This window comes from Oncorhynchus masou, unplaced genomic scaffold (assembly GCF_036934945.1).
Source record: "Oncorhynchus masou masou isolate Uvic2021 unplaced genomic scaffold, UVic_Omas_1.1 unplaced_scaffold_443, whole genome shotgun sequence".
Taxonomy (NCBI): domain Eukaryota; kingdom Metazoa; phylum Chordata; class Actinopteri; order Salmoniformes; family Salmonidae; genus Oncorhynchus; species Oncorhynchus masou.
In genome coordinates, this window is record NW_027010822.1 from 27,501 (window position 1) to 90,000 (window position 62,500).

Consider the following 62,500-nt stretch of genomic DNA (forward strand, 5'->3'; position numbering starts at 1 on the left):
GAGAAGGATTACTTATCCTATCCTAGGTATTCCTTGAAGAGGTGGGGTTTCAGGTGTCTCCGGAAGGTGGTGATTGACTCCGCTGTCCTGGCGTCGTGAGGGAAGTTTGTTCCACCATTGGGGGGCCAGAGCAGCGAACAGTTTTGACTGGGCTGAGCGGGAACTGTACTTCCTCAATGGTAGGGAGGCGAGCAGGCCAGAGGTGGATGAACGCAGTGCCCTTGCTTGGGTGTAGGGCCTGATCAGAGCCTGGAGGTACTGCGGTGCCGTTCCCCTCACAGCTCCGTAGGCAAGCACCATGGTCTTGTAGCGGATGCGAGCTTCAACTGGAAGCCAGTGGAGAGAGCGGAGGAGCGGGGTGACGTGAGAGAACTTGGGAAGGTTGAACACCAGACGGGCTGCGGCGTTCTGGATGAGTTGTAGGGGTTTAATGGCACAGGCAGGGAGCCCAGCCAACAGCGAGTTGCAGTAATCCAGACGGGAGATGACAAGTGCCTGGATTAGGACCTGCGCCGCTTCCTGTGTGAGGCAGGGTCGTATCCTGCGGATGTTGTAGAGCATGAACCTACAGGAACGGGCCACCGCCATGATGTTGGTTGAGAACGACAGGGTGTTGTCCAGGATCACGCCAAGGTTCTTAGCGCTCTGGGAGGAGGACACAATGGAGTTGTCAACCGTGATGGCGAGATCATGGAACGGGCAGTCCTTCCCCGGGAGGAAGAGCAGCTCCGTCTTGCCGAGGTTCAGCTTGAGGTGGTGATCCGTCATCCACACTGATATGTCTGCCAGACATGCAGAGATATGATTCGCCACCTGGTCATCAGAAGGGGGAAAGGAGAAGATTAATTGTGTGTCGTCTGCATAGCAATGATAGGAGAGACCATGTGAGGTTATGACAGAGCCAAGTGACTTGGTGTATAGCGAGAATAGGAGAGGGCCTAGAACAGAGCCCTGGGGGACACCAGTGGTGAGAGCGCGTGGCGAGGAGACAGATTCTCGCCACGCCACCTGGTAGGAGCGACCTGTCAGGTAGGGACGCAATCCAAGCGTGGGCCGCGCCGGAGATGCCCAACTCGGAGAGGGTGGAGAGGAGGATCTGATGGTTCACAGTATCGAAGGCAGCCGATAGGTCTAGAAGGATGAGAGCAGAGGAGAGAGAGTTAGCTTTAGCAGTGCGGAGCGCCTCCGTGATACAGAGAAGAGCAGTCTCAGTTGAATGACTAGTCTTGAAACCTGACTGATTTGGATCAAGAAGGTCATTCTGAGAGAGATAGCGGGAGAGCTGGCCAAGGACGGCACGTTCAAGAGTTTTGGAGAGAAAAGAAAGAAGGGATACTGGTCTGTAGTTGTTGACATCGGAGGGATCGAGTGTAGGTTTTTTCAGAAGGGGTGCAACTCTCGCTCTCTTGAAGACGGAAGGGACGTAGCCAGCGGTCAGGGATGAGTTGATGAGCGAGGTGAGGTAAGGGAGAAGGTCTCCGGAAATGGTCTGGAGAAGAGAGGAGGGGATAGGGTCAAGCGGGCAGGTTGTTGGGCGGCCGGCCGTCACAAGAAGCGAGATTTCATCTGGAGAGAGAGGGAGAAAGAGGTCAGAGCACAGGGTAGGGCAGTGTGAGCAGAACCAGCGGTGTCGTTTGACTTAGCAAACGAGGATCGGATGTCGTCGACCTTCTTTTCAAAATGGTTGACGAAGTCATCTGCAGAGAGGGAGGAGGGGGGGAGGGGGAGGAGGATTCAGGAGGGAGGAGAAGGTGGCAAAGAGCTTCCTAGGGTTAGAGGCAGATGCTTGGAATTTAGAGTGGTAGAAAGTGGCTTTAGCAGCAGAGACAGAGGAGGAAAATGTAGAGAGGAGGGAGTGAAAGGATGCCAGGTCCGCAGGGAGGCGAGTTTTCCTCCATTTCCGCTCGGCTGCCCGGAGCTCTGTTCTGTGAGCTCGCAATGACTCATCGAGCCACGGAGCGGGAGGGGAGGACCGAGCCGGCCTGGAGGATAGGGGACATAGAGAGTCAAAGGATGCAGAAAGGGAAGAGAGGAGGGTTGAGGAGGCAGAATCAGGAGAAAGGTTGGAGAAGGTATGAGCAGAGGGAAGAGATGATAGGATGGAAGAGGAGAGAGTAGCGGGGGAGAGAGAGCGAAGGTTGGGACGGCGCGATACCATCCGAGTAGGGGCAGTGTGGGAAGTAGGGGCAGTGTGGGAAGTGTTGGATGAGAGCGAGAGGGAAAAGGATACGAGGTAGTGGTCGGAGACTTGGAGGGGAGTTGATCATGGTGTTTACCTACGGAACAGCAGGAGGACCTGCCCCCCCCTACCACCACTACAAGATCAATGGTGTTTACCTACAGAACAGCAGGAGGACCTGCCCCCCCCCTACCACCACTACAAGATCATGGTGTTTACCTACAGAACAGCAGGAGGACCTGCCCCCCCTACCACTACTGTGATCCCTTAGACCACCAGCTTGTGACCACTAGACCACCTGCTTGTGACCCCTGCATGTGACCCCTGCCTGTGATCCCCTAGACCACCTGCTTGAGACCCCTGCTTGTGATCCCCTAGACCACCTGCTTGTGACCCCTGCCTGTGATCCCCTAGACCACCTGCCTGTGACACCCAAGACCACCTGCCTGTGACCCCCTAGACCCCCTGCCTGTGACCCCCTAGACCCCCAGCCTGTGACCCCTAGACCACCTGCCTGTGACCCCCTAGACCCCCAGCCTGTGACCCCCTAGACCCCCTGCCTGTGACCCCCTAGACCCCCAGCTTGTGACCCCCTAGACCCCCTACCTGTGACCCCCTAGACCCCCTGCCTGTGACGCCCTGCCTGTGACCCCCTAGACCACCTGCCTGTGACCCCCTAGACCCCCTGCCTGTGACCCCTAGACCCCCTGCTTGTGACCCCCTAGACCACCTGCCTGTGACCACTGCCTGTGACCCCCTAGACCACCTGCCTGTGACCCCTAGACCCCCAGCCTGTGACCCCCTAGACCACCCGCCTGTGACCCCTAGACCACCTGCCTGTGACCCCTAGACCACCTGACTGTGACCCCCTAGAACCCAGACTGTGACCCCCTAGACCCCCTGCCTGTGACCCCCTGGACCCCCTGCCTGTGACCCCCTAGACCACTTGCCTGTGACCCCCTAGACCACCTGCCTGTGACCCCCTAGACCCCTACCTGTGACCCCCTAGACCACCAGCCTGTGACCCCCTAGACCACTTGCCTGTGACCCCCTAGACCCCCAGCCTGTGACCCCTAGACCACCTGCCTGTGACCCCCTAGACCCCCTGCCTGTGACCCCCTAGACCCCCTGCTTGTGACCCCCTAGACCACCCGCCTGTGACCCCCTAGACCACCTGCCTGTGGCCCCCTAGACCCCCTGCCTGTGACCCCCTAGACCCCCTGCTTGTGACCCCCTAGACCACCTGCCTGTGACCACTGCCTGTGACCCCCTAGACCACCCACCTGTGACCCCTAGACCCCCAGCCTGTGACCCCTAGACCACCTGCCTGTGAACCCCTGGAACCCCTGCCTGTGACCCCCTGCCTGTGATCACCTAGACCCCCTGCCTGTGACGCCCTGCCTGTGACCCCCTAGACCACCTGCCTGTGACCCCCTAGACCCCCTGCCTGTGACCCCCTAGACCCCCTGCTTGTGACCCCCTAGACCACCTGCCTGTGACCACTGCCTGTGACCCCCTAGACCACCTGCCTGTGACCCCCTAGACCCCCAGCCTGTGACCCCCCTAGACCCCCAGCCGGTGACCCCCTAGACCCCCTGCCTGTGACCCCCTAGACCCCCTGCCTGTGACCCCCTAGACCCCCAGCCTGTGACCCCCTAGCTATCTTAAGATCAATGCTCCAACTGTAAGTCTTTCTGGATAAGTATAAATATAAATGTAGAAATATGTAAATATCAAATTGCATATTGTATTGGTTCCAGTCAATAGATGTACTCAAATATCAGTTGAATCCAATTCAGACACCAAGCATGTATGTGTGTTTTCTCTCTTGGGTGAGAGAGCGTCTACACGTCAGCGTGGGGAGGGCATTGCTATTTTAAATGCTGTGAATGTAACAGTCGATAGTCCAGACTAGCAGCGTGCAACGGGAAGGGATGGGAGAAGCTGTTGTGTACAGGGAGGAAAATACAAACAAAAACAAGCCGTCCTCAGACGTGAGAGAAGGAATAGAACCGTCAGTAGACAAACAGGCTGAGACGAGGCACGGAGAGGAGGCACAGAGAGGAGACACAGAGAGGAGGCACAGAGAGGAGACACAAGAGAGGAGGCACAGAGAGGAGACACAGAGAGGAGGCACGGAGACGAGGCACGGAGAGAGGAGACACAGAGAGGAGGCACAGAGAGGAGACACAGAGAGGAGGCACAGAGAGGAGGCACAGAGAGGAGACACCGAGAGGAGGCACAGAGAGGAGACACAGAGACGAGGCACGGAGAGAGGAGGCACAGAGAGGAGACACAGAGAGGAGACACCGAGAGAGAAGAGACACAGAGAGGAGACACAGAGAGGATACACCGAGAGGAGGCACAGAGAGGAGACACCGAGAGAGAGGAGACACCGAGAGAGAGGAGACACAGAGAGGAGACACAGAGAGGAGACACCGAGAGGAGACACAGAGAGGAGACAGATAGAGCGAGAGCGAGAGCGAGAGAGAGAGAGAGAGAGAGAGAGAGAGAGAGAGAGAGAGAGTGAGAGCGGAGCCCTTCTCATCATTCCACAAGTGACTGCTTGGTCTTGTTGGTCACAAAAAAGCGCGGAAGGACTAAAAAACGCACGAGTAAAGAGGGGATTACGACACGGACACTAGCGGGGTCTTTGGAGAGAGAAGCTGTTGCCCTTTAGGGGAGAAACATGACAGTAGTGCCCAGGGAGAACCACGATGAGACTGTGGCACTAACAGCCCTGTCCCAAGATGTGTTCGACCTGGCGGATCAGCGGACGGACCAGGAGTGCTGTGAGCGCGTGGTCATTAACATCTCCGGGCTGCTCTTTGAAACCCAGCTGAAAACGCTTGCTCAGTTCCCCACCACTTTACTGGGGGATCCGAGGAAGAGAATGCGCTTCTTTGACCCTCTGAGGAACGAGTACTTCTTCGACAGGAACCGACCCAGCTTCGACGCCATCCTCTACTTTTACCAGTCTGGCGGCCGCCTCCGGAGACCCATCAACGTACCCCTGGACATATTTATGGAGGAGATCAAATTTTACCAATTGGGAGAAGATGTGATCGAGAATTTTAAGGAGGATGAGGGATTTATAAAAGAAGAGGAGCGACCGTTGCCAGATAATGAGTTTCAACGACAGGTCTGGCTTCTGTTTGAATACCCGGAGAGTTCGGGACCCGCCAGAGGGATAGCTATTGTCTCTGTTCTGGTGATTTTAATTTCTATTGTCATCTTCTGTTTGGAGACGCTGCCTGAGTTTAGGGATGAAAAGGAGAAACATTGGGACACTGAGCTGGCGTCGAATGGAACTAACAGCTCTAAAAAGCCCAATCCATTCACAGATCCTTTCTTCATAGTGGAGACCCTGTGTATCATCTGGTTCTCCTTCGAGTTGTTCGTCAGGTTCCTAGCCTGCCCCTCCAAGCCTGCTTTTTTCAAAAACATGATGAACACCATCGACATTGTGGCCATCATGCCCTATTTCATCACCCTGGGCTTGGAGCTGGCGGAGCACCAAGGAAACGGACAGCAAGCCATGTCTCTGGCCATCCTCAGGGTCATCCGGCTGGTCAGGGTGTTCAGGATCTTCAAGCTGTCCAGACACTCCAAGGGGCTTCAGATATTAGGACAAACCCTCAAAGCCAGTATGAGAGAGTTGGGGTTGCTCATTTTCTTCCTCTTCATCGGAGTCATCCTCTTCTCCAGTGCTGTCTACTTCGCTGAAACCGACGATCCAGACTCAGGTTTCAGCTCGATCCCCGACGCGTTCTGGTGGGCTGTGGTCTCCATGACTACCGTTGGCTACGGGGACATGTGCCCGGTGACCATCGGCGGAAAGATCGTGGGGTCTCTCTGTGCCATAGCCGGTGTGCTCACCATCGCGTTACCGGTCCCCGTCATCGTGTCCAACTTCAACTACTTCTATCACCGGGAGACCGAGCACGAGGAACAGTTTCAATACACCCACGTGACGTGTGGCCAGCAGCAGCAACCGTCTTTTGGTGAATTAAAGAACAGTGACAGCCAACCATCATCGCTTTCCAAATCGGACTTAATAGCCACGGAGGACGCTGATTCTATCAAATATACCAATTGCAGCCCACACAAAGCGCACTGCAGCCCACACAAAGCGCACTGTAGCCCACACAAAGCGTACACGGGGAAACTCACTAATGTATGATAATAGAGAAAACAGAAAATACCCAGCAATGGAAAAAAACAAGCTTAGCCTTGAAGATATTCAGAGAAACCATGCGTTTCTTTCTGTGAGTAGCATACATCTCCAATTCTGCGCTCTGGCTAGAGTAAGGTTTGGCTCTCTCTTATTTCCGGTGTCTCTTAATAATGCTGAAGGAATTAATTTTGAATAGATTGTCATAATGGTGGATGAATTATAACGTGACTCGAGATCTCACCTGAAAACAGTATTCCGTTATGCGCACAGCTCGTCTTCGCTTGTTGGTTGTAAACATCATTATGAGGCTATATTTAGCCTCATAAACAAATAAACAACAACCATGATCACCCCCCCCTCTCTCTCTCTATTGTAGCGCTTTACTCTCTAATTCATGTCTCATTTATTCAGCCTAATTTCGTGTCTGTATTTTTTTTCTTCCGTTTTCTAAAAGTTTACATTTTCCGTGTTTGGTGTTGATATATAATATAAGAGGACCAGTTTGTCTAAAATTACTTGAATGAATCTTATACCTACAGGGCATTGTAATTACTTTTAAAACCCCCCAAGGTCACCCAGTGACTCGACCCACAAACCCCCTATTTATGTACGCCACATCCACGTAATGTGTTTTTCCATTAGACCGTTACTGAGAGCGTTTTACTGGGCAGCCAGGCAGCAGACCCTCTATCCTCTCGGTCAACTGTGATGAGGAATGGGCATAACAGAGGTCCATCCATGCAGAGATGCCGTTGTCTTTGATAGCGGAACCACAGTCAGTCTAAATGGTGTGTGTCCGGTCTGGGAGCTGCACATCCATTCACACCTTGACAAGCCATTGAGGATACTAGACATTACCGACAGCCCAATTGCCCTCTAAAATGACCACAGGCGCTATTCAAATGATTTATATGTACGGATCAATAACGAACAGCATCGAATTTGAATCAAATATCATGCTATTGACATTGTTTACAACATTTCGTTTTTATTTTTTATTTTTTATTATACAATCTCACCAAAACTATATAAGTAGGTAGGTACTATTAGTGAATAGTGCACTAGAAGAAAAGAAAAACATTCAATAATATCAAGTCTCTCAGATGATTCTTCTTCGTGAGATATTACAGATGCATGAATGAATGCGTTTAACAAGTTGACGAGAGGGGGATGAGAAGCGCACCTTGTAGTGTTCAGACAGGCGGTCAGATGGACCCAGAGCGCCGCTTTGTGGAGAGTTCGGGAACTGCAGACGTGGTGTGGAAGCCGGTTAGTTTCTATAGCAACCTTCCAGACTGTTCTGACAGGGGAAAGATGTTATTGTCTGACGTCAAGCAGAACAGAGGATGGAAGGATTTGCCTTACGACCTGATTGAAGGTGTTTTCATTGTAACCCAACGAACCCTGCGACACAGCGCCCGACTTGAGTTACGTAGAAATATGATTCAATAATAACCAAGAGGATTTTGGCAGCTATGTCCATGTCCTGGGATGAATGGTTATATATGGTGTAGTGTAGACAGGCAGAGACAGACAGAGACCTAATACTGCAGGCAGAAATATAATGATACCAGAATCAGTAGAAACACATATTGTCATCGGTAAAAACCCTCCCCTGACTCCAAGGCCACAGCTTATTGGCCACTTAAATAAAGAGTGTCATTACCATATCACTTCGCTACAGTGGATTACTACCTGACAACACTGCCTCCCTCCAACCCCGTCCTTCCCCCTTCTCCATCACCATGTCACCTGACCCCATCCATCCCCCTTCTCCATCACCATGTCACCTGACCCCCTCCAACCCCCTTCTCCATCACCATGTCACCTGACCCCATCCATCCCCCTTCTCCATCACCATGTCACCTGACCCCCTCCAACCCCCTTCTCCATCCCCATGTCACCTGACCCCCTCCAACCCCCTTCCCCATCACCATGTCACCTGACCCCCTCAATCCCCCTTCTCCATCCCCATGTCACCTGACCCCCTCCAACTCCCTTCCCCCATCACCATGTCACCTGCCCCCTCCATTCCCCATCCCCCTATCACCTGATTCCACTGAACCCCTCCATTCCCCATCACCATATCACCTGACCCCCTCCATTCCCCATCCCCCTATCACCTGATTCCACTGAACCCCCTCCAACCCCTTTCTACCAGCCATGCTGTGGTGCATCTCAGCTAAAAGAGGTGGAATCATAGAACCTTTGGAATAGATTCTGACAGACATCACCGCGTCATGAGCGTACGGATGACTGACTCAGAGCCCCCCCCCCCCACGTTGGTTGGATTTACCGGGGGAGAGGGCGGGGACCTGCTGCAGATGACAGATGCAGAAGCCAATCAGGTTGGAATCAATAGCAAAGAAACGACATAGACCAACAGACCCTTGGACGATGCAACAGGGCGGCCAACTGCTCAGACGCCCGGACTACAACGTCTCCTGGAGGTATGATGTGGGAAGATGACCACTACAGGAGAGACAGTCACGTGGAGGTGAGTTGTAGTAGTGGAACGTCGTCACAATAAACCTGCAGCCTCCTTCCAGACAGAGCATAGACCTACAGTCATATACAGGGGGGTAGCTAGATATAGACCTACAGTCATATACAGGGGGGTAGCTAGATATAGACCTACAGTCAGATACAGGGGGTAGCTAGATATAGACCTACAGTCAGATACAGGGGGTAGCTAGATATAGACCTACAGTCATATACAGGGGGGTAGCTAGATAAAGACCTACAGTCATATACAGGGGGGTAGCTAGATATAGACCCACAGTCAGATACAGGGGAGTAGCTAGATATAGACCTACAGTCATATACAGGGGGGTAGCTAGATATAGACCTACAGTCAGATACAGGGGGTAGCTAGATATAGACCTACAGTCAGATACAGGGGGTAGCTAGATATAGACCTACAGTCATATACAGGGGGGTAGCTAGATATAGACCTACAGTCAGATACAGGGGGTAGCTAGATATAGACCTACAGTCAGATACAGGGGGGTAGCTAGATATAGACCTACAGTCACATACAGGGGAGTAGCTAGATATAGACCTACAGTTATATACAGGGGGGTAGCTAGATATAGACCTACAGTTATATACAGGGAGTAGCTAGATATAGACCTACAGTCATATACAGGGGAGTAGCTAGATATAGACCTACAGTCATATACAGGGGAGTAGCTAGATATAGACCTACAGCCTCCTTCCAGACAGAGCATAGACCTACAGTCATATACAGGGGGTAGCTAGATATAGACCTACAGTCATATACAGGGGGGTAGCTAGATATAGACCTACAGTCAGATACAGAACAGTAGCTAGATATAGACCTACAGTCATATACAGGGGGTAGCTAGATATAGACCTACAGTCATATACAGGGGGTAGCTAGATATAGACCTACAGCCTCCTTCCAGACAGAGACTAGACCTACAGTCATATTCAGAACAGTAGCTAGATATAGACCTACAGTCATATACAGGGGAGTAGCTAGATATAGACCTACAGTCATATACAGGGGGGTAGCTAGATATAGACCTACAGTCAGATACAGAACAGTAGCTAGATATAGACCTACAGTCATATACAGGGGAGTAGCTAGATATAGACCTACAGTCAGATACAGGGGAGTAGCTAGATATAGACCTACAGCCTCCTTCCAGACAGAGCATAGACCTACAGTCATATACAGGGGGGTAGCTAGATATAGACCTACAGTCATATACAGGGGAGTAGCTAGATATAGACCTACAGTCATATACAGGGGGGTAGCTAGATATAGACCTACAGCCTCCTTCCAGACAGAGCATAGACCTACAGTCATATACAGGGGGTAGCTAGATATAGACCTACAGTCATATACAGGGGGGTAGCTAGATATAGACCTAGAGCCTCCTTCCAGACAGAGAATATACCTACAGTCATATACAGGGGTGTAGCTAGATATAGACCTACTTCCTCCTTCCAGACAGAGCATAGACCTACAGTCATATACAGGGGGTAGCTAGATATAGACCTACAGTCATATACAGGGGGGTAGCTAGATATAGACCTACAGCCTCCTTCCAGACAGAGAATAGACCTACAGTCATATACAGAACAGTAGCTAGATATAGACATACAGTCATATACAGGGGGGAGTAGCTAGATATAGACCTACAGTAAGATACAGGGGAGTCGCTAGATGTAGACCTAGAGTCATATACAGGGGAGTAGCTAGATATAGACCTACAGTCATATACAGAACAGTAGCTAGATATAGACCTACATTCATATACAGGGGGGTAGCTAGATATAGACCTACAGTCAAATACAGGGGGGTAGCTAGATATAGACCTACAGTCATATACAGGGGGTCCTAGATATAGACCTACATTCATATACAGGGAGGAGTAGCTAGATATAGACCAAAAGTCATATACCGGGGGGTAGCTAGATATAGACCTACAGTCATATACAGAACAGTAGCTACATATAGACCTACATTCATATACAGGGGGGTAGCTAGATATAGACCTACAGTCAGATACAGGGGAGTAGCTACATATAGACCTACAGTCAGATATTTAACATTAGCTAGATATAGACCTACAGTCATATACAGGGGGGTAGCTAGATATAGACCTTCAGTCAGATACAGGGGGTAGTTAAATATAGACCTTGAGTCATATACAGGGGAGTAGCTAGATATAGACCTACAGTCAGATACAGGGGAGTAACTAGATATAGACCTACAGTCAGATACAGGGGAGTAGCTAGATATAAACCTACAGTCATATACAGAACAGTAGCTAGATATAGACCTACAGTCATATACAGGGGGGTAGGTAGATATAGACCTACAGTCATATACAGGGGGGTAGCTAGATATAGACCTACAGACATATACAGGGGGGTAGCTAGATATAGACCTACAGTCATATACAGGGGGGTAGTCATATACAGGGGGGTAGCTAGATATAGACCTACAGTCAGATACAGAACAGTAGCTAGATATAGACCTACAGTCATATACAGGGGGTAGCTAGATATAGACCTACAGTCAGATACAGGGGGTAGCTAGATATAGACCTACAGTCATATAGAGGGTGTAGCTAGATATAGACCTACAGTCAGATACAGAACAGTAGCCAGATATAGACCTACAGTCAGATACAGAACAGTAGCCAGATATAGACCTACAGTCAGATACAGAACAGTAGCTAGATATAGACCTACAGTCAGATACAGAACAGTAGCTAGATATAGACCTACAGTCAGATACAGAACAGTAGCCAGATATAGACCTACAGTCAGATACAGGGGGTAGCTAGATATAGACCTACAGTCAGATACAGAACAGTAGCCAGATATAGACCTACAGTCAGATACAGAACAGTAGCTAGATATAGACCTACAGTCAGATACAGAACAGTAGCCAGATATAGACCTACAGTCAGATACAGAACAGTAGCCAGATATAGACCTACAGTCAGATACAGGGGGGTAGCTAGATATAGACCTACAGTCAGATACAGAACAGTAGCCAGATATAGACCTACAGTCAGATACAGAACAGTAGCTAGATATAGACCTACAGTCAGATACAGAACAGTAGCTAGATATAGACCTACAGTCAGATACAGGGTGGTAGCCAGATATAGACCTACAGTCAGATACAGAACAGTAGCCAGATATAGACCTACAGTCAGATACAGAACAGTAGCCAGATATAGACCTACAGTCAGATACAGAACAGTAGCCAGATATAGACCTACAGTCAGATACAGAACAGTAGCCAGATTAATGAATAGAGAGATCTGAATCACTGAAGTGGCTGTGTTCTCCTATTAAATGCACAACGTCCCACTGTGTTCTCCTATTAAATGCACAACGTCCCACTGTGTTCTCCTATTAAATGCACAACGTCCCACTGTGTTCTCCTATTAAATGCACAACGTCCCACTGTGTTCTCCTATTAAATGCACAACGTCCCACTGTGTTCTCCTATTAAATGCACAACGTCCCACTGTGTTCTCCTATTAAATGCACAACGTCCCACTGTGTTCTCCTATTAAATGCACAACGCCCCACTGTGTTCTCCTATTAAATGCACAACGTCCCACTGTGTTCTCCTATTAAATGCACAACGTCCCACTGTGTTCTCCTATTAAATGCACAACGTCCCACTGTGTTCTCCTATTAAATGCACAACGTCCCACTGTGTTCTCCTATTAAATGCACAACGTCCCACTGTGTACTCCTATTAAATGCACAACGTCCCACTGTGTTCTCCTATTAAATGCACAACGTCCCACTGTGTTCTCCTATTAAATGCATAACGTCCCACTGTGTTCTCCTATTAAATGCACAACGTCCCACTGTGTTCTCCTATTAAATGCACAACGTCCCACTAACAGTTAAAGAGTCTATAGAGTATAGATCCCTGTTGTTCCCTGGTCTCTACATCCCAGCGTCGTCAAACACCCTCCCTCTCCCCTTTTTCTAGAAAGAGCCTGTATCCTCGTCCGTCCAGACAGACAGATATCTCAGGCTGCAGCGCCATTGTACCCCTCAGAAGGTCATTTACCTATGACAACACCGTGTACCTACCGGGTGGGTCTGGCTCAGAGGCAGTACCACGGTTGTCTGCTAGGTGTCAGTGTCTGCTAGGGCCCTGAGCAGTGTGAACATAGAATAGGATGTTATTGTCTGTCTGGGTACAGTGGTGGGTTCCGCTGGGTTCCCTACAGATATAGTATCTGTCTGGGTACAGTGGTGGGTTCCCTACAGATATAGTGTCTGTCTGGGTACAGTGGTGGGTTCCCCTGGGTTCCCTACAGATATAGTGTCTGTCTGGGTACATTGGTGGGTTCCCTACAGATATAGTGTCTGTCTGGGTACAGTGGTGGGTTCCCTGGGTTCCCTACATATATAGTGTCTGTCTGGATACAGTGGTGGGTTCCCTACAGATATAGTGTCTGTCTGGGTACAGTGCTTGGTTCCCTACAGATATAGTGTCTGTCTGGGTACAGTGGTGGGTTCCCCTGGGTTCCCTACAGATATAGTGTCTGTCTGGGTACAGTGGTGGGTTCCCTACAGATATAGTGTCTGTCTGGGTACGGTGGTGGGTTCCCCTGGGTTCCCTACAGATATAGTGTCTGTCTGGGTACAGTGGTGGGTTCCCTACAGATATAGTGTCTGTCTGGGTACAGTGGTGGGTTCCCCTGGGTTCCCTAAAGATATAGTATCTGTCTGGGTACAGTGGTGGGTTCCCTACAGATATAGTGTCTGTCTGGGTACAGTGGTGGGTTCCCCTGGGTTCCCTACAGATATAGTGTCTGTCTGCGTACAGCGGTGGGTTCCCCTGGGTTCCGTACAGATAGAGTGTCTGTCAGGGTACAGTGGTGGGATCCCCTGGGTTCCCTACAGATATAGTGTCTGTCTGGGTACAGTGGTGGGATCCCCTGGGTTCCCTACAGATATAGTGTCTGTCTGCGTACAGTGGTGGGTTCCCTGGGTTCCGTACAGATATAGTGTCTGTCAGGGTACAGTGGTGGGATCCCCTGGGTTCCCTACAGATATAGTGTCTGTCTGGATACATTGGTGGGTTCCCTACAGATATAGTGTCTGTCTGGGTACAGTGGTTGGTTCCCCTGGGTTCCCTACAGATATAGTGTCTGTCTGGGTACCGTGGTGGGTTCCCTACAGATATAGTGTCTGTCTGGGCACCGTGGTGGGTTCCCCTGGGTTCCCTACAGATATAGTATCTGTCTGGGTACAGTGGTTGGTTCCCTACAGATATAGTGTCTGTCTGGTTACAGTGGTGGGTTCCCCTGGGTTCCCTACAGATATAGTGTCTGTCTGGGTACCGTGGTGGGTTCCCTACAGATATAGTGTCTGTCTGGGCACCGTGGTGGGTTCCCCTGGGTTCCCTACAGATATAGTATCTGTCTGGGTACAGTGGTTGGTTCCCTACAGATATAGTGTCTGTCTGGTTACAGTGGTGGGTTCCCCTGGGTTCCCTACAGATATAGTATCTGTCTGGGTACAGTGGTGGGTTCCCTACAGATATAGTGTCTGTCTGGGTACAGTGGTGGGATCCCCTGGGTTCCCTACAGATATAGTGTCTGTCTGGGGACAGTGGTTGGTTCCCTACAGATATAGTGTCTGTCTGGGTACAGTGGTGGGTTCCCCTGGGTTCCCTACAGATATAGTATCTGTCTGGGTACAGTGGTGGGTTCCCTACAGATATAGTGTCTGTCTGGGTACAGTGGTGGGTTCCCCTGGGTTCCCTACAGATATAGTGTCTGTCTGGGTACAGTGGTGGGTTCCCTACAGATATAGTGTCTGTCTGGGTACAGTGGTGGGTTCCCCTGGGTTCCCTACAGATATAGTGTCTGTCTGGGTACCGTGGTGGGTTCCCTACAGATATAGTGTCTGTCTGGGTACAGTGGTGGGTTCCCCTGGGTTCCCTACAGATATAGTATCTCTCTGGGTACAGTGGTGGGTTCCCTACAGATATAGTGTCTGTCTGGGTACAGTGGTGGGTTCCCCTGGGTTCCCTACAGATATAGTGTCTGTCTGGGTACAGTGGTGGGTTCCCTACAGATATAGCGTCTGTCTGGGTACAGTGGTGGGTTCCCCTGGGTTCCCTACAGATATAGTGTCTGTCTGGGTACCGTGGTGGGTTCCCTACAGATATAGTGTCTGTCTGGGTACAGTGGTGGGTTCCCCTGGGTTCCCTAAAGATATAGTATCTGTCTGGGTACAGTGGTGGGTTCCCCTGGGTTCCCTACAGATATAGTGTCTGTCTGGGTACAGTGGGGGTTCCCTACAGATATAGTGTCTGTCTGGGTACAGTGGTGGGTTCCCCTGGGTTCCCTACAGATATAGTGTCTGTCTGGATACAGTGGTGGGTTCCCTACAGATATAGTGTCTGTCTGGGGACAGTGGTTGGTTCCCTACAGATATAGTGTCTGTCTGGGTACAGTGGTGGGTTCCCCTGGGTTCCCTACAGATATAGTGTCTGTCTGGGGACAGTGGTTGGTTCCCTACAGATATAGTGTCTGTCTGGGTACAGTGGTGGGTTCCCCTGGGTTCCCTACAGATATAGTGTCTGTCTGGGTACAGTGGTGGGTTCCCTACAGATATAGTGTCTGTCTGGGTACAGTGGTTGGTTCCCCTGGGTTCCCTACAGATATAGTGTCTGTCTGGGTACCGTGGTGGGTTCCCTACAGATATAGTGTCTGTCTGGGTACAGTGGTGTGTTCCCCTGGGTTCCCTACAGATATAGTATCTGTCTGGATACAGTGGTGGGTTCCCTACAGATATAGTATCTGTCTGGGTACAGTGGTGGGTTCCCTACAGATATAATATCTGTCTGGGTACAGTGGTGGGTTCCCCATACTTCATGTACAGTGGGGCAAAAAAGTATTTAGTCAGCCACCAATTGTGCAAGTTCTCCCACTTAAAAAGATGAGAGAGGCCTGTAATTTTCATCATAGGTACACTTCAACTATAAAAGACAGAATTAGAAAAATAATCCAGAAAATCACATTGTAGGATTTTTAATTAATTGATTTGCAAATTATGGTGGAAAATAAGTATTTGGTCACCTACAAACAAGCAAGATTTCTGGCTCTCACAGCTCCTCTGTCCTCCACTCGTTACCTGTATAAATGGCAAATAAATTCATTAAAAATCCTACAATGTGATTTTCTGGATTTTTTCTCCTCATTTTGTCTGCCATAGTTGAAATGTACCTATGATGAAAATTACAGGCCTCTCTCATCTTTTTAAGTGGGAGAACTTGCACAATTGGTGGCTGACTAAATACTTTTTTGCCCCACTATATATCTGTAGAGAACCCAGCAGATGACTGTGCTGCTGGTAACAGGGCAGGGTTATGCTATTGTTACTGTCTTTGTGTGTATAGTGTGTATAGTGTGTGTGTGTGTCTTCCTGTCAGAAGTGATAAGGCAGCTGTCTCAGTAACTATAGCAACATTCCCCGCCCACCTGAGCATCTGTCTTTTTTCAGTCATTTATTTCCTGTGTGTGAGGGGTGGCAAAATCTACTCAACACTTAAATCTCTCTTGATTGATTGCTTTCATTTTACTCCTGCGACTCTTTCATTCTCTTGCTTCTTCCTGTCGTTTGTCCCTCCCGTTAAACGTGTGTCCCTCCCGTTAAACGTTACAGGAAAATGGGCTCAACGGAACACATTGTCTTTCCATTGGATCTATCAGAACGCTAAAGATTCGTCCAGGATTTAACGCCGGTTGACTATTTGTTAGGCCTTCTTTCTGATTGGTGTTCATTTTTTTAGGCCTTTCTGATTGGTGTTACATTTTTTAGGCCTTCTTTCTGATTGGTGTTCATTTTTTTAGGCCTTCTTTCTGATTGGTGTTCATTTTTTTAGGCCTTCTTTCTGATTGGTGTTCATTTTTTTAGGCCTTCTTTCTGATTGGTGTTCATTTTTTAGGCCTTCTTTCTGATTGGTGTTCATTTTTTAGGCCTTCTTTCTGATTGGTGTTCATTTTTTTAGGCCTTCTTTCTGATTGGTGTTCATTTTTTTAGGCCTTCTTTCTGATTGGTGTTCATTTTTTTAGGCCTTCTTTTTGATTGGTGTTCATTTTTTTAGGCCTTCTTTCTGATTGGTGTTCATTTTTGTTTGTTTGTTTGTTTGTTGTTGGTGCAATTAACTAAAGTAATAATTTAATACATTTGAAATGTTTACAAATTAGATTAGGGATAAAATTAAAGCATCTTGTGAAAACTAAACACTGGGTTGATACTGATATAATGTCTGATCTGGAAAAAAACAATGTAGATTATGTTTAGAGGTGTAATCTAGAACCAAGCTGTTGATTATTCATCCGAGGGTTATCCTGCTATTGACACACTTGTTGAATTATGCAACAGAATGTTGACAACAACAGTATTAAATGAGAAAGTCTAGACAGAGCAGGTTACAGCCATGCTCCTCCCCTTTATGTTAATATATTCAGATATACAGACAGGCAGGTGGCAGGCGTGTTTATGCAAATGAGGCACATATAGTTTAATTTTAATTTTAACACATCTAAAAAAAAGATACCTGCTATAATAAAGAAAATGTATATATGGACAAGAAATTGACTACCTGAAATTCCAAAATCACTGAAGTCGAGGTGTTATTTGTCCGTAAAATGTTTCATCTGCTAGAACCCTGTCAATACCTGATGGAGATCGGAGGATCTTCATTCCGTTGTTCAACTTGTTTCATTTATTAGAAATGTTTTGAAAACCCGTTTAACAATGTTGATGATCGTTGCTGGTATCAAACCCCTTCCTCTCTCTAGAACTGTTGTATGGAGCGAACCTTCTCATTTCTCACAACGACAGACATATAGACGGTAATACGTTGATTCTGATAGCTGGAGTTGGGCAGACATACTGTATGTTTTATCCATGAGACCTGAGACCATGTGTGACTTGCATTGGCTTTGAGAGCCAGGCAGGTGGTAGGTCCCAGTATAGTCTACTCCCACAGCCCTTCCCACACAGACAAACAGGTGGCAGGTCCCAGTATAGTCTACTCCCACAGCCCTTCCCACACAGACAAACAGGTGGCAGGTCCCAGTATAGTCTACTCCCACAGCCCTTCCCCCACAGACAGACAGGTAGCAGGTCCCAGTATAGTCTACTCCCACAGCCCTTCCCCCACAGACAAACAGGTGGCAGGTCCCAGTATAGTCTACTCCCACAGCCCTTCCCCCACAGACAGACAGGTCCCAGTATAGTCTACTCCCACAGCCCTTCCCCCACAGACAGACAGGTGGCAGGTCCCAGTATAGTCTACTCCCACAGCCCTTCCCCCACAGACAGACAGGTCCCAGTATATTCTACTCCCACAGCCCTTCCCACACAGACAGACAGGTGGCAGGTCCCAGTATAGTCTACTCCCACAGCCCTTCCCACACAGACAGACAGGTGGCAGGTCCCAGTATAGTCTACTCCCACAGCCCTTCCCCCACAGACAGACAGGTCCCAGTATAGTCTACTCCCACAGCCCTTCCCCCACAGACAGACAGGTGGCAGGTCCCAGTATAGTCTACTCCCACAGCCCTTCCCCCACAGACAGACAGGTAGCAGGTCCCAGTATAGTCTACTCCCACAGCCCTTCCCCCACAGACAGACAGGTAGCAGGTCCCAGTATAGTCTACTCCCACAGCCCTTCCCCCACAGACAGACAGGTGGCAGGTCCCAGTATAGTCTACTCCCACAGCCCTTCCCCCACAGACAGACAGGTGGCAGGTCCCAGTATAGTCTACTCCCACAGCCCTTCCCCCACAGACAGACAGGTCCCAGTATAGTCTACTCCCACAGCCCTTCCCCCACAGACAGACAGGTCCCAGTATAGTCCACTCCCACAGCCCTTCCCCCACAGACAGACAGGTGGCAGGTCCCAGTATAGTCTACTCCCACAGCCCTTCCCCCACAGACAGACAGGTGGCAGGTCTCACTGCACAGAGACAGACAGGCTCTCTGAGGCACACTGAGTCAACTGTCAGTCTCACTGCACAGAGACAGACAGGCTCTCTGAGGCACACTGAGTCAACAGTCAGTCTCACTGCACAGAGACAGACAGGCTCTCTGAGGCACACTGAGTCAACTGTCAGTCTCACTGCACAGAGACAGACAGGCTCTCTGAGGCACACTGAGTCAACTGTCAGTCTCACTGCACAGAGACGGCCAGGCTCTCTGAGGCACACTGAGTCAACAGTCAACCTCACTGCACAGAGACGGACAGGCTCTCTGAGGCACACTGAGTCAACAGTCAGTCTCACTGCACAGAGACGGCCAGGCTCTCTGAGGCACACTGAGTCAACAGTCAGTCTCCCTGCACAGAGACGGCCAGGCTCTCTGAGGCACACTGAGTCAACAGTCAGTCTCACTGCACAGAGACGGCCAGGCTCTCTGAGGCACACTGAGTCAACAGTCAACCTCACTGCACAGAGACGGACAGGCTCTCTGAGGCACACTGAGTCAACAGTCAGTCTCACCGACTGTTATGCTGGCTTTACAGAAAGCCAAAAGAGACAATTTATGCTTGATCCCGAAAACGCGGTCATAGGCTTTGTATGGAGGATGTGACGCAATTGCGTGGCCTCCGGAGGCCATGCAGAGGCCAAATCAATCTCCGTACCCGCAGTGTTGTGTGACACTCACATTCTGTAACAACGTGGAGGGCTCCATATACACTATGTATACAAAAGTATGTGGACACCCCATTCAAATTAGTGGATTCAGCTATATCAGTCACACTCGTTGCTGACAGGTGTATAACATCGAGCAGACAGCCATGCAATCTCCATAGACAAACAGCGTCAGTAGAATGGCCTTACTGGAGAGCTCAGTGACCTTCAACGTGGCACTTTCATAGGATGCCGTCTTTCCAACAAGTCAGATTGTCAGATTTCTGTCCTGCTAGAGCTGCCCCCCGGTCGACTGTAAGTGCTGTTATTGTGAAGTGGAAGCGTCTAGGAGCAACAACGGCTCAGCCGCGAAGTGGTAGGCCACACAAGCTCACAGAAGGGGACCGCTGAGTGCTGAAGTGCAGAAAAATCGTCTGTCCTCGGTTGCAACAGTCGCTACCAAGTTCTAGACTGACTCTGGAAACAACTTCAGCACAAGAACTGTTCGTCGGGAGCTTCATGAAATGGGTTTCCGTGGTCGAGCAGCCGCACACAATCCTAAGATCACCACGCCCAATGCCAAGCGTCGGCTGGAGAGGTGTAAAGCTTCACCATCTGGCAGCCTGACGGACGACTCTGGAGCAGTGGAAACGCTTCACCATCTGGCAGTCTGACGGACGACTCTGGAGCAGTGGAAACGCTTCACCATCTGGCAGTCTGACGGACGACTCTGGAGCAGTGGAAACGCTTCACCATCTGGCAGTCTGACGGACGACTCTGGAGCAGTGGAAACGCTTCACCATCTGGCAGTCTGACGGACGACTCTGGAGCAGTGGAAACGCTTCACCATCTGGCAGTCTGACGGACGACTCTGGAGCAGTGGAAACGCTTCACCATCTGGCAGCCTGACGGACGACTCTGGAGCAGTGGAAACGCTTCACCATCTGGCAGCCTGACGGACGACTCTGGAGCAGTGGAAACGCTTCACCATCTGGCAGCCTGACGGACGACTCTGGAGCAGTGGAACCGCGTTCTCTGGAGTGACGAATCACGCTTCACCATCTGGCAGCCTGACGGACGACTCTGGAGCAGTGGAAACGCTTCACCATCTGGCAGTCTGACGGACGACTCTGGAGCAGTGGAAACGCTTCACCATCTGGCAGCCTGACGGACGACTCTGGAGCAGTGGAAACGCTTCACCATCTGGCAGCCTGACGGACGACTCTGGAGCAGTGGAAACGCTTCACCATCTGGCAGCCTGACGGACGACTCTGGAGCAGTGGAAATGCGTTCTCTGGAGTGATGAATCACGCTTCACCATCTGGCAGTCTTGACGGACGACTCTGGGTTTGGCAGATGCCAGGAGAACTCTACCTGCCCCAATCCATAGTGCCAACTGTAAAGTTTGGTGGAGGAGGAATAATGGTCAGAGTCTGTTTTTTATGATTCGGGCCCCTTAGTTACAGTGAAGGGAAATACAGAATACAATGATATTCTAGACAATTCTGTGCTTCCAATTTTGGAAGGTTTGTCAAGATCTGTGTGGAAGAACTTGACTGGCCTGCACAGAGCCCTGACCTCAACCCCATCAAACACCTTTGGGATTAATTGGAATGACTCTGAGCCAGGCCTAATCACCCAACATCGGTGCCAGACCTCACTAATGGTTGATGTGGAAGAACTTGACTGGCCTGCACAGAGCCCTGACCTCAACCCCATCAAACACCTTTGGGATTAATTGGAATGACTCTGAGCCAGGCCTAATCACCCAACATCGGTGCCAGACCTCACTAATGGTTGATGTGGAAGAACTTGACTGGCCTGCACAGAGCACTGACCTCAACCCCATCAAACACCTTTGGGATTAATTGGAATGACTCTGAGCCAGGCCTAATCACCCAACATCGGTGCCAGACCTCACTAATGGTTGATGTGGAAGAACTTGACTGGCCTGCACAGAGCACTGACCTCATACCCATCAAACAACTTTGGGATTAATTGGAATGACTCTGAGCCAGGCCTAATCGCCCAACATCGGTGCCAGACGTCACTAATGGTCGATGTGGAAGAACTTGACTGGCCTGCACAGAGCCCTGACCTCATACCCATCAAACACCTTTGGGATTAATTGGAATGACTCTGAGCCAGGCCTAATCACCCAACATCGGTGCCAGACCTCACTAATGGTTGATGTGGAAGAACTTGACTGGCCTGCACAGAGCCCTGACCTCAACCCCATCAGGCCTAATCGCCCGACCTCACTAATGGTCCTGTGCTGAAGGGAAGCAAGTCCCCCTGCAGCAATGTTCCTACATCGAGTGGAAAGCCTTCCCAGAAGAGTGGAGGCTGTTATAGCAGCAATGTTCCAACATCTAGTGGAAAAGCCTTCCCAGAAGAGTGGAGGCTGTTATAGCAGCAATGTTCCAACATCTAGTGGAAAGCCTTCCCAGAAGACTGGAGGCTGTTATAGCAGCAATGTTCCAACATCTAGTGGAAAGCCTTCCCAGTAGAGTGGAGGCTGTTATAGCAGCAATGTTCCAACATCTAGTGGAAAGCCTTCCCAGAAGACTGGAGGCTGTTATAGCAGCAATGTTCCAACATCTAGTGGAAAGCCTTCCCAGAAGACTGGAGGCTGTTATAGCAGCAATGTTCCAACATCTAGTGGAAAGCCTTCCCAGAAGAGTGGAGGCTGTTATAGCAGCAATGTTCCAACATCTAGTGGAAAGCCTTCCCAGAGGAGTGGAGGCTGTTATAGCAGCAATGTTCCAACATCTAGTGGATAGCCTTCCCAGAAGAGTGGAGGCTGTTATAGCAGCAATGTTCCAACATCTAGTGGAAAGCCTTCCCAGAAGAGTGGAGGCTGTTATAGCAGCAATGTTCCAACATCTAGTGGAAAGCCTTCCCAGAAGAGTGGAGGCTGTTATAGCAGCAATGTTCCAACATCTAGTGGAAAGCCTTCCCAGAAGAGTGGAGGCTGTTATAGCAGCAATGTTCCAACATCTAGTGGAAAGCCTTCCCAGAATAGTGGAGGCTGTTATAGCAGCAATGTTCCAACATCTAGTGGAAAGCCTTCCCAGAAGAGTGGAGGCTGTTATAGCAGCAATGTTCCAACATCTAGTGGAAAGCCTTCCCAGAAGAGTGGAGGCTGTTATAGCAGCAATGTTCCAACATCTAGTGGAAAGCCTTCCCAGAAGAGTGGAGGCTATTATAGCAGCAATGTTCCTACATCTAGTGGAAAGCCTTCCCAGAAGAGTGGAGGCTGTTATAGCAGCAATGTTCCAACATCTAGTGGAAAGCCTTCCCAGAAGAGTGGAGGCTGTTATAGCAGCAATGTTCCAACATCTAGTGGAAAGCCTTCCCAGAGAGTGGAGGCTGTTATAGCAGCAATGTCCCAACATCTAGTGGAAAGCCTTCCCAGAAGAGTGGAGGCTGTTACAGCAGCAATGTCCCAACATCTAGTGGAAAGCCTTCCCAGAAGAGTGGAGGCTGTTATAGCAGCAATGTTCCAACATCTAGTGGAAAGCCTTCCCAGAAGAGTGGAGGCTGTTATAGCAGCAATGTTCCAACATCTAGTGGAAAAGCCTTCCCAGAAGAGTGGAGGCTGTTATAGCAGCAATGTTCCAACATCTAGTGGAAAGCCTTCCCAGAAGAGTGGAGGCTGTTATAGCAGCAATGTTTCAACATCTAGTGGAAAGCCTTCCCAGAAGAGTGGAGGCTGTTATAGCAGCAATGTTCCAACATCTAGTGGAAAGCCTTCCCAGAAGAGTGGAGGCTGTTATAGCAGCAATGTTCCAACATCTAGTGGAAAGCCTTCCCAGAAGACTGGAGGCTGTTATAGCAGCAATGTTCCAACATCTAGTGGAAAGCGTTCCCAGAAGAGTGGAGGCTGTTATAGCAGCAATGTTCCTACATCTAGTGGAAAGCCTTCCCAGAAGAGTGGAGGCTGTTATAGCAGCAATGTTCCAACATCTAGTGGAAAGCCTTCCCAGAAGAGTGGAGGCTGTTATAGCAGCAATGTTCCAACATCTAGTGGAAAGCCTTCCCAGAGAGTGGAGGCTGTTATAGCAGCAATGTTCCAACATCTAGTGGAAAGCCTTCCCAGAAGACTGGAGGCTGTTACAGCAGCAATGTTCCAACATCTAGTGGAAAGCCTTCCCAGAAGATTGGAGGCTGTTATAGATTGGAGGCTGTTATAGCAGCAATGTTCCAACATCTAGTGGAAAGCCTTCCCAGAAGAGTGGAGGCTGTTATAGCAGCAATGTTCCAACATCTAGTGGAAAGCCTTCCCAGAAGACTGGAGGCTGTTATAGCAGCAATGTTCCAACATCTAGTGGAAAGCCTTCCCAGAAGAGTGGAGGCTGTTATAGCAGCAATGTTCCAACATCTAGTGGAAAGCCTTCCCAGAAGAGTGGAGGCTGTTATAGCAGCAATGTTCCAACATCTAGTGGAAAAGCCTTCCCAGAAGAGTGGAGGCTGTTATAGCAGCAATGTTCCAACATCTAGTGGAAAGCCTTCCCAGAAGAGTGGAGGCTGTTATAGCAGCAATGTTTCAACATCTAGTGGAAAGCCTTCCCAGAAGAGTGGAGGCTGTTATAGCAGCAATGTTCCAACATCTAGTGGAAAGCCTTCCCAGAAGAGTGGAGGCTGTTATAGCAGCAATGTTCCAACATCTAGTGGAAAGCCTTCCCAGAAGACTGGAGGCTGTTATAGCAGCAATGTTCCAACATCTAGTGGAAAGCGTTCCCAGAAGAGTGGAGGCTGTTATAGCAGCAATGTTCCTACATCTAGTGGAAAGCCTTCCCAGAAGAGTGGAGGCTGTTATAGCAGCAATGTTCCAACATCTAGTGGAAAGCCTTCCCAGAAGAGTGGAGGCTGTTATAGCAGCAATGTTCCAACATCTAGTGGAAAGCCTTCCCAGAGAGTGGAGGCTGTTATAGCAGCAATGTTCCAACATCTAGTGGAAAGCCTTCCCAGAAGACTGGAGGCTGTTACAGCAGCAATGTTCCAACATCTAGTGGAAAGCCTTCCCAGAAGATTGGAGGCTGTTATAGATTGGAGGCTGTTATAGCAGCAATGTTCCAACATCTAGTGGAAAGCCTTCCCAGAAGAGTGGAGGCTGTTATAGCAGCAATGTTCCAACATCTAGTGGAAAGCCTTCCCAGAAGACTGGAGGCTGTTATAGCAGCAATGTTCCAACATCTAGTGGAAAGCCTTCCCAGAAGAGTGGGGGCTGTTATAGCAGCAATGTCCAAACATCTAGTGGAAAGTCTTCCCAGAAGAGTGGAGGCTGTTATAGCAGCAATGTCCCAACATCTAGTGGAAAGCCTTCCCAGAAGACTGGAGGCTGTTACAGCAGCAATGTTCCAACATCTAGTGGAAAGCCTTCCCAGAAGATTGGAGGCTGTTATAGATTGGAGGCTGTTATAGCAGCAATGTTCCAACATCTAGTGGAAAGCCTTCCCAGAAGAGTGGAGGCTGTTATAGCAACAATGTTCCAACATCTAGTGGAAAGCCTTCCCAGAAGAGTGGAGGCTGTTATAGCAGCAATGTCCCAACATCTAGTGGAAAGCCTTCCCAGAAGAGTGGAGGCTGTTATAGCAGCAATGTCCCAACATCTAGTGGAAAGCCTTCCCAGAAGACTGGAGGCTGTTACAGCAGCAATGTTCCAACATCTAGTGGAAAGCCTTCCCAGAAGATTGGAGGCTGTTATAGATTGGAGGCTGTTATAGCAGCAATGTTCCAACATCTAGTGGAAAGCCTTCCCAGAAGAGTGGAGGCTGTTATAGCAACAATGTTCCAACATCTAGTGGAAAGCCTTCCCAGAAGAGTGGAGGCTGTTACAGCAACAATGTTCCAACATCTAGTGGAAAGCTTTCCCAGAAGACTGGAGGCTGTTATAGCAGCAATGTTCCAACATCTCGTGAAAAGCCTTCCCAGAAGAGTGGAGGCTGTTATAGCAGCAATGTTCCTACATCTAGTGGAAAGCCTTCCCAGAGAGTGGAGGCTTTTAAAGCAGCAATGTTCCTACATCCAGTGGAAAGCCTTCCCAGAAGAGTGTAGGCTGTTATAGCAGCAAAGGGGAACCAACTCCATATTATTGGAATGAGATGTTCGATGAGTAGGTGTCTACATACTTTTGGTCATGTAGTGTAGCTCCGCACTGACATGATTGGTTGACGGTAGGTAGGGGTGGTACATCCTGTATAACCACAAACTCACTTCCTTGACGACTTCCTTCACAATAGCTCTGCTCTGCTCTGCTATGCTATGCTATGTTATACTATGCTCTGGTATGCTCTGCTCTGCTATGCTCTGCTATGCTATGCTCTGCTATGCTATGCTCTGCTATGCTATGCTATGCTCTGGTATGCTATGCTATGCTATGCTCCGCTAAACTCAGGAAGTATGAAAGCCCTGACGTCTGCGGAGGTTGCATCGCAGTAATGCTGTCGGATTGACCACACAAGGTACAACCCAGTGGTTAAAGTGGACTATAGCGCCTCCATGTTCTCCTGTTCGTTACCTGTCACAAAATACCAATAGATTTAGGAATAAGAGTCATTTAATAGGATCTCTATGTAAAATACTACATCTAAAATCCAATCCCCTAGTGATACTAAAGTGAACTTAGTTCCACTGAAAGCACTGAGTACAACAGCAACGACACAACCAGCAAACCTAAGAAGCAGCTTGCTCTGGAGGTACATTCAGGTCCCTTGGTCTTGGTTAGCGGTGTTGCTAGATGGCAGTGGTCTTGGTTAGCGGTGTTGCTAGATGGCAGTGGTCTTGGTTAGCGGTGTTGCTAGATGGCAGTGGTCTTGGTTAGCGGTGTTGCTAGATGGCAGTGGTCTTGGTTAGCGGTGTTGCTAGATGGCAGTGGTCTTGGTTAGCGGTGTTGCTAGATGGCAGTGGTCTTGGTTAGCGGTGTTGCTAGATGGCAGTGGTCTTGGTTAGCGGTGTTGCTAAATGTCAGTGGTCTTGGTTAGTGGTGTTGCTAGATGGCACTGGTCTTGGTTAGCGGTGTTGCTAGATGGCAGTGGTCTTGGTTAGCGGTGTTGCTAGATGGCAGTGGTCTTGGTTAGCGGTGTTGCTAGATGGCAGTGGTTTTGGTTAGTGAGGTTGCTAGATGGCAGTGGTCTTGGTTAGCGGTGTTGCTAGATGGCAGTGGTCTTGGTTAGCGGTGTTGCTAGATGGCAGTGGTCTTGGTTAGCGGTGTTGATAGATGGCAGTGGTCTTGGTTAGTGAGGTTGCTAGATTGCAGTGGTCTTGGTTAGAGGTGTTGCTAGATGGCAGTGGTCTTGGTTAGCGAGGTTGCTAGATGGCAGTGGTCTTGGTTAGCGAGGTTGCTAGATGGCAGTGGTCTTGGTTAGCGGTGTTGCTAGATGGCAGTGGTCTTGGTTAGCGAGGTTGCTAGATGGCAGTGGTCTTGGTTAGCGGTGTTGCTAGATGGCAGTGGTCTTGGTTAGCGGTGTTGCTATATGGTAGTAGTCTTGGTTAGCGGTGTTGCTAGATGGCAGTGGTCTTGGTTAGCGATTTTGCTAAATGTCAGTGGTCTTGGTTAGCGGTGTTGCTGGATGGCAGTGGCCTTGGTTAGCGGTGTTGCTAGATGGCAGTGGTCTTGGTTAGCTGTGTTGCTAGATGGCAGTGGTCTTGGTTAGCGGTGTTGCTAGATGGCAGTGGTCTTGGTTAGCGGTGTTGCTAGATGGCAGTGGTCTTGGTTAGCGGTGTTGCTAGATGGCAGTGGTCTTGGTTAGCGGTGTTGCTAGATGGTGGTAGTCTTGGTTAGCGGTGTTGCTAGATTGCAGTGGTCTTGGTTAGCGGTGTTGCTAAATGTCAGTGGTCTTGGTTAGCGGTGTTGCTAGATGGCACTGGTCTTGGTTAGCGGTGTTGCTAGGTGGCAGTGGTCTTGGTTAGCGGTGTTGCTAGATGGTAGTGGTCTTGGTTAGCGGTGTTGCTAGATGGCAGTGGTCTTGGTTAGCGGTGTTGCTAGATGGCAGTGGTCTTGGTTAGTGAGGTTGCTAGATGGCAGTGGTCTTGGTTAGCGGTGTTGCTAGATGGCAGTGGTCTTGGTTAGAGGTGTTGCTAGATGGCAGTGGTCTTGGTTAGCGAGGTTGCTAGATGGCAGTGGTCTTGGTTAGCGAGGTTGCTAGATGGCAGTGGTCTTGGTTAGCGGTGTTGCTAGATGGCAGTGGTCTTGGTTAGCGAGGTTGCTATATGGCAGTGGTCTTGGTTAGCGGTGTTGCTATATGGTAGCGGTGTTGCTAGATGGCAGTGGTCTTGGTTAGCGATTTTGCTAAATGTCAGTGGTCTTGGTTAGCGGTGTTGCTGGATGGCAGTGGCCTTGGTTAGCGGTGTTGCTAGATGGCAGTGGTCTTGGTTAGCGGTGTTGCTAGATGGCAGTGGTCTTGGTTAGCGGTGTTGCTAGATGGCAGTGGTCTTGGTTAGAGGTTTTGCTAGATGGCAGTGGTCTTGGTTAGCGGTGTTGCTAGATGGCAGTGGTCTTGGTTAGCGGTGTTGCTAGATGGTAGTAGTCTTGGTTAGCGGTGTTGCTAGATGGCAGTGGTCTTGGTTAGCGGTTTTGCTAGATGGCAGTGGTCTTGGTTAGTGGTTTTGCTAGATGGCAGTGGTCTTGGTTAGCGGGTCTTGGTTAGCGATGTTGCTAGATGGTAGTAGTCTTGGTTAGCGGGTCTTGGTTAGCGATGTTGCTAGATGGCAGTGGTCTTGGTTAGCGGTGTTGCTAGATGGCAGTGGTCTTGGTTAGCGGTGTTGATAGATGGCAGTGGTCTTGGTTAGCGGTGTTGCTAGATGGCAGTGGTCTTGGTTAGCGGTGTTGCTAAATGGCAGTGGTCTTGGTTAGCGGTGTTGCTAGATGGCAGTGGTCTTGGTTAGCGGTGTTGCTAGATGGCAGTGGTCTTGGTTAGCGGTGTTGCTAGATGGCAGTGGTCTTGGTTAGCGGTGTTGCTAGATGGCAGTGGTCTTGGTTAGCGGTGTTGCTAGATGGCAGTGGTCTTGGTTAGCGGTGTTGCTAGATGGCAGTGGTCTTGGTTAGTGGTGTTGCTAGATGGCAGTGGTCTTGGTTAGCGGTGTTGCTAGATGGCAGTGGTCTTGGTTAGTGAGGTTGCTAGATGGCAGTGGTCTTGGTTAGCGGTGTTGCTAGATGGCAGTGGTCTTGGTTAGAGGTGTTGCTAGATGGCAGTGGTCTTGGTTAGCGAGGTTGCTAGATGGCAGTGGTCTTGGTTAGCGAGGTTGCTAGATGGCAGTGGTCTTGGTTAGCGGTGTTGCTAGATGGCAGTGGTCTTGGTTAGCGAGGTTGCTAGATGGCAGTGGTCTTGGTTAGCGGTGTTGCTATATGGTAGTAGTCTTGGTTAGCGGTGTTGCTAGATGGCAGTGGTCTTGGTTAGCGATTTTGCTAAATGTCAGTGGTCTTGGTTAGCGGTGTTGCTGGATGGCAGTGGCCTTGGTTAGCGGTGTTGCTAGATGGCAGTGGTCTTGGTTAGCGGTGTTGCTAGATGGCAGTGGTCTTGGTTAGCGGTGTTGCTAGATGGCAGTGGTCTTGGTTAGAGGTTTTGCTAGATGGCAGTGGTCTTGGTTAGCGGTGTTGCTAGATGGCAGTGGTCTTGGTTAGCGGTGTTGCTAGATGGTAGTAGTCTTGGTTAGCGGTGTTGCTAGATGGCAGTGGTCTTGGTTAGCGATTTTGCTAGATGGCAGTGGTCTTGGTTAGCGGGTCTTGGTTAGCGATGTTGCTAGATGGTAGTAGTCTTGGTTAGCGGGTCTTGGTTAGCGATGTTGCTAGATGGCAGTGGTCTGGTTAGCGCTGTTGCTAGATGGAAGTGGTCTTGGTTAGCGAGGTTGCTAGATGGCAGTGGTCTTGGTTAGCGAGGTTGCTATACGGCAGTGGTCTTGGTTAGCGAGGTTGCTATACGGCAGTGGTCTTGGTTAGCGAGGTTGCTATACGGCAGTGGTCTTGGTTAGCGAGGTTGCTATACGGCAGTAGTCTTGGTTAGCGAGGTTGCTATACGGCAGTGCCAGTAGATGACCAGTAGACGGCAGAAAGTGCCTAGTAACAGCAACAGTCTCTCATCTCTCTGTGTGGAATAGGAAGCATCAATAGTAAACAGGAAGTGACGGCTGCTTAGCTGTTCCCCCCTATCCCTCCAATCGTCCTCCCTCCTCTGCCCTTCCTCTCCCCTCCCTCTGTTCTCCAGACTGAATATAGAACAGTGACGATGTTGATGGCCTGGAGTGTCGTGCAGACTGTGTTTTCGGTTTCCTTTGAGGATGTGTGTGTGTGTGTGTGTGTGTGTGTGTGTGTGTGTGTGTGTGTGTGTGTGTGTGTGTGTGTGTGTGTGTGTGTGTGTGTCTGTGTGTGTGTGTGTGTGTGTGTGTGTGTGTGTGTGTGTGTGTGTGTGTGTGTGTGATGGAGATAGCAGGGTAGACAGGCTGTATTGAGGCAGAGGGGCTATGAACAAAAGGTCTAGTGCTGCAGGAAGGACAGAGCAGAGAGAGAGATGGAGAGAGAAGAGAGAGATAGTGGAGGGGAGAGAGAGAGAGGGGAAGAGTAGAGAAAGAAAGGAGAGAGCAGGGGGAGAGTGAGAGAGAGGAGAGAAAGAGAAGGAAACAGTGGGAGGAGAGAGAGGAAAGGAAAGGAAGGATAGAGTAGTGAGAGGAAGAGAGTGCCAGAACGAGAGTGCAGCTAAATCTCTCAAAGCTCAGTCAATAACACAAAGGGCTCTTAGAAAACAAACCCTTCTGCACTGTCAGAACCCTTCTACACTGTCAGAACCCATATACACTGTCAGAACCCTTCTACACTGTCAGAACCCTTCTACACTGTCAGAACCCTTCTACACTGTCAGAACCCATATACACTGTCAGAACCCTTCTACACTGTTAGAACCCTTCTACACTGTCAGAACCCTTCTACACTGTCAGAACCCTTCTACACTGTCAGAACCCTTCTACACTGTCAGAACCCATATACACTGTCAGAACCCTTCTACACTGTTAGAACCCTTCTACACTGTCAGAACCCTTCTACACTGTCAGGACCCTTCTACACTGTCAGAACCCTTCTACACTATGTCAGGATCCTTCTACACTGTCAGGACCCTTCTACACTGTCAGGACCCTTCTACACTGTCAGAACCCTTCTACACTATGTCAGAACCCTTCTACACTGTCAGAACCCTTCTACACTATGTCAGGATCCTTCTACACTGTCAGGACCCTTCTACACTGTCAGGACCCTTCTACACTGTCAGAACCCTTCTACACTGTCAGAACCCTTCTACACTGTCAGAACCCTTCTACACTGTCAGAACCCTTCTACACTGTCAGAACCCTTCTACACTGTCAGAACCCTTCTACACTGTCAGAACCCTTCTACACTGTTAGAACCCTTCTACACTGTCAGAACCCTTCTCCACTGTCAGAACCCTTCTACACTGTCAGGACCCTTCTACACTGTCAGAACCCTTCTCCACTGTCAGAACCCTTCTCCACTGCCAGAACCCTTCTACACTATGTCAGGACCCTTCTACACTGTCAGGACCCTTCTACACTATGTCAGAACCCTTCTACACTGTCAGAACCCTTCTACACTGTCAGAACCCTTCTACACTGTCAGAACCCTTCTACACTGTCAGGACCCTTCTACACTGTCAGAACCCTTCTACACTGTCAGAACCCTTCTACACTATGTCAGAACCCTTCTACACTGTCAGAACCCTTCTACACTGTCAGGACCCTTCTACACTGTCAGAACCCTTCTACACTGTTAGAATCCTTCTACACTGTCAGAACCCTTCTACACTGTCAGAACCCTTCTACACTGTCAGAACCCTTCTACACTGTTAGAATCCTTCTACACTGTCAGAACCCTTCTACACTGTCAGAACCCTTCTACACTGTCAGAACCCTTCTACACTATATAATGACCCTTCTACACTGTCAGAACCCTTCTACACTGTCAGAACCCTTCTACACTATGTCAGGACCCTTCTACACTGTCAGAACCCTTCTACACTGTCAGAACCCTTCTACACTATGTCAGAACCCTTCTACACTGTCAGAACCCTTCTACACTGTCAGGACCCTTCTACACTGTCAGAACCCTTCTACACTATATAATGACCCTTCTACACTGTCAGAACCCTTCTACACTGTCAGAACCCTTCTACACTATATAATGACCCTTCTACACTGTCAGAACCCTTCTACACTGTCAGAACCCTTCTACACTGTCAGAACCCTTCTACACTATGTCAGAACCCTTCTACACTGTCAGAACCCTTCTACACTGTCAGAACCCTTCTACACTGTCAGGACCCTTCTACACTGTCAGAACCCTTCTACACTATATAATGACCCTTCTACACTGTCAGGACCCTTCTACACTGTCAGAACCCTTCTACACTGTCAGAACCCTTCTACACTGTCAGAACCCTTCTACACTGTCAGGACCCTTCTACACTGTCAGAACCCTTCTACACTGTCAGGACCCTTCTACACTGTCAGAACCCTTCTACACTGTCAGAACCCTTCTACACTATATAATGACCCTTCTACACTGTCAGAACCCTTCTACACTGTCAGAACCCTTCTACACTATGTCAGGACCCTTCTAGACAATGTCAGGCTGGTTTGGCCTTTGGTGAATGGTGTTACAGCGTAGTGATGTCGAAAGCTTCTAGTGTCAGTTCCTCATCCTGACAGTGAGTTTAGCTCAGAGCTCAGCAGAGGTTATGTCCCCTGTGTCACCACAGTATGGTCTTAACAGAATCTGTGCTTCTTCCCTGTGGTGCATTTCCTGTTCTTGTTGCCATCCAATATGATTATTCAGAGCCATACAGCTGCACCCGCACGTTCTGTAACTTTGTGTTTCCTATTCCAAGTCTAATAATTAGCGTGAAGAGAAACCACGTGTTGTTTATAAACTAGCGGCTGGATTGGGATTGAAATGATACTGAGGCATCTCGGTGAAAAACACAAACGTGACCTCACTGTCTACTGGAACTAGAATGTTGTTTTCTTCTGTTTTTCAGGTTGGTGGAAGATGAGCGGTCCTCTGCTGTATGCCACTTCCTACAACACCCCGCGGTTTCCCATCCCACGACCCCTGGAGACCTCCTCGACAAGCCACGGGAGACCTCCTCGACAAGCCACGGGAGACCTCCTCGACAAGCCACGGGAGACCTCCTCGACAAGCCACGGGAGACCTCCTCGACAAGCCACGGGAGACCTCCTCACCAAGCCACGGGAGAAAAACACCATCGCTGTCTTTTACCTCTGAGACGAGGAACGGATGAAATACACAATGGATAAGATGAGGAAACCTGACTCACTGGAGGACAGGTCTCTGACATGCCTTTCCATTAGGGACAACATCACCTGACAGGATATAGAATACACCTGGACAACATCACTGACAGGATATAGAATACACCTGGACAACATCACTGACAGGATATAGAATACACCTGGACAACATCACTGACAGGATATAGAATACACCTGGACAACATCACTGACAGGATATAGAATACACCTGGACAACATCACTGACAGGATATAGAATACACCTGGACAACATCACCTGACAGGATATAGAATACACCTGGACAACATCACTGACAGGATATAGAATACACCTGGACAACATCACCGACAGGATATAGAATACACCTGGACAACATCACTGACAGGATATAGAATACACCTGGACAACATCACTGACAGGATATAGAATACACCTGGACAACATCACCTGACAGGATATAGAATACACCTGGACAACATCACCGACAGGATATAGAATACACCTGGACAACATCACTGACAGGATATAGAATACACCACATGGACATTGTGTCTGACACAGATTTAACTGTGTGGACAACATTACTGACATAGATTCAAACCAGGTGGACATCAATCTGTCTGGTATGGACAGGAGACAGCCTCACTGCTCTGATGACCTGCAGAGAGGAGAGGAGACAAACAGACAGAGATTTAAACCAGGTGGACAACAATCTGTCTGGTATGGACAGGAGACAGCCTCACTGATCTGATGACCTGCAGAGAGGAGAGGAGACAGCAGCACTGATCTGATGACCTGCAGAGAGGAGAGGAGACAGCCTCACTGCTCTGATGACCTGCAGAGAGGAGAGGAGACAAACAGACAGAGGTACAGAAGACGTTACTTGAATCACCTTCCACAACACATGACTAATGACATTTGTAAACCCACTGATCGTGGTGCCCTTTGTTCAATGTAATTCAACATGACCCCGGGACAACACACTCCTTCTAAGGCTGAGAAACAGGTGTATGGAAAAATGTATGACAGGTCATGACGACATACGATGTATGTAGACATTGAATAATGTTCTGTATAGATATGACATCAATAAGACGAGCTTCTGTATGTAAACATTAAATAATGTAATGTATAGATATGACATCAATAAGACGAGGTTCTGTATGTAAACATCGAATCATATCATGTTCAATACTAAAACAAATTCTTGAAAACATGTACAGCTTGTAAACCAGAAATGAAGACAGACCATAGTTTTAATTCTGTGTCAACAAACTGTTCTAAAAATACCTATCTGTTCTTCTCAGCTCTGTTGACTCGTGGAGTTATTGCATTGTTAAATCTCTATTTTTTTAAGGTATGATATAAATATATGTTTTATATGAAACGGGATTGGTTTAAAACTGGAGATTTTATTTAATAGATTTATAACATTCAATTGTGTTTTTTTTACATTTTTTTATGTTGAAAAATGTTTTGCTTTGATGAGAACCTTTCAGGCAGGTAGAGGGTGACTAAAACAAAATGGCTTCCTTTCAAAACAATCATGTTCCGTGTTCATGTGCTCATCGGAACTTGGAACTTCCCGACCTGCTGACCGGTTGTGGTTATTAAACACGTGCCGCGTTCAACCAGTTAGAAAGTCTGAATTTCCTAGTTTCTGACTAGCAAGTGAACACGACATTAAACCCCTATTTTCCGGCGCAGGGATATGACGTCATCAGTATGAATCTGCTGCAGGTGTTTTGACGAATGTTCATATGTTTATTTTTTAATAATTTCAATTATTGATTGATTGTTTTTGATCAGAATGCTGTATCACTGTTAATTGATCACTGTTAATTGATCACTGTTAATTGATTGAAGGCATCTACCTCAGTGTCCGCGTCACGTTTAGTTTTCAACAGCAGCTGTAACCTCTGGGTCGTGTTCCAAGTGAAGAAAACAGGGAGGTGACAACCTTGAGTTGTCCAATAAGAAAGACTGATTTTCATTTTTTTCCCCATGGCAAAACAGTTTGGTACGCGAGCTTGAATGACTGGTTTTCAGACCATGTTTCTATGTTAACTATGGTGACTACGTCACCCAGTGTCACCCCATGTAACCATGGTTACTACGTCACCCCGTGTCAACCCGTGTAACCATGGTTACTACGTCACCCAGTGTCACCCCGTGTAACTATGGTTACTACGTCACCCCGTGTTAACTACGTCACCCAGTGTCACCCCGTGTAACTATGGTTACTACATCACCCCGTGTAACTATGGTCACTACGTCACCCCTTGTTAACTACGTCGCCCAGTGTCACCCCGTGTAACTATGGTTACTACGTCAACCAGTGTTAACTACGTCACACCGTGTCACCCCGTGTAACTATGGTTACTACGTCATCCCGTGTTAACTACGTCACCCAGTGTCACCCCATGTAACCATGGTTACTACGTCACCCCGTGTCAACCCGTGTAACCATGGTTACTACGTCACCCAGTGTCACCCCGTGTAACTATGGTTACTATGGCACCCCGTGTTAACTACGTCACCCAGTGTCACCCCGTGTAACTATGGTTACTACATCACCCCGTGTAACTATGGTCACTACGTCACCCCTTGTTAACTACGTCGCCCAGTGTCACCCCGTGTAACTATGGTTACTACGTCAACCAGTGTTAACTACGTCACACCGTGTCCCGTGTAACTATGGTTACTACGTCACCCCGTGTTAACTACGTCACCCAGTGTCACCCCATGTAACCATGGTTACTACGTCACCCAGTGTCACCCCGTGTAACTATGGTTACTACGTCACCCTGTGTGACTATGGTCACTACGTCACCCCGTGTTAACTACGTCGCCCAGTGTCACCCCGTGTAACTATGGTTACTACATCACCCCGTGTTAACTACGTCACCCCGTGTCACCCCGTGTAACTACGGTTACTACGCCAACCAGTGTTAACTACGTCACCCCGTGTCACCCCGTGTAACTATGGTTACTACGTCATCCCGTGTTAACTACGTCACCCAGTGTCAGGCCCAGTTAAAACAACCTGTAATGCCCTGTTCCATGCACCATTGGGATAACCCTACTGTCTGACCTGGACTGCAGTACAACATATAATATAGTGTAGGGATCTCATCACAACAACGCAGTCAGATGTACTGGTATAGATATCACCACCCAGTCAGATGTACTGGTGTAGATATCACCATCAACCCAGCCAGATGGTATAGATATCACCACCCAGTCAGATGTACTGGTATAGATATCACCACCCTGTCAGATGTACTGGTATAGATATCACCACCCAGTCAGATGTACTGGTATAGATATCACCACCCAGTCAGATGGTATAGATATCACCACCCAGTCAGATGTACTGGTATAGATACCACCACCCAGTCAGATGTACTGGTATAGATATCACCACCCAGTCAGATGTACTGGTATAGATACCACCACCCAGTCAGATGGTATAGATATCACCACCCAGTCAGATGGTATAGATATCACCACCCAGTCAGATGGTATAGATATCACCACCCAGTCAGATGTACTGGTATAGATATCACCACCCAGTCAGATGGTATAGATATCACCACCCAGTCAGATGGTATAGATATCACCACCCAGTCAGATGGTATAGATATCACCACCCAGTCAGATGGTATAGATATCACCACCCAGTCAGATGTACTGGTATAGATATCACCACCCAGTCAGATGTACTGGTATAGATACCACCACCCGGTCAGATGTACTGGTATAGATATCACCATCAACTGGGGCAGTAGGGGGCAGTAGGGGCAGTATGGGCAGTAGGGGCAGTATGGGGCAGTAGGGGCAGTATGGAGCAGTAGGGGCAGTATGGGGCAGTATGGGCAGTATGGGGCAGTAGGGGCAGTATGGGGCAGTATGGGGCAGTATGGGCAGTATGGGGCAGTATGGGGCAGTAGGGGCAGTATGGGGCAGTATGGGTCAGTAGGGGGCAGTATGGGGCAGTATGGGCAGTATGGAGCAGTATGGGCAGTATGGGGCAGTATGGTTCAGTAGGGGGCAGTATGGGGCCATATGGGGCCGTATGGGGCAGTATGGGGCAGTAGGGGGCAGTATGGGGCAGTATGGGGCCATATGGGGCAGTATGGGCAGTATGGGGCAGTAGGGGGCAGTATGGGGCAGTATGGGGCAGTAGGGGGCAGTATGGGCAGTATGGGGCAGTATGGGGCCGTATGGGGCAGTAGGGGGCAGTATGGGGCAGTAGGGGCATTGCAGGTCACAAATGGCGAGAACGAGAAAGAACGGGTCGGGATCATAACATAGTGGAAACACAAATATTCACTTCACTGTGCAGAGTCTCTTCACGCCATCCCCCACCTACTGACCCCATCTCCCTCCCAGCATTGAGCTATCCCACTGACCCCATCTCCCTCCCCAGCATTGAGCCATCTCACACCCATCTCCCTCCCCAGCATTGAGCCATCTCACACCCATCTCCCTCCCCAGCATTGAGCCTCAGAGGGTTGGAACAGGCTAGCTAGCCAGGTCAGAGCTCATTACCAGCTAACTGCACAGCAGGCTGACCACAGGGGTCTATATGTGTCTCTCAGTGTGACCCTGCCAAACTCTCCATCACAACAGCCGCTAGGCTAGTTAGGAGAAACAAGTTATTTTGATAAGGAGGGTATCAACAGGTTTGGATCATTGATTCTGACTGGAGATAAGATGCTTTTCTTATGATTTTTAAGTTCATATGATTGTTGCCATTGTTGCCATTATTTCCTCTTTAATTTGTGATCTATTGTTGATGAATAAATATTTTATTATTATTGATTGTTGATATTTTCATGAGGCGGCTGCATGCGTGTGTGTGTGTGTTGATGCTTGTTGAATGTATATCACAGAGGAACAGTGACACTACCCATGGTTCCTTGCTCCATCTTGACAATTCTCTCTCTCTCTCTCTCTCTCTCTCTCTCTCTCTCTCCCTCTCTCAATTCATTTCAAGGGGATTTATTGGCATGGGAAACATATGTTAACATTGCCAAAGCAAGTGGAGTAGATAATATACAAAAGTGAAATAAACAATAACAATGAACAGTAAACATGACACTCACAGAAGTTCCAAAAGAATAAAGACATTTCAAATGTCATATGTCTATATACAGTGTTGTAATGATGTACAAATTGTTAAAGTACAAAAGAAAAAATAAATAAACATAAATAAGGATTGTATTTACAATGGTGTTTGTTCTTCACTGGTTGCCCTTTTCTCGCGGCAACAGGTCATAAATCTTGCTGCTGCTTTGTCACACTGTGGAATTTCACCCAGTAGATATGGGAGTTTATCAAAATTGGATTTGTTTTCTAATTCTTTGTAGATCTGTGTAATCTGAGGGAAATATGTGTCTCTAATATGGTCATACATTGGGCAGGAGGTTAGGAACTGCAGCTCAGTTTCCACCACATTTTGTGGGCAGTGAGAACATAGCCTGTCTTCTCTTGAGAGCCATGTCTGCCTACGGCGGCCTTTCTCAATAGCAAGGCTATGCTCACTGAGTCTGTACATAGTCAAAGCTTTCCTTAAGTTTGGGTTAGTCACAGTGGTCAGGTATTCTGCCACTGTGTACTCTCTGTTTAGGGCAAAATAGCATTCTAGATTGCTCTGTTTTTTAGTTAATTATTACTCCGAAATGCTCTCACCGTACTACAGCCCCCACATTACTCCCAAATACTCTCACCGTACTACAGCCCCCTCAGCTCTCACCGTACTACAGCCCCCTCAGCTCTCACCGTACTACAGCCCCTACATTACTCCAAAATACTCTCACCATACTACAGCCCCAACATTACTCCCCAATACTCTCACCGTACTACAGCCCCCACATTACTCCCCAATACTCTCACCGTCCTACAGCCCCCACATTACTCCCAAATACTCTCACCGTACTACAGCCCCCTCAGCTCTCACCGTACTACAGCCCCCACATTACTCCCAAATACTCTCACCGTACTAGAGCCCCCACATTACTCCCCAATACTGTCACCGTACTAGAGCCCCCACATTACTCCCAAATACTCTCACCGTACTACAGCCCCCTCAGCTCTCACCGTACTACAGCCCCCACATTACTCCCCAATACTCTCACCGTACTACAGCCCCCTCAGCTCTCACTGTACTACAGCCCCCTCAGCTCTCACTGTACTACAGCCCCCTCAGCTCTCACCGTACTAGAGCCCCCACATTACTCCCCAATACTCTCACCGTACTACAGCCCCCTCATTACTCCCCAATACTCTCACCGTACTACAGCCCCCTCAGCTCTCACCGTACTACAGCCCCCACATTACTCCCCAATACTCTCACCGTACTACAGCCCCCACATTACTCCCCAATACTCTCACCGTACTACAGCCCCCTCAGCTCTCACTGTATTACAGCCCCCTCAGCTCTCACCATACTACAGCCCCCACATTACTCCCCAATACTCTCACCGTACTACAGCCCCAACATTACTCCCAAATGCTCTCACTGTACTACAGCCCCAACATTACTCCCAAATGCTCTCACTGTACTACAGCCCCAACATTACTCCCAAATACTCTCACCGTACTATAGGCCCAACATTACTCCCAAATGCTCTCACCGTACTACAGCCCCAACATTACTCCCAAATACTCTCACCGTACTACAGTCCCAACATTACTCCCAAATACTCTCACCGTACTACAGCCCCCACACTACTCCCCAATGCTCTCACCGTACTACAGCCCCCTCAGCTCTCACCGTACTACAGCCCCCTCAGCTCTCACAGTCCTACAGCCCCCACATTACTCCCCAATGCTCTCACTGTACTACAGCCCCCTCAGCTCTCACCGTACTACAGCCCCCTCAGCTCTCACCATACTACAGCCCCCTCAGCTCTCACCGTCCAACAGCCCCCACATTACTCCCAAATGCTCTCACTGTACTACAGCCCCAACATTACTCCCAAATGCTCTCACTGTACTACAGCCCCCACATTACTTCCCAATGCTCTCACTGTACTACAGCCCCCTCAGCTCTCACCGTACTACAGCCTCCTCAACTCTCACTGTACTACAGCCCCCACATTACTTCCCAATGCTCTCACTGTACTACAGCCCCCACATTACTCCCAAATGCTCTCACTGTACTACAGCCCCCACATTACTTCCCAATGCTCTCACTGTACTACAGCCCCCTCAGCTCTCACCATACTACAGCCCCCTCAGCTCTCACCGTACTACAGCCCCCTCAGCTCTCACCATACTACAGCCCCCTCAGCTCTCACCATACTACAGCCCCCTCAGCTCTCACCGTACTACAGCCCCCTCAGCTCTCACCGTCCTACAGCCCCCACATTACTCCCAAATGCTCTCACTGTACTACAGCCCCCACATTACTTCCCAATGCTCTCACTGTACTACAGCCCCCTCAGCTCTCACCGTACTACAGCCCCCTCAGCTCTCACCGTCCTACAGCCCCCACATTACTCCCAAATGCTCTCACTGTACTACAGCCCCAACATTACTCCCAAATGCTCTCACTGTACTACAGCCCCCACATTACTTCCCAATGCTCTCACTGTACTACAGCCCCCACATTACTCCCCAATGCTCTCACCGTGCTACAGCCCCCACATTACTCCCAAATACTCTCACCGTACTACAGCCCCCTCAGCTCTCACCGTACTACAGCCCCCACATTACTCCCCAATACTCTCACCGTACTACAGCCCCCACATTACTTCCCAATGCTCTCACTGTACTACAGCCCCAACATTACTCCCAAATGCTCTCACTGTACTACAGCCCCCACACTACTCCCCAATGCTCTCACCGTACTACAGCCCCCTCAGCTCTCACCGTACTACAGCCCCCTCAGCTCTCACAGTCCTACAGCCCCCACATTACTCCCCAATGCTCTCACTGTACTACAGCCCCCTCAGCTCTCACCGTACTACAGCCCCCTCAGCTCTCACCGTACTACAGCCCCCTCAGCTCTCACCATACTACAGCCCCCTCAGCTCTCACCGTACTACAGCCCCCTCAGCTCTCACCATACTACAGCCCCCTCAGCTCTCACCGTCCAACAGCCCCCACATTACTCCCAAATGCTCTCACTGTACTACAGCCCCAACATTACTCCCAAATGCTCTCACTGTACTACAGCCCCCACATTACTTCCCAATGCTCTCACTGTACTACAGCCCCCTCAGCTCTCACCGTACTCAAGCCTCCTCAGCTCTCACTGTACTACAGCCCCCACATTACTTCCCAATGCTCTCACTGTACTACAGCCCCCTCAGCTCTCACCGTACTACAGCCCCCTCAGCTCTCACCGTCCTACAGCCCCCACATTACTCCCAAATGCTCTCACTGTACTACAGCCCCCACATTACTTCCCAATGCTCTCACTGTACTACAGCCCCCTCAGCTCTCACCGTCCTACAGCCCCCACATTACTCCCAAATGCTCTCACTGTACTACAGCCCCAACATTACTCCCAAATGCTCTCACTGTACTACAGCCCCCACATTACTTCCCAATGCTCTCACTGTACTACAGCCCCCACATTACTCCCCAATGCTCTCACCGTGCTACAGCCCCCACATTACTCCCAAATACTCTCACCGTACTACAGCCCCCTCAGCTCTCACCGTACTACAGCCCCCACATTACTCCCCAATGCTCTCACTGTACTACAGCCCCCACATTACTCCCCAATGCTCTCACCGTGCTACAGCCCCCACATTACTCCCAAATACTCTCACCGTACTACAGCCCCCTCAGCTCTCACCGTACTACAGCCCCCACATTACTCCCCAATGCTCTCACTGTACTACAGCCCCCTCAGCTCTCACCGTCCTACAGCCCCCACATTACTTCCCAATGCTCTCACTGTACTACAGCCCCCACATTACTCCCCAATGCTCTCACCGTGCTACAGCCCCCACATTACTCCCAAATACTCTCACCGTACTACAGCCCCCTCAGCTCTCACCGTACTACAGCCCCCACATTACTCCCCAATGCTCTCACTGTACTACAGCCCCCTCAGCTCTCACCGTCCTACAGCCCCCACATTACTTCCCAATGCTCTCACTGTACTACAGCCCCAACATTACTCCCAAATGCTCTCACTGTACTACAGCCCCAACATTACTCCCAAATACTCTCACCGTACTATAGCCCCAACATTACTCCCAAATGCTCTCACCGTACTACAGCCCCAACATTACTCCCAAATACTCTCACATTTATCTTATCCCAGCTACACTTCCCACCACAGCATTAAATAGAACATGTATCTTATCCCAGGTACACTTCCCACCACAGCATTAAATAGAACATGTATCTTATCCCAGCTACACTTCCCACCACAGCATTAAATAGAACATGTATCTATATTGGGGCGGCAGTGGAGCCTAGTGGTTAGAGCATTGGACTAGTAACCGAAAGGTTGCAAGTTCAAATCCCCGAGCTGACAAGGTACAAATCTGTCGTTCTGCCCCTGAACAGGCAGTTAACCCACTGTTCCTAGGCCGTCATTGAAAATAGGAATTTGTTCTTAACTGACTTGCCTAGTTAAATAAAGGTTAAAAAAAATAAAAAAAATATGGCTCTGACTGTGTAATCTCAACCCTCCCCTCCTCCCCTGTTTAAAACCTGACCCCCAAAAACAGAATTTGGGGATTTGAATTCCGTCAGAGGTAAAAGAGATTACCCCAACTGTGAAGCATTAAACACCTCTCTCTACCAGGCAGCAGGCACCACACAGTGAACCTATAACAGCTACCAGCTATACCATCTATCGACTGTTGACCCAGTTAGGTGATAATATACCATCTATCTACTGTTGACCCAGTTAGGTGATAATATACCAGCTATCTACTGTTGACCCAGTTAGGTGATAATATACCCGCTATCTACTGTTGACCCAGTTAGGTGATAATATACCATCTATCTACTGTTGACCCAGTTAGGTGATAATATAACATCTATCTACTGTTGACCCAGTTAGGTGATAATATACCATCTATCTACTGTTGACCCAGTTAGGTGATACCAGCTATACCATCTATCTACTGTTGACCCAGTTAGGTGATAATATACCATCTATCTACTGTTGACCCAGTCAGGTGATACCAGCTATACCATCTATCTACTGTTGACCCAGTTAGGTGATAATATACCATCTATCTACTGTTGACCCAGTCAGGTGATAATATACCATCTATCTACTGTTGACCCAGTTAGGTGATAATATACCAGCTATACCATCTATCTACTGTTGACCCAGTTAGGTGATAATATACCATCTATCTACTGTTGACCCAGTTAGGTGATAATATACCATCTATCTACTGTTGACCCAGTTAGGTGATAATATACCATCTATCTACTGTTGACCCAGTTAGGTGATAATATACCAGCTATACCATCTATCTACTGTTGACCCAGTTAGGTGATAATATACCATCTATCTACTGTTGACCCAGTTAGGTGATAATATACCATCTATCTACTGTTGACCCAGTTAGGTGATAATATACCATCTATCTACTGTTGACCCAGTTAGGTGATAATATACCAGCTATACCATCTATCTACTGTTGACCCAGTTAGGTGATAATATACCATCTATCTACTGTTGACCCAGTTAGGTGATAATATACCATCTATCTACTGTTGACCCAGTTAGGTGATAATATACCAGCTATCTACTGTTGAACCAGTCAGGTGATAATATACCAACTATACCCGCTATCTACTGTTGACCCAGTTAGGTGATACCAGCTATACCATCTATCTACTGTTGACCCAGTCAGGTGATAATATACCATCTATCTACTGTTGACCCAGTCAGGTGATAATATAACAGCTATACCATCTATCTACTGTTGACCCAGTTAGGTGATAATATACCATCTATCTACTGTTGACCCAGTCAGGTGATAATATAACAGCTATACCATCTATCTACTGTTGACCCAGTTAGGTGATAATATACCATCTATCTACTGTTGACCCAGTCAGGTGATAATATACCAGCTATACCATCTATCTACTGTTGACCCAGTTAGGTGATAATATACCATCTATCTACTGTTGACCCAGTCAGGTGATAATATAACAGCTATACCATCTATCTACTGTTGACCCAGTTAGGTGATAATATACCATCTATCTACTGTTGACCCAGTTAGGTGATAATATACCATCTATCTACTGTTGACCCAGTTAGGTGATACCAGCTATACCATCTATCTACTGTTGACCCAGTTAGGTGATAATATACCATCTATCTACTGTTGACCCAGTCAGGTGATAATATAACAGCTATACCATCTATCTACTGTTGACCCAGTTAGGTGATAATATACCATCTATCTACTGTTGACCCAGTCAGGTGATAATATAACAGCTATACCATCTATCTACTGTTGACCCAGTTAGGTGATAATATACCATCTATCTACTGTTGACCCAGTCAGGTGATAATATACCAGCTATACCATCTATCTACTGTTGACCCAGTTAGGTGATAATATACCATCTATCTACTGTTGACCCAGTCAGGTGATAATATAACAGCTATACCATCTATCTACTGTTGACCCAGTTAGGTGATAATATACCATCTATCTACTGTTGACCCAGTTAGGTGATAATATACCATCTATCTACTGTTGACCCAGTTAGGTGATAATATACCAGCTATACCATCTATCTACTGTTGACCCAGTTAGGTGATAATATACCATCTATCTACTGTTGACCCAGTCAGGTGATACCAGATATACCATCTATCTGCTCCTGACCCAGTCAGGAAGTAGAGAGGCATGGTGCAGGTGGACCAGCTGTACGGGCTTAGTGCGGTTGCCAGTCCTCAGTGCCCCAGCGGTACCAGTTTCCTAGCCAGGTCCCAAAACAGGTTGTGAAGAGTTGCCAACTCCTATGGTCATTATCACGCCTCGTGACCAGTCCCCTAGTCAACGAGGAGCCGGGACACCCACCGATGTTCTCTACCTGTGGAAAAGCTGTTTTTTATAACAGACATCAAGTTGCCATGACAACGGCACTCTACAGGGGGTAGCTAGCGATAACAGGTGACAGAGGTTCAAGGTTTAAAGTGTAAGGCAACTCCAACTGTATACAGAGAGGGGAGTTTCAGCCATTTTGAATAATTTCCTATCATCTTGTCATGTAGTACAATATTGTGTTTCTCAAGTCCTAATGTTGGCATGTAAAACAGGCTTCCATCAGTCATGTTAGATCGCGTACATTTCCTACAGGAAGGAACAGACGGGGTCCCACAGATATCTACACGGCGTCAACACTATAGGAAAACTGACAGGAAGTCATGATGACTGTTTTATTTTATTTATTTTAATTTTATATATTTATTTAACTAGACAAGTCAGTTCTATAGTGGTCTATAGTAGTGGACTATATAGTCGGCAGGGTAGCCTAGTAGTTGGAGCGTCGGACTAGTAACCGAAAGGTTGCAAGTTCGAATCCCCGAGCTGACAAGGTACACATCTGTCGTTCTGCCCATGAACAGGCAGTTAACCCACTGTTCCTAGGCCGTCATTGAAAATAAGAATTTGTTCTTAACTGACTTGCCTAGTAAAATAAATATAAAATATAGGGAATATGACTCTGGTCTAAAGTACCATCATACTGTATAGATACCTCCATCATACTGTATATATACCTCCATCATACTGTATAGATACCTCCATATCACCTCCATCATACTGTATAGATACCTCCATCATACTGTAAATATACCTCCATCATACTGTATATATACCTCCATCATACTGTATAGATACCTCCATATCACCTCCATCATACTGTATAGACACCTCCATCATACTGTATATATACCTCCATCATACTGTATATATACCTCCATCATACTGTATAGATACCTCCATATCACCTCCATCATACTGTATAGACACCTCCATCATACTGTATATATACCTCCATCATACTGTATATATACCTCCATTATACTGTATAGATACCTCCATCATACTGTATAGATACCTCCATATCCCCTCCATCATACTGTATAGACACCTCCATCATACTGTATATATACCTCCATCATACTGTATAGATACCTCCATCATACTGTATAGATACCTCCATATCCCCTCCATCATACTGTACAGATACCTCCATCATGCTGTATATATACCTCCATCATACTGTATAGATACCTCCATCATACTGTATAGATACCTCCATCATACTGTATAGATACCTCCATCATACTGTATAGATACCTCCATCATACTGTATAGATAGCTCCATCATACTGTATAGATACCTCCATCATATTGTATAGATACCTCCATCATACTGTATAGGTACCTTCATCATACTGTATAGATACCTCCATCATACTGTATATATACCTCCATTATACTGTATAGATACCTCCATCATACTGTATATATACCTCCATCATATTGTATAGATACCTCCATCATACTGTACAAATATCTCCATCATACTGTATAGATACCTCCATCATACTGTATATATACCTCCATCATACTGTATAGATACCTCCATCATACTGTATAGATACCTCCATCATGCTGTATAGATACCTCCATCATACTGTATAGATACCTCCATTATACTGTATAGATACCTCCATCATACTGTATAGATACCTCCATAATGCTGTATAGATACCTCCATCATACTGTATAGATACCTCCATCATACTGTATAGATACCTCCATATCCCCTCCATCATACTGTACAGATACCTCCATCATGCTGTATAGATACCTCCATCATACTGTATAGATACCTCCATCATACTGTATAGATACCTCCATATCCCCTCCATGATACTGTACAGATACCTCCATCATACTGTATAGATACCTCCATCATACTGTATAGATACCTCCATATCCCCTCCATCATACTGTATAGATACCTCCATAATGCTGTATAGATACCTCCATCATACTGTATAGATACCTCCATCATACTGTATAGATACCTCCATATCCCCTCCATCATACTGTACAGATACCTCCATCATGCTGTATAGATACCTCCATCATACTGTATAGATACCTCCATCATACTGTATAGATAACTCCATATCCCCTCCATCATACTGTACAGATACCTCCATCATACTGTATAGATACCTCCATCATACTGTATAGATACCTCCATCATACTGTATAGATACCTCCATCATACTGTATATATACCTCCATCATACTGTATATATACCTCCATCATACTGTATAAATACCTCCATCATACTGTATAGATACCTCCATCATACTGTATATATACCTCCATCATACTGTATAGATACCTCCATCATATTGTATAGATACCTCCATCATGCTGTATAGATACCTCCATCATACTGTATAGATACCTCCATTATACTGTATAGATACCTCCATCATACTGTATAGGTACCTCCATCATACTGTATAAATATCTCCATCATATTGTATAGATACCTCCATTATACTCTATAGATACCTCCATATCCCTCCATCATACTGTATAGATACCTCCATCATACTGTATACATACATCCATATCCCCTCCATCGTACTGTATAGATACCTCCATCTTACTGTATATATACCTCCATCATACTGTATAGATACCTCCATCATACTGTATATATATCTGCATCATACTGTATAGATACCTCTATCATATTGTATAGATACCTCCATCATACTGTATAGATACCTCCATCATACTGTATAGATACCTCCATCATACTGTATAGATACCTCCATCATATTGTATAGATACCTCCATCATACTGTATAGATACCTCCATCATACTGTATAGAAACCTCCATATCCCCTCCATCGTACTGTATAGATACCTCCATCATACTGTATAGATACCTCCATCATACTGTATATATACCTCCATCATACTGTATATATACCTCCATCATATTGTATAGATACCTCCATCATACTGTATAGGTACCTTCATCATACTGTATAGATACCTCCATCATACTGTATCTATACCTCCATCATACTGTATAGATACCTCCATCATACTGTATAGGTACCTTCATCATACTGTATAGATACCTCCATCATACTGTATATATACCTCCATCATACTGTATAGATACCTCCATCATACTGTATAGATACCTCCATCATACTGTATAGATACCTCCATCATACTGTATATATACCTCCATCATACTGTATAGATACCTCCATCATACTGTATATATACCTCCATCATACTGTATAGATACCTCCATCATACTGTATATATACCTCCATCATACTGTATAGATACCTCCATCATACTGTATATATACCTCCATCATACTGTATAGATACCTCCATCATACTGTATAGATACCTCCATCATACTGTATAGGTACCTTCATCATACTGTATAGATACCTCCATCATACTGTATATATACCTCCATCATACTGTATAGATACCTCCATCATACTGTATAGATACCTCCATCATACTGTATAGATACCTCCATCATACTGTATAAATATCTCCATCATACTGTATAGATACCTCCATTATACTGTATAGATACCTCCATTATACTGTATAGATACCTCCATATCCCCTCCATACTACTGTATAGATACCTCCATCATACTGTATAGATACCTCCATCATACTGTATAGATACCTCCATAATGCTGTATAGATACCTCCATCATACTGTATAGATACCTCCATCATACTGTATAGATACCTCCATATCCCCTCCATCATACTGTACAGATACCTCCATCATACTGTATAGATACCTCCATCATACTGTATAGATACCTCCATCATACTGTATAGATACCTCCATATCCCCTCCATCATACTTTACAGATACCTCCATCATACTGTATAGATACCTCCATCATACTGTATAGATACCTCCATCATGCTGTATAGATACCTCCATCATACTGTATAGATACCTCCATCATACTGTATAGATACCTCCATATCCCCTCCATCATACTGTACAGATACCTCCATCATACTGTATAGATACCTCCATCATACTGTATAGATACCTCCATCATACTGTATAGATACCTCCATCATACTGTATATATACCTCCATCATACTGTATAAATACCTCCATCATACTGTATAGATACCTCCATCATACTGTATAGATACCTCCATTATACTGTATAGATACAGTATAGGACTAGTAACAGACAGGTAATGTCTATGAGGACTGGTAACAGACAGGTAATATCTAGGAGGACTGGTAACAGACAGGTAATATCTAGGAGGACTGGTAACAGACAGGTAATATCTAGGAGGACGGGTAACAGACAGGTAATATCTAGGAGGACTGGTAACAGATAGATAATGTCTAGGAGGACTGGTAACAGACAGGTAATATCTAGAAGGACTGGTAACAGACTGGTAATGTCCAGGAGGACTGGTAACAGACTGGTAATGTCTAGGAGGACTAGTAACAGACAGGTAATGTCTAGGAGGACTGGTAACAGACTGGTAATATCTAGGAGGACTGGTAACAGACAGGTAATGTCCAGGAGGACTGGTAACAGACTGGAAATGTCTAGGAGGACTAGTAACAGACAGGTAATGTCGAGAGGGACTGGTAACAGACTGGTAATGTCTAGGAGGACTGGTAATATCTAAGAGGACTGGTAATGTCTAAGGGGACTGTTAACAGACTGGTAATGTCTAGGAGGACTGGTAATATCTAGGAGGACTGGAACAGACAGGTAATGTCTAGGAGGACTGGTAACAGACAGGTAATGTCTAGGGGGACTGGTAACAGACAGGTAATGTCTAGGAGGACTGGTAATATCTAGGAGGAATGGTAATATCTCGGAGGACTGCTAATATCTAGGAGGAATGGTAACATCTCAGAGTACTGGTAATATCTGGGAGGACTGGCAACAGACAGGTAATGTGCAGGAGGACTGGTAACACACAGGTAATGTCCAGGAGGACAGGTAACAGACAGGTAATGTCAAGGAGGACTGGCAACATACAGGTAATGTCCAGGAGGACTGGTAACAGACAGGTAATGTCTAGGAGGACTGGTAACAGACAGGTAATATCTAGGAGGACTGATAACAGATAGATAATGTCTAGGAGCACTGGTAACAAACAGGTGATATCTAGAAGGACTGGTAACAGACTGGTAATGTCCAGGAGGACTGGTAACAGACTGGTAATGTCTAGGACGACTAGTAACAGACAGGTAATATCTAGGAGGACTGGTAACAGACAGGTAATATCTAGGAGGACTGGAAACAGACGGGTAATATCTAGGAGGACTGGTAACAGACAGGTAATATCTAGGAGGACTGGTAACAGATAGATAATGTCTAGGAGGACTGGTAACAGACAGGTAATATCTAGGAGGACTGGTAACAGACAGGTAATATCTAGGAGGACTGGAAACAGACGGGTAATATCTAGGAGGACTGGTAACAGACAGGTAATATCTAGGAGTACTGGTAACAGATAGATAATGTCTAGGAGGACTGGTAACAGACAGGTAATGTCTAGGAGGACTAGTAACAGACAGGTAATGTCTAGGAGGACTGGTAATATCTAAGAGGACTGGTAAAAGACTGGTAATGTCTAAGGGGACTGGTAATATCTAAGAGGACTGGTAACAGACTGGTAATGTCTAGGGGGACACTTAACAGACAGGTAATAGGAGGACTGGTAACAGATAGATAATGTCTAGGAGGACTTGTAACAGACTGTTAATGTCCAGGAGGACTGGTAATAGACTGGTAATGTCTAGGGGCTGGTAATAGACTGGTAATGTCTAGGAGGACTGGTAACATATAGATAATGTCTAGGAGGACTGGTAACAGACTGGTAATATCTAGGAGGACTGTTAACAGACAGGTAATGTCTAGGAGGACTGGTAATAGACTGGTAATGTCTAGGAGGATTGGTAACATATAGATAATGTCTAGGAGGACTGGTAACAGACAGGTAATGTCTAGGAGGACGGGTAACAGACTGGTAATATCCAGGAGGACTGGTAACAGACAGGCGATGTCTTGGAGGACTGGTAACAGACTGGTAATGTCTAGGAGGACTGGTAATATCTAGGAGGACTGGTAACAGACATGTAATGTCTAGTAGGACTGGTAAGAGACAGGTAATGTCTAGGAGGACTGGTAACAGACAGGTAATGTCGAGGGGGACTGGTAACAGACAGGTAATGTCTTGGAGGACTGGTAACAGACTGGTAATGTCTAGGAGGACTGGTAATATCTAGGAGGACTGGTAACAGACAGGTAATGTCTAGGAGGACTGGTAACAGACAGGTAATATCTAGGAGGACTGGTAACAGACAGGTAATGTCTATTAGGACTGGTAACAGACAGGTAATATCTAGGAGGACTGGTAACAGATAGATAATGTCTAGGAGGACTGGTAACAGACAGGTAATATCTAGGAGGACTGGTAACAGACAGGTAATATCTAGGAGGACTGGAAACAGACGGGTAATATCTAGGAGGACTGGTAACAGACAGGTAATGTCTAGGAGGACGGGTAACAGACTGGTAATATCCAGGAGGACTGGTAACAGACAGGCGATGTCTTGGAGGACTGGTAACAGACTGGTAATGTCTAGGAGGACTGGTAATATCTAGGAGGACTGGTAACAGACATGTAATGTCTAGGAGGACTGGTAAGAGACAGGTAATGTCTAGCAGGACTGGTAACAGACAGGTAATGTCGAGTGGGACTGGTAACAGACAGGTAATGTCTTGGAGGACTGGTAACAGACTGGTAATGTCTAGGAGGACTGGTAATATCTAGGAGGACTGGTAACAGACAGGTAATGTCTAGGAGGACTGGTAACAGACAGGTAATGTCTAGGAGGACTGGTAACAGACAGGTAATGTCTAGGAAGACTGGTAATATCTAGGAGGACTGGTAATATCTAGGAGGAATGGTAATATCTCAGAGGACTGGTAATATCTATGAGGAATGGTAACATCTCGGAGTACTGGTAATATCTGGTAGGACTGGCAACAGACAGTTAATGTGCAGGAGGACTGGTAAAAGACAGGTAATGTCCAGGAGGACTGGTAACAGACAGGTAATGTCCTGGAGGACTGGTAACAGACAGGTAGGGTCGAGGGGGACTGGTAAATGACAGGTAATGTCTTGGAGGACTGGTAACAGACTAGTAATGTCTAGGAGGACTGGTAATATCTAGGAGGACTGGTAACAGACAGGTAATGTCTAGGAGGACTGGTAACAGACAGGTAATGTCTAGGAGGACTGGTAACAGACAGGTAATGTCTAGGAGGACTGGTAATATCTAGGAGGACTGGTAATATCTAGGAGGAATGGTAATATCTCAGAGGACTGGTAATATCTAGGAGGAATGGTAACATCTCGGAGTACTGGTAATATCTGGGAGGACTGGCAACAGACAGTTAATGTCCTGGAGGACTGGTAACAGACAGGTAATGTCGAGGGGGACTGGTAATATCTAGGAGGACTGGTAATATCTAGGAGGAATGGTAACAGACAGGTAATGTCTAGGAGGACTGGTAACAGACCGGTAATGTCTAGGAGGACTGGTAACAGACAGGTAATGTCTAGGAGGACTGGTAACAGACAGGTAATGTCTAGGAGGACTGGTAATATCTATGAGGACTGGTAACAGACAGGTAATATCTAGGAGGAATGGTAATATCTCAGAGGACTGGTAATATCTAGGAGGAATGGTAACATCTCGGAGTACTGGTAATATCTGGAGGCTGGCAACAGACAGGTAATGTGCAGGAGGACTGGTAACACACAGGTAATGTCCAGGAGGACTGGTAACAGACAGGTAATGTCTTGGAGGACTGGTAACAGACTGGTAATGTCTAGGAGGAATGGTAACATCTCGGAGTACTGGTAATATCTGGAGGCTGGCAACAGACAGGTAATGTGCAGGAGGACTGGTAACACACAGGTAATGTCCAGGAGGACTGGTAACAGACAGGTAATGTCCAGGAGGACTGGTAACAGACAGTTAATGTCCTGGAGGACTGGTAACAGACAGGTAATGTCGAGGGGGACTGGTAATATCTAGGAGGACTGGTAATATCTAGGAGGAATGGTAACAGACAGGTAATGTCCAGGAGGACTGGTAACAGACAGGTAATGTCCAGGAGGACTGGTAACAGACAGTTAATGTCCTGGAGGACTGGTAACAGACAGGTAATGTCGAGGGGGACTGGTAATATCTAGGAGGACTGGTAATATCTAGGAGGAATGGTAACAGACCGGTAATGTCTAGGAGGACTGGTAACAGACAGGTAATGTCTAGGAGGACTGGTAACAGACCGGTAATGTCTAGGAGGACTGGTAACAGACAGGTAATGTCTAGGAGGACTGGTAACATACAGGTAATGTCTAGGAGGACTGGTAATATCTATGAGGACTGGTAACAGACAGGTAATGTCGAGGGGGACTGGTAATATCTAGGAGGACTGGTAATATCTAGGAGGACTTGTAACAGACAGGTAATGTCCTGGAGGACTGGTAACAGACAGGTAATGTCGAGGGGGACTGGTAATATCTAGGAGGAATGGTAACAGACAGGTAATGTCTAGGAGGACTGGTAACAGACCGGTAATGTCTAGGAGGACTGGTAACAGACAGGTAATGTCTAGGAGGACTGGTAACAGACAGGTAATGTCTAGGAGGACTGGTAATATCTAGGAGGACTGGTAATATCTAGGAGGAATGGTAATATCTCAGAGGACTGGTAATATCTAGGAGGAATGGTAACATCTCGGAGTACTGGTAATATCTGGAGGCTGGCAACAGACAGGTAATGTGCAGGAGGACTGGTAACACACAGGTAATGTCCAGGAGGACTGGTAACAGACAGGTAATGTCTTGGAGGACTGGTAACAGACTGGTAATGTCTAGGAGGAATGGTAACATCTCGGAGTACTGGTAATATCTGGAGGCTGGCAACAGACAGGTAATGTGCAGGAGGACTGGTAACACACAGGTAATGTCCAGGAGGACTGGTAACAGACAGGTAATGTCCAGGAGGACTGGTAACAGACAGGTAATATCTTGAAGGACTGGTAACAGACTGGTAATGTCTAGGAGGACTGGTAATGTCCAGGAGGACTGGTAACAGACTGGTAATGTCTAGGAGGACTGGTAACAGACAGGTAATGTCTAGGAGGACTGGTAACAGACAGGTAATGTCTAGGAGGACTGGTAACAGACAGGTAATGTCTAGGAAGACTGGTAATATCTAGGAGGACTGGTAATATCTAGGAGGAATGGTAATATCTCAGAGGACTGGTAATATCTATGAGGAATGGTAACATCTCGGAGTACTGGTAATATCTGGTAGGACTGGCAACAGACAGTTAATGTGCAGGAGGACTGGTAAAAGACAGGTAATGTCCAGGAGGACTGGTAACAGACAGGTAATGTCCTGGAGGACTGGTAACAGACAGGTAGGGTCGAGGGGGACTGGTAAATGACAGGTAATGTCTTGGAGGACTGGTAACAGACTAGTAATGTCTAGGAGGACTGGTAATATCTAGGAGGACTGGTAACAGACAGGTAATGTCTAGGAGGACTGGTAACAGACAGGTAATGTCTAGGAGGACTGGTAACAGACAGGTAATGTCTAGGAGGACTGGTAATATCTAGGAGGACTGGTAATATCTAGGAGGAATGGTAATATCTCAGAGGACTGGTAATATCTAGGAGGAATGGTAACATCTCGGAGTACTGGTAATATCTGGGAGGACTGGCAACAGACAGTTAATGTCCTGGAGGACTGGTAACAGACAGGTAATGTCGAGGGGGACTGGTAATATCTAGGAGGACTGGTAATATCTAGGAGGAATGGTAACAGACAGGTAATGTCTAGGAGGACTGGTAACAGACCGGTAATGTCTAGGAGGACTGGTAACAGACAGGTAATGTCTAGGAGGACTGGTAACAGACAGGTAATGTCTAGGAGGACTGGTAATATCTATGAGGACTGGTAACAGACAGGTAATGTCGAGGGGGACTGGTAATATCTAGGAGGACTGGTAATATCTAGGAGGACTGGTAACAGACAGGTAATGTCCTGGAGGACTGGTAACAGACAGGTAATGTCGAGGGGGACTGGTAATATCTAGGAGGAATGGTAACAGACAGGTAATGTCTAGGAGGACTGGTAACAGACCGGTAATGTCTAGGAGGACTGGTAACAGACAGGTAATGTCTAGGAGGACTGGTAACAGACAGGTAATGTCTAGGAGGACTGGTAATATCTAGGAGGACTGGTAATATCTAGGAGGAATGGTAATATCTCAGAGGACTGGTAATATCTAGGAGGAAAGGTAACATCTCGGAGTACTGGTAATATCTGGAGGCTGGCAACAGACAGGTAATGTGCAGGAGGACTGGTAACACACAGGTAATGTCCAGGAGGACTGGTAACAGACAGGTAATGTCTTGGAGGACTGGTAACAGACTGGTAATGTCTAGGAGGAATGGTAACATCTCGGAGTACTGGTAATATCTGGAGGCTGGCAACAGACAGGTAATGTGCAGGAGGACTGGTAACACACAGGTAATGTCCAGGAGGACTGGTAACAGACAGGTAATGTCCAGGAGGACTGGTAACAGACAGTTAATGTCCTGGAGGACTGGTAACAGACAGGTAATGTCGAGGGGGACTGGTAATATCTAGGAGGACTGGTAATATCTAGGAGGAATGGTAACAGACAGGTAATGTCTAGGAGGACTGGTAACAGACCGGTAATGTCTAGGAGGACTGGTAACAGACAGGTAATGTCTAGGAGGACTGGTAACAGACAGGTAATGTCTAGGAGGACTGGTAATATCTATGAGGACTGGTAACAGACAGGTAATGTCGAGGGGGACTGGTAATATCTAGGAGGACTGGTAATATCTAGGAGGACTGGTAACAGACAGGTAATGTCCTGGAGGACTGGTAACAGACAGGTAATGTCTAGGAGGACTGGTAACAGACCGGTAATGTCTAGGAGGACTGGTAACAGACAGGTAATGTCTAGGAGGACTGGTAACAGACAGGTAATGTCTAGGAGGACTGGTAATATCTAGGAGGACTGGTAATATCTAGGAGGAATGGTAATATCTCAGAGGACTGGTAATATCTAGGAGGAATGGTAACATCTCGGAGTACTGGTAATATCTGGAGGCTGGCAACAGACAGGTAATGTGCAGGAGGACTGGTAACAGACAGGTAATGTCCTGGAGGACTGGTAACAGACAGGTAATGTCGAGGGGGACTGGTAATATCTAGGAGGAATGGTAACAGACAGGTAATGTCTAGGAGGACTGGTAACAGACCGGTAATGTCTAGGAGGACTGGTAACAGACAGGTAATGTCTAGGAGGACTGGTAACATACAGGTAATGTCGAGGGGGACTGGTAATATCTAGGAGGAATGGTAACAGACAGGTAATGTCCTGGAGGACTGGTAACAGACAGGTAATGTCTAGGAGGACTGGTAACAGACCGGTAATGTCTAGGAGGACTGGTAACAGACAGGTAATGTCTAGGAGGACTGGTAACAGACAGGTAATGTCTAGGAGGACTGGTAACAGACAGGTAATATCTAGGAGGACGGGTAACAGACAGGTAATGTCTAGGAGGACTGGTAATATCTAGGAGGACTGGTAATATCTAGGAGGAATGGTAATATCTCAGAGGACTGGTAATATCTAGGAGGAATGGTAACATCTCGGAGTACTGGTAATATCTGGAGGCTGGCAACAGACAGGTAATGTGCAGGAGGACTGGTAACACACAGGTAATGTCCAGGAGGACTGGTAACAGACAGGTAATGTCTTGGAGGACTGGTAACAGACTGGTAATGTCTAGGAGGAATGGTAACATCTCGGAGTACTGGTAATATCTGGAGGCTGGCAACAGACAGGTAATGTGCAGGAGGACTGGTAACACACAGGTAATGTCCAGGAGGACTGGTAACAGACAGGTAATGTCCAGGAGGACTGGTAACAGACAGTTAATGTCCTGGAGGACTGGTAACAGACAGGTAATGTCGAGGGGGACTGGTAATATCTAGGAGGACTGGTAATATCTAGGAGGAATGGTAACAGACAGGTAATGTCCAGGAGGACTGGTAACAGACAGGTAATGTCCAGGAGGACTGGTAACAGACAGTTAATGTCCTGGAGGACTGGTAACAGACAGGTAATGTCTAGGAGGACTGGTAACAGACCGGTAATGTCTAGGAGGACTGGTAACAGACAGGTAATGTCTAGGAGGACTGGTAACAGACAGGTAATGTCTAGGAGGACTGGTAATATCTAGGAGGACTGGTAATATCTAGGAGGAATGGTAATATCTCAGAGGACTGGTAATATCTAGGAGGAATGGTAACATCTCGGAGTACTGGTAATATCTGGAGGCTGGCAACAGACAGGTAATGTGCAGGAGGACTGGTAACACACAGGTAATGTCCAGGAGGACTGGTAACAGACAGGTAATGTCCAGGAGGACTGGTAACAGACAGGTAATATCTTGAAGGACTGGTAACAGACTGGTAATGTCTAGGAGGACTGGTAATGTCCAGGAGGACTGGTAACAGACTGGTAATGTCTAGGAGGACTGGTAACAGACAGGTAATGTCTAGGAGGACTGGTAACAGACTGGTAATGTCCAGTATACAGAACATCCCATGATTTTGTCCTTAAATCCACAACCCGGTGGATTGGCTGTGAGCGATTCCGTATCTCTCATTTAATTACATTCTTCTACATGGAACTATTCCTGATCAGACATACTAGTGAATATTTGTCAAGTCATTCTTTAATCACGTGTGTATGAGATGAATGCTACATGTACAGTACTGTATATATATTTACATGTATATCTTATCGTACCACCAGCTATGAGGAAAACATCATATCTTATCGTACATACTCCATGTGTTCTGTAAAATATACGATGTATGAGTTTCCATATATTAGATGTGCTTTCTGTTTTGTTAATGGGCGCCGTGATGTATCAAATATTCAGAAGACATAAACAGGATGGTTGTATAAGATTCTCTCTCTCTCTGTCTCTCTCTCTCTGTCTCTCTTTCTCTCTCTCTCTCTCTCTGTCTCTCTCTCTCTGTCTCTCTCTCTCTGTCTCTCTCTCTGTCTGTCTCTCTCTCTCTCTCTCTCTGTCTCTCTCTCTGTCTGTCTGTCTGTCTGTCTGTCTGTCTCTCTCTCTCTCTCCCTCTCTGTCTGTCTCTCTCTCTCTCTCTGTCTCTCTGTCTCTCTCTGTCTCTCTCTCTCTCTCTCTCTCTCTCTCTCTCTCTCTCTCTCTCTCGCTGTCTCTCTCTCTCTGTCTCTCTCTCTATCTGTATCTCTCTCTCTCTCTCTCTCTCTCTATCTGTATCTCTCTCTCTCTCTCTCTCTCATTCTCAGAAATACTCAACAGCGTCAGGGCTGTAGTTCAGTTCAGTTCATGAAGAAACTGATACAGCAGGCAAGGAAGGCTACTTCATCTGGATCCAGTGCACTAAATAGGGAATAGGATGCAATTTGGAAATGAGAAGCACAGACTACCTGATCCAGCTAAAACAGGATAATCACCGTGACAACAGGAGAGACAGTGTATTGGACAGATAATCCTACCTGATCCATATACCCAGAGAAACATCAGACCCTACCCAGAGACACATCAGACCCTACCCAGAGACACATCAGACCCTACCCAGAGACACATCAGACCCTACCCAGAGACACATCAGACCCTACCCAGAGACACATCAATAACAGACCCTACCCAGAGACACATCAGACCCTACCCAGAGACACATCAGACCCTACCCAGAGACACATCAGACCCTACCCAGAGACACATCAGACCCTACCCAGAGACACATCAATAACAGACCCTACCCAGAGACACATCAATAACAGACCCTACCCAGAGACACATCAATAACAGACCCTACCCAGAGACACATCAGACCCTACCCAGAGACACATCAGACCCTACCCAGAGACACATCAATAACAGACCCTACCCAGAGACACATCAGACCCTACCCAGAGACACATCAGATCCTACCCAGAGACACATCAGACACTACCCAGAGACACATCAGACCCTACCTAGAGACACATCAGACCCTACCCAGAGACACATCAGACCCTACCCAGAGACACATCAGACCCTACCCAGAGATACATCAGACCCTACCCAGAGATACATCAGACCCTACCCAGAGACACATCAGACCCTACCTAGAGACACATCAGACCCTACCCAGAGACACATCAGACCCTACCCAGAGACACATCAGACCCTACCCAGAGACACATCAGACCCTACCCAGAGACACATCAGACCCTACCCAGAGACACATCAGACCCTACCCAGAGACACATCAGACCCTACCCAGATAAACATCAGACCCTACCCAGAGAAACATCAGACCCTACCCAGAGAAACATCAGACCCTACCCAGAGACACATCAGACCCTACCCAGAGAAACATCAGACCCTACCCAGATAAACATCAGACCCTACCCAGAGACACATCAGACCCTACCCAGAGAAACATCAGACCCTACCCAGAGACACATTAGACCCTACCCAGAGAAACATCAGACCCTACCCAGAGAAACATCAGACCCTACCCAGAGAAACATCAGACCCTACCCAGAGACACATCAGACCCTACCCAGAGACACATCAGACCCTACCCAGAGACACATCAATAACAGACCCTACCCAGGGACACATCAGACCCTACCCAGAGACACATCAGACCCTACCCAGAGAAACATCAGACCCTACCCAGAGACACATCAGACCCTACCCAGAGACACATCAGACCCTACCCAGAGACACATCAATAACAGACCCTACCCAGAGACACATCAGACCCTACCCAGAGACACATCAGACCCTACCCAGAGACACATCAGACCCTACCCAGAGAAACATCAATAACAGACCCTTCCCAGAGACACATCAGACCCTACCCAGAGACACATCAGACCCTACCCAGAGACACATCAGACCCTACCCAGAGACACATCAGACCCTACCCAGAGACACATCAGACCCTACCCAGAGACACATCAGACCCTACCCAGAGACACATCAGACCCTACCCAGAGAAACATCAGACCCTACCCAGAGAAACATCAATAACAGACCCTACCCAGAGAAACATCAGACCCTACCCAGAGAAACATCAGACCCTACCCAGAGACACATCAGACCCTACCCAGAGACACATCAGACCCTACCCAGAGACACATCAGACCCTACCCAGAGACACATCAGACCCTACCCAGAGACACATCAATAACAGACCCTACCCAGAGACACATCAGACCCTACCCAGAGACACATCAGACCCTACCCAGAGAAACATCAGACCCTACCCAGAGACACATCAGACCCTACCCAGAGACACATCAATAACAGACCCTACCCAGAGACACATCAGACCCTACCCAGAGACACATCAGACCCTACCCAGAGACACATCAATAACAGACCCTACCCAGAGACACATCAATAACAGACCCTACCCAGAGACACATCAGACCCTACCCAGAGACACATCAGACCCTACCCAGAGACACATCAGACCCTACCCAGAGAAACATCAGACCCTACCCAGAGACACATCAGACCCTACCCAGAGACACATCAGACCCTACCCAGAGACACATCAGACCCTACCCAGAGAAACATCAGACCCTACCCAGAGACAGATCAATAACAGACCCTACCCAGAGAAACATCAGACCCTACCCAGAGACACATCAGACCCTACCCAGAGAAACATCAGACCCTACCCAGAGACACATCAATAACAGACCCTACCCAGAGACACATCAGACCCTACCCAGAGACACATCAGACCCTACCCAGAGACACATCAGACCCTACCCAGAGAAACATCAGACCCTACCCAGAGACACATCAGACCCTACCCAGAGACACATCAGACCCTACCCAGAGAAACATCAGACCCTACCCAGAGACACATCAGACCCTACCCAGAGACACATCAGACCCTACCCAGAGACACATCAATAACAGACCCTACCCAGAGACACATCAGACCCTACCCAGAGACACATCAGACCCTACCCAGAGAAACATCAATAACAGACCCTTCCCAGAGACACATCAGACCCTACCCAGAGACACATCAGACCCTACCCAGAGACAGATCAATAACAGACCCTACCCAGAGAAACATCAGACCCTACCCAGAGACACATCAATAACAGACCCTACCCAGAGACACATCAGACCCTACCCAGAGACACATCAGACCCTACCCAGAGAAACATCAGACCCTACCCAGAGAAACATCAGACCCTACCCAGAGACACATAGAGATAATGAACCCATTGGTTCTCAAGCCCTTTAGGGAATCCCTGCCTGGTCGTGACCGAGGAAGGGGGATGTGAGCCGTGACTGTATGTATGCGCCTCCCATCCCTCCCTCCGTCACACCTTCCCCTCCGAGTCTATTTTTAGCAACAGACATTTTATTTTTAGACTCTTTCTGTGTGTCACCCAAACTATGTCAGAGTCGCAGTGGGGGAGGGGGCCGGTTTGTCGGCGGTCTCCGTATGGAAACAACCTGTACAGTAATCTCTGGTAGGGTGGCAGATACTGTATGTCAGAGTCGCAGTGGGGGAGGGGGGCGGTTTGTCGGCGGTCTCCGTATGGAAACAACCTGTACAGTAATCTCTGGTAGGGTGGCAGATACTGTATGTCAGAGTCGCAGTGGGGGAGGGGGCGGTTTGTCGGCGGTCTCCGTATGTAAACAACCTGTACAGTAATCTCTGGTAGGGTGGCAGATACTGTATGTCAGAGTCGCAGTGGGGGAGGGGGGCGGTTTGTCGGCGGTCTCCGTATGGAAACAACCTGTACAGTAATCTCTGGTAGGGTGGCAGATACTGTATGTCAGAGTCGCAGTGGGGGAGGGGGCGGTTTGTCGGCGGTCTCCGTATGTAAACAACCTGTACAGTAATCTCTGGTAGGGTGGCAGATACTGTATGTCAGAGTCGCAGTGGGGGAGGGGGGGGCGGTTTGTCGGCGGTCTCCGTATGTAAACAACCTGTACAGTAATCTCTGGTAGGGTGGCAGATACTGTATGTCAGAGTCGCAGTGGGGGAGGGGCCGGTTTGTCGGCGGTCTCCGTATGGAAACAACCTGTACAGTAATCTCTGGTAGGGTGGCAGATACGTCCAATCATGGAGCCATTATTACAGCCCGCTGGCCCTGTTATCAGTGAAAGTGACTCCCAGCACGTGTGTCACGCACTCAGTTCTCAACCCTTCTGCACTGGAGAGACACCTTCTGCAGTGGTGAGACACCTGCTGCAGTGGAGAGACACCTTCTGCAGTGGTGAGATACCTTCTGCAGTGGAGAGACACCTTCTACAGTGGAGAGACACCTTCTGCAGTGGTGAGACACCTTCTGCAGTGGTGAGACACCTGCTGCAGTGGAGAGATACCTTCTGCAGTGGAGAGACACCTGCTGCAGTGGTGAGACACCTTCTACAGTGGAGAGACACCTTCTAC

At 47.6% G+C, this 62,500-nt stretch overlaps 2 protein-coding genes across 2 annotated transcripts; both read left to right on the plus strand.

The window, feature by feature from the left end:
* The first annotated feature begins 4,090 nt into the window (after positions 1-4,090).
* LOC135535088 (shaker-related potassium channel tsha2-like) lies at positions 4,091-33,012 on the plus strand. Its single transcript, XM_064961812.1, has 2 exons — positions 4,091-8,853; positions 32,572-33,012. Exon 1 carries the CDS (start codon positions 4,869-4,871, stop codon positions 6,360-6,362), a length of 1,494 nt encoding a protein of 497 aa, XP_064817884.1. The 5' UTR covers positions 4,091-4,868; the 3' UTR covers positions 6,363-8,853; positions 32,572-33,012.
* Positions 33,013-38,533: 5,521 nt separating this feature from the next.
* Positions 38,534-42,053, plus strand: LOC135535089 (uncharacterized). The gene is made up of 4 exons (XM_064961813.1): positions 38,534-38,634; positions 38,758-38,812; positions 38,936-39,068; positions 39,574-42,053. Exons 1-4 carry the CDS (start codon positions 38,534-38,536, stop codon positions 42,051-42,053), a joined length of 2,769 nt encoding a protein of 922 aa, XP_064817885.1.
* The last annotated feature ends 20,447 nt before the right edge of the window (positions 42,054-62,500 follow it).

What these genes read in the sequence shown, in the direction of transcription:
- LOC135535089 (XM_064961813.1), top strand. Translation starts at nt 38,534, where the DNA reads ATGCTCTCACCGTACTACAGCCCCCACATTACTCCCAAATACTCTCAC. An exon ending in CAGCCCCCTCAGCTCTCACC is followed by an intron (nt 38,635 to 38,757) that starts GTACTACAGCCC and finishes ACCGTCCTACAG; the next exon opens with CCCCCACATTACTCCCAAAT. An exon ending in CAGCCCCCTCAGCTCTCACC is followed by an intron (nt 39,069 to 39,573) that starts GTACTAGAGCCC and finishes ACCGTACTACAG; the next exon opens with CCCCCACACTACTCCCCAAT.
- LOC135535088 (XM_064961812.1), top strand. Translation starts at nt 4,869, where the DNA reads ATGACAGTAGTGCCCAGGGAGAACCACGATGAGACTGTGGCACTAACA.